General features: G+C 37.4%; 1 long non-coding RNA gene, 1 other non-coding gene and 1 pseudogene across 2 annotated transcripts; all 3 read left to right on the forward strand.

Annotated features, from left to right (window-relative positions):
- Window positions 1-8,057: 8,057 nt before the first annotated feature.
- Window positions 8,058-10,300, forward strand: LOC128296413 (uncharacterized). The gene is made up of 2 exons (XR_008287033.1): window positions 8,058-8,751; window positions 9,955-10,300. It is a non-coding gene; the product is annotated as an uncharacterized LOC128296413 (long non-coding RNA).
- A 6,231-nt stretch (window positions 10,301-16,531) lies between these two features.
- On the forward strand, window positions 16,532-16,638 carry LOC128279651 (small nucleolar RNA R71). Its single transcript, XR_008269850.1, has one exon. It is a non-coding gene; the product is annotated as a small nucleolar RNA R71 (small nucleolar RNA).
- Window positions 16,639-19,519: 2,881 nt separating this feature from the next.
- Window positions 19,520-21,144, forward strand: LOC128296610 (protein MODIFIED TRANSPORT TO THE VACUOLE 1-like; annotated as a pseudogene).
- The last annotated feature ends 50,945 nt before the right edge of the window (window positions 21,145-72,089 follow it).

A 72,089-nucleotide genomic window follows, 5' to 3' on the forward strand; every position in this document is an offset into this window, starting at 1 on the left:
AAAAATCGTTAAAAACGAGGCTAGAACGGACTTACAATCGAGCTTGGAAGCTTGAAAAACCCTAGCCATGGTTTCTCCTTGCTACATTCGGCCATGGGGTTGAAGATGAGCAAAATTGGCTTTTAATTTTGTATTTTAATTCATTTTACCCCTAAATGACCAAAATGCCCTTACTACTAAACTTTCCAAAAATTCCATCCATGTCCAATTTTTGTCCATAGACTTAGAAATTGGTAAAATTGCTATTTAAGACCTCCTAATTAATATTTCAAAATGATTTCTACTAGAAACTTCTAGAATGCAAGTTTTGCAAATTATTCAATTTAGTCCCTAATTTCAATTTAAACACTTTATGCATAAAATTTCTTCACGAAATTTTCACACAATCATGCAATCATATCATAGACCTCAAGATAATCATAAAATAATTATTTCTATCTCGGATTTTGTGGTCACGAAACCACTATTCCGACTAGACCCAAAATCAGGATATTACAATGAGAGTTTTTCAAGAGAACAAGATGATTATTTAGGGATTTTTCTGATAATGAATGAATGCCCCCCACTTAAGATGGACATTGCCCTCAATGTACAAAGATAGATATTAGAATATAAAAATAAGATAGGGAGAGAAGTGAAACTTCCTGTATGATGAATTCCTCGAACTAGAGTTTTGGAGTGTGATCGGTTTGAGAGTGGAGGAGGATACTCTGGCGGTCGTAGAGGTTCATTAGGCCATAAGTCCTACGCCAAAAGAATATTATATCTAGTGGTAGCTATGGTCGTGGTCAAGCAGGACATGGCAGTCATGGAGAACCTTTTCCGTGGAGTTTTAGTTCCTATGTGATGATGAGCTTAAAAGCTCTATATAACTGTGATAAAATCAGGAACTTTTTAGAGAAATTAGGAAGAATAATTACTCACAAAGAAAAACTGAAATTTATAATAAAATTCTAAATCTGCTAAAAAATAAAAATAAAAAGTAGTTTGAATAAAAATTAAAAACATAAAATAATAAAATAAATATTTCTAAACATCTTCATCGCTGGATGGTTCGCGAGGTGGGACTGGCGATGAGATGTGGAGGTGCTGACAAATCTGCTGTAGAGTAGCATCAATGTTGTCAAATCATTAAAAACACTGATGCTCGAATCGGGTGAGGCGCTCAGAGATGTCAGCACATGAAGCCGCCGCATAAACTGGACGAGAGGGTGGTGCTGGCTGAGTTGGTGGGTCCTCGTGCTGTGGGGGGACATCATCAGGAATGTCCTCGTAGGCCTCATCCTCAGTAGATTGTGTGAGACAATACTCAGGAGGGTAGGTTCCTCGGTGCCTCTCGATCATCCTCATGCTAAGCATACTCGAGATGCCTTGTAGAGACATCTGGCCGATGAGGGTGAGGAATGATTCTTAGGCCATGGTGTTAAGGAGCCCGAAGTGTCGCGCTAGCCGGGTCACGTAGGGGCCAATGGAGATGACCCCCTCCCGATGCCGCTCCGTCTGGTGCTGATTCGCAAGGGCAATGAAATAGGCAAGGTCGATGACGTGCCCTTGCGACATGCACCATAAGAAGTAGACGTCGTGGGTGTTGATGACGCCAGAGCTCTCTCGCCTCCCTGTAATCGTGTAAGCTAAAATAGCATGTAAATGCATTAGGGATGGTGGGAGAACTGATGCCTTGGAGCGGCTAGGATTGTAGGAGGCTGTGCTAGGGGCCAACATGTGCCAGCACTTCGAGGGAGAGAAATGTATGTGGCGACTGAGAGCATGTAGTTCATTCTCCTCCCTGAACTCCTCTGTGTATAAGCTTAGTGCAGCACCAAATTCTGGGACGCTTAGCTGGTGGATTAATCCACCTAGGCAAAATTGGACCATGCCGGGATCATCGTACATCGTCATTATGGTCTGAAGATGGAACGTTGAGCATAGTTCCATCGTGAGCTCGAGGTATGTCGGCTTGGTAATCCTGAAGAACAGCTCCCAAGGGTCGGTGGTTAGGAGAGCCAAAATCGTGTCAGCGATTTGAACTTGGGGCCCTCGTATTTGGAAGAGCTCTTCTTGGGGCCCTCGTGGAAACTGTAGGAGAGGGTGATGAATTTTCGCGGTTGGACCCGCAGAAGATGACGCTCCCTTCCTCTTCTTCGAGGCTGGTGCAGTGGTTTTCTTTCCTCTTGAAGATGACATTGAAAGCCTGTAATATAAAGCATAATAACATATTCGAAGGGGAAGTAAACTATTTCCGCCAAGACTACTAATATGAAGCAAACTCAACCACAATAATAATGAGAATAGAAATGTAATAGGTATAAGGTTTTCTTAGTCTCAATTTAACATAAATTGTATGGTAACTAACCTAGGAATGCAATTTAAATGATAGATATTAGCATGATAATAGCATGAAAATAAGCATAGTAATGTCATGGATATGAGGTGTGTCTAACAACTTGATTTAATTTGAAATGTATAATAAAGAACCTAAAAATGCAAACTAAATGATAAAGTAATGAGCAAAAATGAAAACTAGTTCAAAAGTAATGGAGGTTATTGTAATAATAAGCATTACTAATAAGTGAAAGGAGTAAACAAACGCTAAGGGAGAGAGATTGAGCTTTAAAAACTAAGTTGGAGGCGCGCTGCAGGCGTGGCGGGGCCGTGTGGAGTTGCAACGATGTAACGACGATTTTAGGCCTAGTCGAACAGTGGTTTGGGACCACTATTCGAGGCGGAGAAAATTATTTTAGTATTATTTTATGTGTTATAATATGATTTTATAAGTGCATGTTAATTTTGGTATATTAATTTTAGCGATTTCTAGTCCAATTTCGAAAAAGGACTAAATCGCGTAAAAAGTAAAAGTTGTGTTTTAATACCTAAAGGTGTTAAATTGCCTTGTATCTTAAATTAGGGGTCTTTAAAGTGAAATTAGGCCATTGAAAGTGTGATGGCCGGCCATGGGAGACAAAATAGTTGAAAAGTCAAAATTAGACAAAATAGTTTTATTATTAACAAATAAAAAAAAAAAGAAAAGAAAAAGCTATCATTTTTCTCTTCCCCTTCACCGAAATATGCAGCAAAGAAAGAGTTTTGAAGCTGGAAAATTTCAGCAACATATTTCCCTTGCTTATGATGAAAATTGAGACTTGGACCTAGAACGGAAAGAAATCGATTTATGGACGAGTATGTCCTTTTTACATTTGTGGTATCGAGGTAAGTTCGTATGTAAACAATACCATGCTATACATGTATTTAAATGTTATCATTACATGAATTGTACAGATATTAATGTGTATGTGATTAATAGAAATATGATAAGACAAAGCCTTAATAGACGAGGAAAAATCCCGTTTGAACCTTAGGAATAGAAGAGGATACGAGTGACATGTCACTAGGAATTATGAGCCTAGATGACTAGCTCGAGAGTGAGCATTGAAATGTCATGTGATATGAGGTAGCTTTAGCTACAATTGAGGCACTTATGTGCAAAGGCTTTTCCGAGTATCTAATTAGTATTCCAAGTGTTCAACGGGCAATCCAAGGAAAGAGTTAATGATGGTCCCAATGAGGTAACTCATTGGTGAGTATGCACTCGAGTTATGTTACGAGTTGTGCAAGTATGTATACTAATCCTATGAGAATGCCTTGATATGTGATGATCTATGATGCATAATATGTGTTCTTACCATGATGGATAAAATGGTGTTGTATTAATATTATGAACAATGATCATGAATGAGCAATTTAGCCTTGACAGATTTGAGTTACTGCAGTAGTGTAACTTTGAAAATACACTAAAAATAGTGAAAAATGAGTTAGAGGCAGAATAAAATATGGGATTAAAGCTTAATGAGTCTATTTTTACATGAAAGAAACAGAGGAAGAAAAAGAATTCCATATTGTTTGATATTTGAATTCTTGTGAAATAGGGTCTGAATGAATTCGAGATCCCCTATTCTAAATTTAGAAATTCACCAAAAATTGTACAAAAATTATTAAGAGTTATACCTTACATGAATGGATTCCTTATTGAGTCTATTGTTATGGGAAATAAACAACATGGTCGTTGGAATTTTGTACAGGGAGAAATTTGGTTTGTAGTGCACAGGGGTCAGAGTGGTCATACCCTGAAACAGGGGATACTTTAACTAATAATCTGTACTATTTGCATTAACCAAAAATTCTAGAAATTTTATGAAAGAAAGGAAAATAAATCTAGTTTCAGGGAAAATTAACAGAACTTAATTCGGAGTTTCGTAGCTCCAGATATAAATAATTTAGTGACCGTTGCTCAGAAAGACAGCTTGTAGTGAACTTGAAAATATGTTGTAAACATTGATAAAACAAGTTAATGAGTTGCTAATTGTTTTCATATGAACTTACTAAGCGGCTTACCCCTTCTTTCCCATGTTTTCTAGAGTTTCCAGGTTAGCTCGGGTTGGAGGCCGTCGAGATATTATCACCCTATCGAGTTAACGTTATCGAGTGAGTAAACTCAAGTGATTCGAGTCTATGGCATGTATAGGGTTTTAATGTGAGTATGTAATATTATGATTTAGCCAAAGGCATTGGCTTGTTATTAAGGTAGTATTAGTCATGTAAATTGGCCTATGTCGGCTAATGACATTATGGGCCCATATGATTATTCTTATGCATGTATGTTATTATCTCTTGTGATGTGGCTTACAACATGTATGCCTAGAGATTGAATTGAGATTCATTGATGAGCTAGTAACTAATGCAGGATTAAGTGATTGGTAAATAGTTAATAATGCTTCATGAATGGTTTGTGATGTAATGATAGTTATGTCTAGTATGTGGTAATGATATGGGCAAATTCTATAATATTTATTACATAAGAAAATAACTCGAGCATAACATGTTTGTAGATGTTTAAGAGCTCATTTATGCCACGTTGTATGTTATTGGATAAGTATGTATCTATGCATGTGGTGTGAGAGTGACAAAAGGCTTGATAATTAGACTATTTCTGGCCACACGGCCTGAGCACATGGGCGTGTGAAGCCTTAACGCAAGAGATTTTTCTAAGTTTTTCATGAGTTCTCGATTGGGTCCCGAACCGCCCCGAATGCATGTATTGGGCCTCGTAAGCTCGCATAAGGGACAAATTCATGTGAAAAGAAAAGTTTTTAATTATTTGAGATTTCATGGCCCTGTTTAGTATGGAAGTGTTAGTAAAAGTCAGGTAGCACTTCGAACCCCGTCCCGGCGTCGGATGCGGGTGAGGGGTGTTACATTTAGTGGTATCAGAGCATGGTTTATCGGTTCTCGGACTAACCTAGCGTAGGAGAGTCTAGTTATACATGCCATAGTATTACTCGTGATAGTGTGATATCTCTCGGCCCTAACAAAACTGTTGATTAAGACAGGAATGAGTTCCAACCGAGCAAATCTTGATAGAGATAAGAGTAAAGTTGAGATTATTGAATCATGCTTATGATATGCTGAAAATTTGGAAAGGTATGAAAAGAAATCCATGATTTTTTTATATGAACTAGTTTTCATTATGTGATACTCTTGAGATAAAGAATGTGAAATAGTGGAGTAAAACACAGTTAAGTTGTGAAAAGCGCTTTTATGCATGTTAGTATTCATTCGATGTTAAATGTCCAACTTGATTTGGCCAAGTGTTTAGGAAAAGAAAGAAATTTGCTTGAAATGACAGAATGTATGTATGAATGCTTTTATTGCATGATTAATAATCAGTATATACATGAGGTTGACATTTATGTCTAGATTGATGAAGTCAATATGCAATAATGTTATGCTTTATAATCTCAGTTACAGAATCATAAATGTCACAATAGCATGAATGTTGTAATGAAAGATCAGATTGGGTGGAACGCAGGGAATGAGTACGATCGTTCACTAATGAATTGACAGAAAAGACTATGGTTGGACCATGGCAATACATGAGATTTGTGTGCCAGTGTAAGACCATGTATGAGACATGGCATCGGCATTGAGGCGAGGGCTAGTGTAAGACATGTCCAGGACATGCATCGGCCTCGAGATGATAGCGATGTCGACATGTCCGGACATGCGTCGGCTATGAGATGTGCTAGTGTAAGACATGTACGGGACATGCGTCAAGACGGTTACATGTGTCATTGTAAGACACATGCAGGACACGGCATCGACACGATGGATGAGAGCTAGTACAAGACCATAGTTGAACTATGGCATCAAGTAGCGATGTACTCAAAACCATAAGACGTTCTCCAATTTGATAAATATTGGCAAGTGATTAAGACTAAATATGGGAATTTGATAAAACATTAAGGGTAATTTGAGAAAAGAAATGAAAGTTTGAGTTATGATAAATTCACTTATGTTTAGCTAATATTCGCATGGAATAAAGTTGCATGTATTCTTGAGATATGTGAAAATGTGTTCATAACAAGTTAGAAATTTGAAATGTTTGAATCAATATGCGTAAAGCTATATTGTTGTTGAATATGTATTTGCTTGAGAGTCAAAAGTTTAGAGGCTTTACAATCTTCGCCCCCTTACCAGAATAGAGTTATACGATGAGATTCTCGAGAGATATGTTGCATAAGCTTGCAAAAGTAAAACTAAAAAGTATAATAATGGAATAGTATGGGATTAGTGAAGACAGAATTAGTTAGAGGAATAATGTCGGACTTGCACTGATGTTTAAGTATGTCGGATTCAATCAAATAAAAGTGATGGCTATCTTTCTCTTCTGAGTATTCTATGTTTTCCTCAATTCTGGGAAAATACGTATGGTTATCCCTTTCGAATGGAAATTCTATCATCTGAGTATGCTAGTGACTTGTGATATTAGATGAAAAGCTCTATTGGTCCAATTAGTTATAATTGACATTTTCCCATCTCTTGATTTCTATTCGATATATTGGAATGAAGTTGATAGTAAAAAAAAATCTATGTGAGATTATTCGATGTTCTATTGATTATGGTTTATATATGCGAGAATTATATTATCTCTATTATGAGAAATTCTAAAGCGTCTGCACGTAGTTTCCTTCGGTTTTCTCGAGGATTTTTCGGATCATCTTTATGATTTTCTTCCGGATTATATTCTCGGATTTACGGTATAGTCTTTATATCTTGGAATTTCTTATATTGGCTTTTCTATCGTTCTTGTTTGAGAATTATCAAGCTTAGTTTATCTTTACGAGTAATCTTTAACTTGCGATATTAGAATCATTATGATTAAGCTTCGGCTCGACCATAGAAGTGTGGGGATTTCGGTGTCAAGATTTCTTTAAAATTTCTGGGGTAAAGAATGGTTATTCTGCAAAAGTAAATCTGAGTTATGTGCATTTAAGTTTATTCTCTGGTTCGAGAATACCGTTACGTGTTCTTTGGTAAGTAGTCGTACAGTCAGAAATGATGGGGTTTTATTCTTGAAAGTATGTTATGGAAACATATTAGTTGGATTTCTCTTGTTCGAGAGATGTTATAAGTATAGTTATCCTGATTAATAAAAAGACCACATCTATGAAGTTGGAATCATTTGATTCATGTTAGTAAAGTTTCTAAACAGTTGATGATCAGAGTATAGAAATGTGGCTATAAGTGGTAAATTAAACAAGTACAGCATGATTCGACTTTTAATTTGGAATTGCAGGGAGGATTTGATTTCTGGTTTCTATTACTATTAATTCAGAGTAAGATTTCATACTGAGAAACTCTGGGTATACAGAGAATTGAGTCTGAGTTCACAAGATATCTTGTTTATTCGTTCAAAGGATGTCGAATTGTCTATAGGGTAAAGCCGAATATCAAATGTATTTGAGATTATTATTGTCGATGATGACATGGGGAAGAAAATGGGAAAGGATTGTTATGAATTTCAGATCGGGATGTCTCTCATTTCCGGAAAAAGAGAGATGTAAGTTGAATTGTGAAAGATTGATGATGGAAGTGCATGATTATTTTAGTATGTACAGATATATTATTCAACAGATGTGACTGAGTTGTATGTTTCTGAGTTTATAGTTCCAAGAATGTCAGTCTCCAGTGTTTAAAATTGAGCTCCGAGGTTTATACCTCAACTATGGAAAAGCTATAGGAAATCTTGAGTATGAGCTTGTGCGGAGTTGTTTTGTAAGTTGTGAGAAAAAGATATAAGTGACTCGTGAAAGTAGAGAACAACTTTTTCTGGTAAGATTTTCGGGGACGAAAATCCCTAAAGGGGGGAAGAAATGTAACAGCCCGATTTTAGGCCTAGTCGGAACAGTGGTTTCGGGACCACTATTCTGAGGCCAGAGAAAATTATTTTAGTATTATTTTATGTGTTATAATATGATTTTATAAGTGCATGTTAATTTTGGTATATTAATTTTAGCGATTTCTAGTCCAATTTCGAAAAAGGACTAAATCGCGTAAAAAGTAAAAGTTGTGTTTTAATACCTAAAGGTGTTAAATTGCCTTGTATCTTAAATTAGGGGTCTTTAAAGTGAAATTAGGCCATTGAAAGTGTGATGGCCGGCCATGGGAGACAAAATAGTTGAAAAGTCAAAATTAGACAAAATAGTTTTATTATTAACAAATAAAAAGAAAAGAAAAGAAAAAGCTATCATTTTTCTCTTCCCCTTCACCGAAATATGCAGCAAAGAAAGAGTTTTGAAGCTGGAAAATTTCAGCAACATATTTCCCTTGCTTATGATGAAAATTGAGACTTGGACCTAGAACGGAAAGAAATCGATTTATGGACGAGTATGTCCTTTTCACATTTGTGGTATCGAGGTAAGTTCGTATGTAAACAATACCATGCTATACATGTATTTAAATGTTATCATTACATGAATTGTACAGATATTAATGTGTATGTGATTAATAGAAATATGATAAGACAAAGCCTTAATAGACGAGGAAAAATCCCGTTTGAACCTTAGGAATAGAATAGGATACGAGTGACATGTCACTAGGAATTATGAGCCTAGATGACTAGCTCGAGAGTGAGCATTGAAATGTCATGAGATATGAGGTAGCTTTAGCTACAATTGAGGCACTTATGTGCAAAGGCTTTTCCGAGTATCTAATTAGTATTCCAAGTGTTCAACGGGCAATCCAAGAAAAGAGTTAATGATGGTCCCAATGAGGTAAGTCATTGAGTATGCACTCGAGTTATGTTACGAGTTGTGCAAGTATGTATACTAATCCTATGAGAATGCCTTGATATGTGATGATCTATGATGCATAATATGTGTTCTTACCATGATGGATAAAATGGTGTTGTATTAATATTATGAACAATGATCATGAATGAGCAATTTAGCCTTGACAGATTTGAGTTATTGCAGTAGTGTAACTTTGAAAATACACTAAAAATAGTGAAAAATGAGTTAGAGGCAGAATAAAATATGGGATTAAAGCTTAATGAGTCTATTTTTACATGAAAGAAACAGAGCAAGAAAACGAATTCCATATTGTTTGATATTTGAATTCTTGTGAAACAGGGTCTGAATGAATTCGAGATCCCCTATTCTAACTTTAGAAATTCACCAAAAATTGTACAAAAATTATTAAGAGTTATACCTTACATGAATGGATTCCTTATTGAGTCTATTTTTATGGGAAATAAACAACATGGTTGTTGGAATTTTTTACAGGGAGAAATTTGGTTTGTAGTGCACAGGGGTCAGAGTGGTCATACCCTGAAACAGGGGATACTTTAACTAATAAACTGTACTATTTGCATTAACCAAAAATTCTAGAAATTTTATGAAAGAAAGGAAAATAAATCTAGTTTCAGGAAAATTAACAGAACTTAATTCGAGTTTCGTAGCTCAGATATAAATAATTTAGTGACCGTTGCTCGGAAAGACAGCTTGTAGTGAACTTGAAAATATGTTGTAAACATTGATAAAACAAGTTAATGAGTTGCTAATTGTTTTCATATGAACTTACTAAGCGAAAGCTTACCCCCTTCTTTCCCATGTTTTCTAGAGTTTCCAGGTTAGCTCGGGTTGGAGGCCGTCAGAGATATTATCACCCTATCGAGTTAACGTTATCGGAGTGAGTAAACTCAAGTGATTCGAGTCTATGGCATGTATAGGGTTTTAATGTGAGTATGTAATATTATGATTTAGCCAAAGGCATTGGCTTGTTATTAAGGTAGTATTAGTCATGTAAATTGGCCTATGTCGGCTAATGACATTATGGGCCCATATGATTATTCTTATGCATGTATGTTATTATCTCTTGTGATGTGGCTTACAACATGTATGCCTAGAGATTGAATTGAGATTCATTGATGAGCTAGTAACTAATGCAGGATTAAGTGATTGGTAAATAGTTAATAATGCTTCATGAATGGTTTGTCATGTAATGATAGTTATGTCTAGTATGTGGTAATGATATGGGCAAATTCTATAATATTTATTACATAAGAAAATAACTCGAGCATAACATGTTTGTAGATGTTTAAGAGCTCATTTATGCCACGTTGTATGTTATTGGATAAGTATGTATCTATGCATGTGGTGTGAGAGTGACAAAAGGCTTGATAATTAGACTATTTCTGGCCACACGGCCTGAGCACATGGGCGTGTGAAGCCTTAACGCAAGAGATTTTTCTAAGTTTTTCATGAGTTCTCGATTGGGTCCCGAACCGCCCCGAATGCATGTATTGGGCCTCGTAAGCTCGCATAAGGGAAAAATTGCATGTGAAAAGAAAAGTTTTTAATTATTTGAGATTTCATGGCCCTGTTTAGTATGGAAGTGTTAGTAAAAGTCAGGTAGCACTTTGAACCCCGTCCCGGCATCGGATCCGGGCGAGGGGTGTTACACAGCGGGTAGGGTTAGGGTTTTTGAATGGAGAAGAAAGTGAATAGTGCAGGGTATTTATAGATTTTTAGGGCACACGGCCATGGCACACGCCCGTGTTCCCCAATTTCAGCCCGTGTGATTTCCGAATTTCAAATTTGGGTGCGTCTGACATTTAGTACACGTCCGTGTTCCTCGGGCGTGTGGGTTCACACGGTCGTGTCGCACAACCGTGTCGAGCTTCGTTCACTTCTCCCACGCCCGTGTGTGCAAGCCCCACGCCTATGTTCATTTAACAAGTTCGACCACAGGTGTTAGATACGGGCATGTCGCACGCCCGTGGCGTTTTGGCAGGCTCAACCACGGCCATGTCGCACGGCCGTGGCATTTTATCGTAGCTCGTGTTGGGGAAATCTTTTACCCTATTTTCACATGGCCTTAAGCACGCCCGTGTTAGCGGCCGTGTCTCTGTGGAAACACCTGTATTCAAGATTTCTATTAGTAGGTTAGGAGTTAAATACCAAAATTTAAAGAAATTAATAATGTTAGTGCTCGGGTTGCCTCCCGAGAAGCGCTTATTTATAGTCTAAGCTCGACTTACCTCTTCAGTGAATGATCATGGTGGTTTGAGGAGTTTATACTCCTCATTCCTGCTATCAATCTCATCAAAATAAGGTTTTAATCGGGTCTTGTTTACCTTAAGGTGCCGAACTTGGGATGACTCACCTCCACCATTGTAACACCCCGTACCCGAGTCCGTTACCGGAGTCGAACACAAGGTGCACATAGACTTAACTTAATTATTTTCATAGTCCATTTAAAAAATTTCTAGACAAGCTGGTTACTGCATCACTGTCGCCTTAAAAATCATATCTTGAGTTTCAAAGCTAGAAAATCAGTTTCGTAATTTTTCCCTGAAACTAGACTCATATGTCCATCTACATATTTTTTTCTAGAATTTTTGGTTGGGCCAATTAGTACAGTTTATTAGTTAAAGTCTCCCCTGTTACAGGGATCGACTACACTGACCTTCGCGCATTACAACTTGGATATCTCCCTGTAAAGGGCTTAAATACTGATTCAGTTTGTTTCTATAGAAACTAAACTCAAATAGGAATCTATACATATATGGCATGACTCCTAATTATCTCTGGTTAATTTATAATGAATTTCCAAAGTCGGAACAGGGATTCCAGAAACCGTTCTGGCCCTGTTCCACGAAAACCTAAATATCTCTTAACATATAACTCATATGACCGTTTCGTTTCTTCCATATGAAAGTAGATTCATCAAGGTTCATTTACATAATTTATTCACTATTTAATTCCATCCCTAATATTTTTAGTGATTTTTCACATCCACATCACTACTGCTGTCAGCATCTGCCTTTGAGGTAGACTTTACCTATTTCATAATTTCCATGATTCAATTAGCCCTTTTTGCATACATGGCACAAAGTATGATCATGATTAACCATTCCAATGGCTAATCTTTTCCAAACATTTCCATACCTCTTAATGATCAACATACAAAACGATTATGGTACTATGCTAAAGCGTATATAAGCCATTTTAGCATGGCTATCCAAATTTACACAAAATCCATGGGTACATGACCAACAACAAAAGGGTAGTCCTATACATGCCATTTCAAAGTTCAACCAAAATTGTACCAAAAGGGGGGCTTTGATAGTGTGGGAGACTTCGACTTCCAAAATCCCGAGTCCGATGGTGACGAGCCAAAATCTATAAAACAGAGAACAAAGAAACGGAGTAAGCAATTTATGCTTAGTAAGTTTTGAGCAAGGATTCCAGCACAACAAAAGCATAGCATTCATATAGCTAAGCGGATAATTTCATATGCACACATTCTCAATATCATACTTACTTCACATTACCAACCCTTATGTTCATACACAAAGATCAACTTAGCCAAAGGCGGTAGCTCGTTTATCAACTGACGAATACTTATTTGTAAGGGCTCAACTAATTCAAAGCACATACGAACATACCTCATTGCTGGAATTTTTGCAAGCGTATTAACTGAAATTTTACAGCAAGATTGCTCATTCCGAATCACGTACCTTGAATTTAACGGATATAGCGACTCGCTCGATTGTCTTGGGACATAGCCGGTTATAGTAATTCGCACAATTGCCTTGGGAATTAGCCCGGATTTAGTCACTTAGCACAAAAGCCTTCGGGACTTAGCCCGGATACCATTCGAATAACCAAGCACATATATCAACAAATCATAACACATCCTTATTACATTCTCATTACCAAAGCTCAAACACAAGACACTTATCATATTTACAATTTGGGCTCATTAGCCACATACAAGGGCATGATTTTGATTTGTTTATTACATAATCTAATTAGATCATAATCTAAGTTCCATTACTCGAAAACTTACCTTGGATGTTGTCGAACGATTTTGATGGCTATTCGACCACTTTTTCCTTCCCTTTATCGGATTTAGATCCCCTTTGCTCTTGAGCTTAATTAAATAAATAAATCGATTTAATCATTTGAGCATCGAAAAGAGGAACACAAGGCACTTAGCCCACATTTATACATTAGACATTAAAGTCACATACATGTGAAATCATGCATCAACTCAAGATATTAACCCACACTCCCTTTTTAGCCGATTGTCCTAGCCAAGATAAAGGCATCAATATGCTTGCCTCTAACCGAATGCATGCACACCAATCCATCTCATGTGGCTGAATATGCATGTTGATGTTGAGGCCAATTACATATTTAATACCACACATAAATGGCATACATTTTTCTAACTAATGCATTACATATTGTAGCTCAATACGCATCTATCATTTACTTCATAACTGAAACATCATCATAAGTAAATATATACCTTGAGATAGTATATATGTCATACCAATACATCATGTGCAAACATATATACATATAGGTGCAAGGGCCGAATCTCAAGTTGATTATAACTAATCATGAACATAACTCCAAAACACAAATCTTACCTACCATGCAATAAGCATAAATCATACTTATGGGTATACCATGGCCGAATACATCACAACACCATACCATTTCAATTTTGGTCATGGTTAAACAAAGAACTTAATGTCTCACTCAAAAAAATGCTAAAAAGAAAATCCAAGAGTCCTCAATCCACCATCACATGTATCATTATCAAGCTTCATATTTAGCATGCAATGGCATTAACACAAAATCCACCTTGGCCGAATATCATCCCCATGACATAGCAAAGATTTGAACCATGGGCTAATTAGAACTCAAGCTAGCAACTAAAATCATGCATGAATCTCATGGCACAACCTCAAACATACCTTAATCTAGACACAAGTATGGCCAAACCTCCTCCTAATCCTCTTCCAAACCAAGCATGAAGCAAGAACTCCTTCCTTCTTCCTTAAAATTTTCGGCTCAAAGAAATGAAAAAGGATGAACAACAATTTTTTTTCTTTTTTTTCTTCAACTCACGGCAAAATGGGGGGTAACACTCACACATCCTTTCTTTTTTTTTTCTTTTCCATTTCTTTATTACCCATACTCATTAATTTATTTTTTTCCTCCCATGATGCACCAACATAACATGTCTATGATATGTTTTGCCCATAATCCTTTGTCATGGCCGGCCACTACCAATTAGGGGGGGAAATTTGACATGCAAGTCCCCCCTTTTGATTACATGCACTATTAGGTCCTTATAGATTAGCCTATCACATTTCAAAAGTGTCACACAAGTCCTACTAACTGAATTCACATGCAATCGACTAAATCGAAGCTTGAAATTTTCACGCATTCATAATTACATATTCTAGACAATAAATATTATGTTCAAACATTTCGGTGACTCGGTTTAGCGGTCTCGAAACCACTTCCCGACTAGGGTCAATTTTGGGCTGTCACAACCGTACCGAATGGAAAATACTGAGTACCATAAGAGGGATTTCCTCATTCGGTGTGGTAGTGACAATGTGGGGATCTATGACATCTAATAAGACCTTATCGCCAACCTTAAGTAAATTTGAGGAGGTATCGAACTCATTCTGGCGTAATTTTGGTTTATCGTGTGTTCTCGATTTATGTGCTCGCGATTCGTCTAGCTCATCTATCCGTAGCCTTCGTTCTTCATGAATGTGTCCTCTATCATTGCTGGAACATGGCCCGTGAACTTCTTTGATGCTCAACTTCTGCAAAGTCATATTGTCAGTTTTAGTAGACCGATGTGGACCATTACCTTTAATGTTTTATGTGATGCCAGAATTACGAGCTTGAAGGGTGATCGTTTCGTCTCCCACACAAAGTGTAAGCTCACCTGTGCCAACATCAATAATTGTTTTGGCAGTTGCTAAAAAGGGCCTCCCTAAAATCAAAGGGGTGTTATTATCCTCATCTATGTTTAGAACAACAAAATCAACGGGAAATATGAACTTATCTACTTTCACTAGTACATCTTCAATAATACCCCTAGGAAATCTTATAGTTTTATCTGCCAATTGAATGCTCATCCTAGTTTGTTTAGGTTTCCCAAGACCTAGTTGCTTAAACATTTTTTAAGGCATGACGTTAATACTAGCTCCTAAATCAGCTAATGCATGACTTATATTTAAACTACCAATTAAGCAAGGAATTGTAAAACTCCCTGGATCTTTCAATTTTTGGGGTAGCTTATTCTGTAGAAGAGCTGAGTAGACTACGTTTAGCTTCACATGCTTCGTCCAACCTCCGCTTATTTACTAAAAACTCTTTTAAAAATTTCATTGTATTCGGCATCTACAACAAAGCTTTAATAAACGGTAAGTTAATATGTAATTTTTTTAAAAGTTTAAGGAATTTACCGAATTGTTCGTCTGAGCGGTCTTTCCTTGTCGCGTTAGGGTATGGGACACGAGGTTTATATTCTTCATTCACCATTTTTTATGACTTACCTCACTTTTACCTTCGCTCACCACAGTTTCTTGCATCAATTTTGGCTCAGGCGCAATGAATCCTTCCTTATCTTGAGTACTAATTGCATTGAGCTGTTCCCTTGGGTTAGGTTCTGTATTACTTGGTAAGCTACCTTATGGTCATTCGGAGATTAGTTTGGATAGCTGGCCTATCTGAGTTTCGAGTCCTTGGATCGATGCTTGTTGATTTTCAAAGGCTGTCTCGGTATTTTGGAAACGGGTTTTTGACACCGAGATGAATTTAGAGAGCATCTCCTTAAGGTTCGATTTCTTCTCTTCTTGATAAGGTGGTTGTTGAAAACCTTGAAGATTTTGTGGCTTTTGATTCCCTTGACCACCTTAGGAGAAATTTGGGTGGTTCCTCCAACCTGCATTATAAGTATTACTGTATGGGTTATTTTGAGATCTAAAGTTATTGTTACCCATATAGTTGAATTGTTCTCTTTGGTGGTAGGATTGAAGGATTGATATTCTATATGCACACTTCCTCCACTTGAGTCACACCTCATTACTGGATGTACCTGCGTAGAACCAAGTAAACCATCAATCTTTTTATTGAGAAGTTCTACCTGATTTGACAACATAGTAACCGAGTCGACGTTATAAACGCTTGCTGTTTTTGTTAGCTTAGTCCTTATGACTTGCCACTGATAGTTATTCAGTGACATTTCTTCAATGAATTCATAAGCCTCTTCATATGTTTTGTTGTTGATGGTTCCTCCAGCAGTTGCGTCAATCATTTGTCTTGTCGAGGGATTCACACCATTGTAGAACGTTTGAACTTGTAGTCATAGTGATAACCTATGGTGAGGGCACCTTCGCAATAGATCCTTGTATCACTCCCATGCATCGTAAAGTGTTTCTAAGTCCATCTGCACAAAAGAAGAGATATCATTACATAACTTAGCTATTTTAGCCGGCGGAAAATATTTTAGTAAAAAGTTTTTGGTCATTTGTTCCCAAGTAGTGATAGACCCTTGTGGTAACGAGTTCAACCACTGTTTAGCTTTGTTTCTCAATGAAAAAAGGAATAACCAAAGGTGAATGGCATCATTAGAAACGCCATTAATTTTGAAAGTGTCGCAAAACTCCAGATAATTCGCCAAGTGAGTGTTCGGATCATCATCCTGCAAACCATCAAATTGAACAAACTGTTGTATCATCTGAATTGTGTTAGGTTTCAGTTCGAAATTATTCATAGCAATAGCAAGTGTAACTATACTTGACTCAATTCCTGTTAAAGAAGGTTTAGCATAGTCATACATAGTACGTGGAGCGGGATTTTGATTAGCCGCAATTGCAGGAGGTAGCTGTTTTTAGCCATCTCTTCGGTTGGGGGTTGAGTATCGTCTTCTTGCTCGTTCTCCGTGTATCTTAAGCTTCGCGTTATTTCTCTTTGGTTTCTATGAACTGTGCTATCGATTTCTTCGTCAAAAAGTAATGGTCCCGACGGGTTTCTTTTAGTCATAAACTATAAAAACCTGCCAAGAGAAAGAAAGAGTGGTTTAATAAATAATAATAAAAAAATTAAATTGCAAGAAAAATAAATGGCTAAAGTAATAAAAATTAAGCGTTCCTAATATCTTAGTTCCCCGGCAACAGCGCCAAAAACTTGATCGTGAGGTTTCGTGATAGGTTTTAAATATTTAAAATTACTCGTTCTTGAACTAACTATTATCGCGATGTAGGCAAGTGTACCTATCGAACAGCAGTATAGTTTTAGCAAGACCTAATTGTCGAACCCAAAGGAACTAAAAGTACTAGTAATTACTGTCTTTTTATTATCTAGCCTAAGAATAATAGGGTTTTGTTTTTAACTAACTAATTATCTAAACTAAGAACTCACAGAGAATAGAATTGGGGAATTGCTTTTGGAAAAAATCGATTGACTTGAGACAATACCTAAGGAAAAATCCACCTAGACCTTACTTGTTATTCTGGCTCTGAATCGAACGATTTATTCATTCAACTTGTTCCGTAGAGATCCCTAAGTTGTGTTATTATCCCTATTCAAGACTAATAACGTCTAATCCCTAGATTGAATAACCGAGACTTTTCTCTAATTAACACTCTAGGGTTGCATTAACTTGATCTATGGATCCCCTTATTAGGTTTCACCCTAATCCGACAAAGTCTTGTCACCCTATTTCTAAGCGCGCAATCAACTCCGCTTAATTATGACAAAATGTAATCTTAGACAAGGTCTATTTCTCCTTTGAATAAGAGCTTGTCTTGAATCAGTATCTTGGGATATTAAAACAAGAATTAAGAATACATAATTAAGAACAAGTTAAATATTTATAATACGATTTAGAAAATAATAACAAGATTCATCTTAGGTTTCATTCCCCTTAGGTATTTAGGGGTTTAATTCATAACTAAATAAGAAAACATCTTAGAAGAATAAAGAATACAAAACATAAAGAAAACCCAAAACTCCTGAAGGGAAATTGATGAGAAATCTTCAGTCTTGATGATGAATCCGGCTTCTAAGATGGATCAATTGGCTTCCTTGGAGTAATTCCTTACCTTTTATTCTCCGTCACACTTTTCTTCCTTCTCTAGGGTGTATTTATAGGCTTTGGAATGCCTAGAGGCCCTCAAAATTAGCCTTTTCCGAATTGGACTCAACTTGGGCTTGGCAGGGACACGCCCATGTGACACGCCCGTGTGCAATTACTTCAGGCCGTGTTCGAGCTTGCCAAATTGACACGACCGTGTGGTCTGCCCATGTGAGGAAGTCCAGGCCGTGTTAAGTTCGTACTTTGGCCCATTTTCTCTGTTTTTGGCCCGTTTCTCGTTCCTTTCGCTCTCCTATGCTCTCCTAAGCATAAAACATGAAATTAAAGCATTAGGAGCATCGAATTCACCAATTCTAATGAGGAAACATCCATAAAATGCATTAAACATGGGGTGAAAATATGTATAATTTATAGTTTATCAGTATATTTTGGGCCTCGTAGACCCATATAAGGACTATTTGCAAATGTATGAATGGATTTAATTGGAACAAAATTTTTATGGCCCAGTTTTGTATGTTGCTTGTGATTAAGTCCTGTAATGCCTCATATCCTGTCCCAGTGTCGAGCACAGGTAAGGGGTGTTACACGTGTGACCCCTATTTAGGGTAAAAAAATTTCTAAGGGTGTGTTTGCTTGATAGGAAAACATTTTCCGGAAAATGTTTTCCTGATTTTCTGATGTTTGTTTGACTGAAAACATTTTACATAAGGGAAAATATTTTCAAAATCACAGGTAAAATGCCTATTTTTTAAGGAAAATGTCTTACAGATTTTTTTTTCTGTAAGACATTTTTCAACTCTCACCAGTCTTTCCCCCTTGCGCCATTCTTCATATTCCTTCTTCTCCATCCAGGTACTTTCCTCTTACCTCTTTTGTTATTCATCTTTTAATTTCCATTTTTCCTTAGCTCCAAAAATAATTGAAATGTTTTAGAAATCTATAAAAGCCAAAACAACCAAATCATGTCTTTGGCTCTTCGCTCTCTTCCTTTTCCCTCTGTTTAAGTTTTGAAGTTTTCAGATTATGGTTTTTACCTATTTTTCCATTTCTTAAAGGCAAAGAAATCAAATAACAAATGGACGATACCTTAATTGGATCGCATTCAAATTCTGCTATTACTCGCAATCAAATCGAAAATTCACCAACATTTTTTCATCATTTTCAATCAAAACGATCAAAGTGAATAGATCAAATATTGAACTCTTCAAATTCAATCAAATTTTGAATTTTAATATTTTTTTTTGTTTTTTCGTCAATTTTCGGAATGGATTCCAGCAAGCGAACGGTGGAATCGTATTGGAGATCGCGGATGATCGATTCGACAACCTCTAATGAAGACAAAGTAACACCCGTTTATAAGTTAGATGAGATCGCCGAACTCTTGAGATCTTCGCATGTTAGTATCGTGAAAGTGGTCACCGAGTTTATCTTGAAACGACTCAATCACAAAAGTCCGATCATTAAACAAAAGGTGATTTCATTCAATTCGCTTCGAATTTGTTTCATTTTGCTTAAATGTAGTACATTATGAAAAAATTTTCCACTGGAGAGGAGTCTAATTATTCAAAAGGGATGAAGTTTTGCCATGTGAATGTTGTGAGTTACTGCATGGTTACATGCGGGGAATTGTATCCTAAGATTATAAATTATCAAAACATGTTGATACTTGGTTGTTAGTGATATTTTGCAGGCTTTGAGGTTGATAAAATATGTTGTGGGAAGGTGTGGTGTGGAGTTTAGGAGAGAGATGCAGAGGAACTCAAATCGCTATGCGTCAGTTACTTCATTACAAGGGGAGCTGATCCTTTGAAGGGGATGCACTCAATAAGGTCAGTAAGGACAATGCTCAAGAGACTATTTCGCTATATTTACAAAGGACAATAATAGCAGCAAGCCTTCGCTTCTTGATGATCCGAATAAACGAATACAAGGATTTGGAAATACAAACTTTGAAACTCCCGTAGATGATAAGAAATCAATTCTCGGTGAGTTTATTGGTATTGGATGTGCATCTATCAAGCGGAATTAGTAGTTTCACTCGGGTTCATTCGTTTAGAAAGAATGACAACGGAAATAACAAGGGTCCCACGCTTTGAAGGTCATTGACTACGAAATTGACAATTCGATAGGTATGAACCAGTTGTATTGCCCAAAGGACACTTAAGAAGTTTCCATGAATACGCTAGTGGACCTTGAGGCGGGACTTAGGAGAATATAAGACGAAACAAAAATAAGGAATCCACTCAAATCATTCGAGACTAAAACTTCGTGAAGAGAGGTTATTGGAGACCATAGTGACATCCGGTGGTGTTCGTCTCACGACCTACTCGAGATGCCATTCAATCTTTTCTAGTGGAGGTGCAAAGCTTGATGTATTAGCTTTAAGTCATGCACTTGAATCTAAGCTTCTATCGCCAATATGGCAGGTAACTCTTTTCTCCTATGTACCGAATCATGAGATGACAAGGCCACTGGCAGTGATGGTGAGGACGGGAGGTGCTTAGCTAAAACGTTGGCTTTCTACTCTAACGCATAACACCTATTCATGCAGGCACCCTGTTCTAATTAGATGATCATTTGTCATATTTCTGATAATTTTATATTGAATTTTCCTCCTCCACCCCCACCCCCCCAAAAAATAGTGGAAGTATTTATGTTTTATCTTTTAATTTTAACTAGAATTATTGATGATCAGGTTCGCATGAAAGCTGTGTGCGTGCTTGAGTCCATTTTGAGGAAAAAGATGAGTATTTTCTAATTGTGGCTTCTTATTTTACCGAGAATAAAGATGCTATTTTGAGATGGTCTGAGTCTCCCCAAACTTCTCTCAGAGAAAAGGCTAACAAGGTAAATGTACAACCCATTGCTTTACGTATAACCGAAAGATAATATATCTTCTTTCTTATGATTTAAGATCCAACATAGAGCACTATTTTTGGTGGCATGCTTTTTGAGGGGTTCCCCCCTGTTGTTTTACTAAACATCTATATTAATCTCTAATTCAGTAATCTGATGTCATTGGAATTTAGGAAAATTCATCCAACTCATTCTTGAGAACTTCCTTTTAGGGACAGGAAAATTTCTTTTGGCTTGATGATAAAGTGTAGGAAGACTAATTGAGCTTTCCCTCTTGTTGAGTTCATTAAAGTCTTGCATCGAATTGGTGGCATATTTATGCATATCCAAGTTGATTAGTGTACTAGTGTCACGGGCCAGAGTTCAGAGCCCGTGACCATCGAACCAAATGCATCCGATGGAGGTCTATTACTTAGATGGGGATATTTGGCCCACGTGAGCTGGCCCGATTCAAGGAACTGTTGGAGAAGCTTGTCAGATTAAAGTCTGGTTGGCCCAATCGGACTGGCCCGTTGCTTGAAGAGATTGAAGGTCCATCTACAAATATGGAAACATGATCTTAAAAGATATGATATTATAATCTTAGAGATCTTAGATATGATATGGAATCTTATAAGATATTATTTTATAAGATTACATATCTTATCTAAGATATGTAATCTTAGAAGATATGATATTATATTCTTAGAGATTTGATGGTAGGTAGCCTTTTGTGACACCCCTAATGTGACCCCAGTCGGAGAGTGGTTTCGGGACCACGAAACCGAGTCACAAGAATAATTAAGTGTTATATTCCGTGCTTATTGTATGTGGAATTGGTATGCGTAAATATTTCGTGTCTCGATTTTTATTAATTAGGTGCAAATTTATAAGAGAGGACCCATGTGCTAGGACTTGAAAATGTGATAGGTGTATTTTTAAGTGGCCTAATAATGCATGAAGTGAAATAAATGGAGTTGCATGTCAATTATCCCATTCCCTAAGGTGGATGGCCAGCCATGACAAATTATGGGCAAGGGGAAACATGTTCCCAACATGTTTTACTAATGGATGATGTTAGAAATGATAAAATAAGAGTATGGAAAAAAAAAAAGTGTTCATCCTTCTCCATAGGCTTGGCCGAATGTCCTAAAGAAAGAAAAGAAAAATTTGTTCATCCTTTCTCATCTTCTTGGCGAAAATACTAAGGGAAAAGAGGAGGATTTTTGCTTCATGCTTGGGTTGGAAGAGATCTAGAAGGAGATTTGGCTAAGTTTGCATCAAGATTAAGGTATGTATGAGGTTGTGTTGGGAGTTTCATGCATGGTTTGGCTGCTAACTTGATGTGCATGTTAGCCATGGCTCAAATCCTTGTTATGCCATGGAAATGGTATTTGGCCAAAGTTGTTATGGTGATAAAACCATTGCATGCTAAGTGTGAAGCTTGATGATGATGCATGCAATGATGGATTGTCTACTCTTGAGTAAGATTTTGAGTTTTCTTTTTGTGTTTAACCATGATTGAAGTTGAAAGGACCATGATTGTCATATTCGGCCATGATGCATTCATGAGCATGGTTCATACTTCTTGCATGTTAGTTAAAATTTGTATTTTTGGATGGCTATGGACACCTTGAAATTCGCCATGCTCATATTGTATATATATGTTTGCACATGATGTTTTGGCTATGAAGTAAGTGATGAATATATTGGTTTAAAGAAGAAGATGTTGAAGAATGCTTGTGAAATTGCAAGCACAATTCGCCTAGCACACATATAAGTGCTTGATGCTATATTATAAGTTTTAACAATGTGCAAAGCATTAACTAGTAAAATGCATGCTGTTTTGTGAGGTATTAAGTGCATAATTGGCCTCAACATGTACATGAATATTCGGCCTTGGGTAGCCTATTGAAGGCCTTAGCTTTTCCTTGATGCTCAAATAAATTGTATTGAATTGCTTGATGTAGTATAAAATGTGCATGACCATTGTGTATTCAAGCTAAAGAGTGGCCATATGACCATTTAAACTCTTTGTCATATTCGCCATAAGCAAGCACAATGAGGTTTTAATAAATTGAATTTGTTTGAATTAGCTCAAGAGCTAAGAGGGCCACAATTGGACAAGGGAAGGAAAAAGTGATCGAATAGCCGAAAAAGCCGTTCGACAACATCCGAGGTAAGTCCTCAAGAAGTGACCTTACTTGAATTATGTGAGATGAAGTATGGATGTGTATGATTATTGATTTATGCGTGTATGAGAAATTGAATGATACCCGGCTAAGTCCCAAGGCGAATATGCTTGTGAATATATGTGCGTTTGAGCCTTAGTAACGAAAATGAAATATGTATGTCCAATGATTATTGATGTATGTGTACATGAGAAATTGAATGATATCCGGCTAAGCCCGAAGACAATTATGCTGGAAATTATATCCGGGTTAAGACCGAAGGCAATTGTGCTAGTGGCTATATCCGGGCTAAGACCAAGGCATTCGTATGCGAAGTTATTCTATCCGGCTAAGACCAAGGCATTCGTGCGAGTTATTCTATCCGGGCTAAGACCAAGGCATTTGTGCACGTGATTATATCCGGTTATATTCAAGAATCTTGGGCTGGAGGTGAGTGTTGGTTGCTGTAATGAATTCAATTAGTACACTCGAAAAGCCCAAAGGATAAGGTACGTTATATGTGCATTGGAAAGTCGACATGTTTGAGCAACATTCGCTCAATCGACTAATGAATTTCAGTTATTGAATTGATTGATACTTTGTGAAAGTATATAATGATGAAGTGTGAAGTAAGAATGTGTATTAATGAAATGATGCATTTGGCTATGTGAATGTATTGCTGTAATTAGAGTTGATTATATTCCTTGAGACTTACTAAGCATAAAATGCTTACTCCGTTGCTTTGGCTCTCGCTTTTCTAGATTTCGCCGATAGCAATCGGATTCGGGATCGTTGAAGTCGAAGTCATCCACACTATCAAGCCCCCATTTTGGTATAAATTCTTGGTTGAACTTGAAATGGCATGTATAGGACTACCCCTTGTTGGTTAAATATGTGGTGATGTATATATGTACGGCCATGCGAAAATGGCTCGTAAAAGTGAAGTATCGACTTAGACTAATTGTGGTTTGTATGTATATATATTTGGTGTCATGATGTGGCTATGGCTTGGAAATGGGAATGTTGGTCACATGATCAGCCATTGGCATGGTTAAAATGATCATATATGAACCTATGTATGGCAAGACTAGTTGGTTCATGGAGACTACCAAATAGGTAAGACCTACCTTAAAAACAGATGCTGCCAGCTGCAGTGACGTGAATGTGAAAAATCACCAAAATTCGTAGGATTGGAATTAAATAGTGAATAAGCTATGTAAATAAACCTTGATGAGTCTATTTTCATATGGAAGAAACGAAATGGTCATAGGAGTTACATGTTAAGAGATATTAAAGCTATTGTGAGACAGGGCCAGAACGGTTTCTGGGTTCCCAGTTGAAACTTTAAAAATTTACTATAAATTATCCAGAAAGAATTAGGAGACATACCTTATATGTACAGATTTCATTTTGAGTCTAGTTTCATTAGAAACAAACGGAACCAGCATTAAAGCCCTGTACAGAGAGATATTCAAGTTATACCGCGCGAAGGTCAGAGCAGTCGATCCCTGTAACATGGGTGACTTTAACTAATAAACTGTACCAATTGGCCCAACCAAAATTCTAGAAATAAATCCATGGATGGATATATGAGTCTAAATTCAGGAAAATTTACGAAACCAGTTTCCGAGTTTTGAAACTCGAGATATGATTTTAAGGCGACAGTGACGCAGTTTTTCCAGCCTGACTGAAAATGTCAAATGGATGGGCAAAACAAGTGAACTTGGCTATTAACCCCTCGTGTCCGACACCGGCGATGGTCTCGGGTTCGGGTGTTACAATTTTATTGGTATCGAGCCACGGTTTAGTCGATTCTAGGACTACCGTGATGTGTTTGGGGTCTAGCTATACATGCCATTAAATGATGAATCGATAGTGTGGTGATTTACGACAATTTGACTTTGTGTTTGTTTATAGCAATGGATCCCGATCCCAACCGAAAGCGATAGCTGATGATGTGGAGAGTGTGGCGCTGCTCCCAAGAAGGGACAATGGCCGGACTCTCAACCTATGGCCAGCAATCCTAATGGCGAGGCTAGGCAAGCCTTTTATAGTGTGATGAACGAATGGTTTAATCAATACATTCGAACTAACACGGCTGTTCCACAACCTCCATTCCCGACAAATGCAACCCCGCACCTACAATACCTCCGGTGACTGACCAAATAAGGTCAAGTAAGCCCCAATCGATAGGATTCAAAACATGGGGCCATTGAATTTAAGGCTACGGATGATGATGATGCCGAAGCGAGCTGAATTTTGGTTAGATAACACTATCCGGTGCTTGATGAGCTATCCTGTACACCGATGAGTGCTTAAAGTGTACCATCTCCTTGCTACGTGAGTCCGCCTACTATTGGTGGAGTACTCGACTTGTGGTGCCTAGAGAGCAAGTGACTTGGGAATTCTTTCAAACCGAGTTCAAAAAAGTATATCAGTCAAAGATTCATCGACCAAAAGCGGAGGGAATTCCTTGATCTTAAGCAAGGTTCGATGTCAGTTACCGACTATGAACGAAAATTTGTGAGGCTTAGCTGGTACGCACGAGAATGCATTTCGTCCGAAGCTATTATGTGCAAACGCTTCGAGGATGGGCTGAATGATGATATAAGGATGTTTGTTGGCATCCTCGAGATACGAGAGTTCGTAGTACTTGTTGAGCGAGCTTGTAAAGCCGAAGAGCTTAGAAAGGAGAAACAAAAAGCTAATGTGGGAACTGGAGAATTCCGAAAGAGGTCCTCGGGAAAGTCTCTTCAACAAGCATCGAAGAGATTTCGAGATGATGTGAGCCGGTCTAGAGGCATTTTGGGCTTTTCTAGATGAGGACGCGATCGACCCCCTGTGACCACACGAGTCACCTCGATCGCCGGTGGTGGAAATGATCGCCGAGAGAGGGCGGAGTGTCCACATTGTGGCAAATGGCATTCGGGGAGCTATTGGTTTCGTGATCGCTCCTGCTATAAGTGTGGATCGGCCGACCACTTTATGAAGGATTGCCCGAGGATGCTATAAGTCAGAGTGCAAACCCGGGTGCTACCATCGCTCGAGGTAGGCCACCTAGAAATATGGGCAATGTCGGTGGCGGTCGAGAGAGATCTAGAGATGCTACCATCGGATCTCGAGGCTCGTGCTCTGCTAGGACTTATGCCATCTGCCATACCGAGGATGCTGCCTCTCCGATGTTATTACCGATACTTTCACTCTTTTCAATACAAATGTGATTGCTTTGATTGACCCTGGTTCTACTCATTCATATATATGAAACCTTAGCATCCATAAAGACTTTGCCCATTGAGTCTCTGAGTTTGTAATTCGGTGTCAAACCCTTGGGTCATTACGTGCTTGTCAACAAAGTGTGCAAGAAAAGTCCCCTAGTGTTCCGAGGTTCTTGTTTTCCGCGGACTTGATGCTTTTGCCGTTCGATGAGTTCGACGTTATTCTTGGTTTGGATTGGTTGACCATGCACGATGCGGTTGTAAATTGCAAGAGCAAGACTATCGATTTGAGGTGCGCGAATAATGAAATAATTAGGGTTGAGTCTACGGACTTAAAGGGGTTGCCAATTTGTAATATCGGCGATGTTGGCCCGTAAATATGTAAGAAAAGGGTGCGAAGCGTACCTTGCGTCGTGCTCGATGACAAGGAATCAAAAAGAAACCCGAATCTGTGCCGTGGTTTGTGAATACCGGATGTTTTCCCAAGAATTGCCGGGTTTACCACTGTTCGGAAATAGAATTTGGCATCAAATTGATACAGTACCACTCAATTTCGATAGCTCCGTATTGTATGGCACCAACGGAATTAAAGGAGTTGAAAGCTCGGTTGCAAGAATTGGTGGATAGAGGTTTTGCTCGCCGAGTTTTTCACCTTGGGGTGCCCAGATTGTTCGTGAAGAAGAAGGATGGAACCATGCGGTGTGCATCGACTATCGTCGACAATAAAGCAACGATAAAGAACAAATATCTGTTGCCGCGTATTGATGACTTGTTCGATCAATGAAGGGAGCCTCGGTGTTCTCGAAGATAGATTTGAGATCGGGCTATTATCAATTGCGAATCCGAGATTCGGACGTACCCAAGACGCCTTGAGCGAGATATGGTCACTATGAGTTCCTAGTGATGCCGTTTGGGCTCACTAATGCCCTACGGTATTTATGGATTTAATGAATCAGATCTTTAGACCATATTTGGATCGATTAGTAGTCGTGTTCATTGATGACATCTTGGTCTATTCAAGAAATGAGACCGAACATGCTGAACACCGCGGTTAGTCTTTGCAAATTTTACGGGATAAGCAATTATATGCTAAGTTCACAAAGTGTGAGTTACGGTTAAGAGAGGTTAGCTTCTTGGGTCATGTGGTATCTCAGATCGGTATTCGAGTCGACCGAATAAAATTTCAGCCATACTTAATTGGAAGCCTCAGAAATATTCTTGAGGTTCGAGCTTTTGGGGCTTGCTTTTATTCTTGACGATTTGTAAAGGCTTCTCAACGATAGCCACGCCGATGACGGCTACTCCAAAAGGATGTTAAGTTCGAATGGACGGAGAAATGCCAAAAAGTTTCGATCAATGAAAACTTATTTGACTGAAGCCCCAATTCTAGTGCAACCCGAGTCCGGCAAAGAGTTTGACATCTATAGCGACGCCTCTCTACTTGGGTTAGGTTGCGTATTAATGCAAGAAGGTCGAGTTGTGGCCTATACGTCGAGGCAATTAAAGCCACATGAGAAAAATTATCCGACTCATGATCTCGAATTGGCCGCCATCGTATTCACCTTAAAGATTTGGCGACATTACTTATTTGGTGAAAGGTGCCATGTATACTCGGATCACAAAAGTCTCAAATATTTGATGACCCAAAGAGACTTAAATCTGCGACAAAGACGTTGGCTCGAGCTGTTAAAGGATTATGAGCTGATCATTGACTATCACCCGAGAAAGGCGAATGTGGTTGCGGATGCCTTGAGTCGTAAATCGTTATTCACTTCTGACGATGAATGTGCACTTATCCGTCCGATCCGACGGTGTGTTAGTGGCTGAATTGAAAGCCAAACCATTATTGACACACCAAATTCGAGAAGCTCAGAAAGTCGATGACGAGTTGGTTGCAAAACGGGCTGCATGTGTTCCGAACAAGGACTCGGAGTTTCAAATCGACGATGACGATTGTTTGAGGTTCAAAAGTCGTCTGTGTGTCCCAAAGAATTCGGAACTCATTTCGATAATTCTGAATGAAGCCCATTGTATCCGAATGGCAATCCACCCGGGGAGTACAAAGATGTACAATGATTTGAAACGTCGGTTTTGGTGGCATGGTATGAAGCAAGACATCTCCGACTTTGTTTCGAGATGTTTAATATGTCAACAAGTGAAAGCGGAACATTAGGTGCCTTCAGGATTACTTCAGCCAATCACGACACCCGAGTGGAAATAGGATCGAGTCACAATGGACTTTGTATCCGGACTGCCATTGTCAGCAAGTAAGAAGGATGCGGTTTGGGTCGTGGTAGATCGATTGACTAAGTCGGCCCACTTTGTTCCCGTACGTACGGATTTTTCAATGGACAAATTAGCTGAATTGTACGTTTCTCAGATTGTGAGATTACACGGGGTGCCTATTTCCATCGTGTCGGATAGAGATCCGAGATTTACCTCGCGATTTTGGAAAAAGTTGCAAGAAGCTTTGGGTACCAAGTTGCATTTCAAGACCGCCTTTCACCCCCAAACAGATGGTCAATCCGGCGGATAATTCGGATACTTGAGGATATGTTAAGATGTTGCGTCCTCGAGTTTAGTGGTTCATGGGAGCGGTATTTGCCGTTGATTGAATTCGCTTACAACAACAGCTTTAATCAAGTATTAAGATGGCACCCTACGAGGCCTTATGCGATCGTAAATGCCGTACACCATTGTTTTGGACCGAACTTCGGTGAAAGCAAGATTTTCGGTGGATTTGATTAGGGATGCTGAGCAGAAAGTGAAAGTAATCCGTGAAAGTCCGAAGATAGCCTCCGATCGTCGGAAGTCGTCACGCGGATCTGTTTATTAAAAAAGAAAAAACAACCCAAAATTAACCAAATTTAAATTAAATCATTCCCAAACCCTCAAAAAACCCCCTTACTTTTAAAAAATTTTAAATCAATTTGGCAGAAGAAACAAATCCCAATTTAACTTTAAAATTCATTAAATCCCAAAATTTTAAATTTTTTCCATTTAAAATTTTTTCAACCATTTTCCCTTTCCCTTTAATAAATTTAGAAATTTCCCTTTTTTAGCCCTTTTTTAAAAAAAATAAAATTTGTTTAAAAATTTAAAAACCCCAAAAAACACAAAAGAAAATTACCCTTTTTATAAAAAACTAAACAAACAAATTTCATGGAAAAAGAACTAAGTTTAAAACAAAAAACCAAAAATCCTACCCCTAATAAACAAATCAATTTTTTCCTTAATAAACACAAATCCACCTGGAAAAATGTTACCAAAAAAAAAAAACCAAACCTAAAATCATCATTTTCTATAACTTAAAAAATCTAAACCCCTTTCAAAACCCCCATTTTAAACCAAATTAAAAAAAACCTTTTAAATTTTCCCCAAAAAAAAAACACAAATTCCCTTTTTTTTAAAAAAGGGGAACCCAATTTTTTTTTTAAATTTTCAAAATAAAAAACAAAATTTTTTTTTTTCCCCAAGCAAAAATAAATCAAATTTTTTTTTTTTTTCCCCCAATTTAAAAACACAACCTTTATTTTTGTATTTTTAAACAAAACTTAAAATTTACCAAAAAAAAAAAAAAAAGTTTTTCAAAATTCAATTTCAAAAAAAATTTTAAACAAATTTTTTCCTTTACCGAAAAATTAAACGGGCTTTTTGGCCTGCCCAAAACTTCAATTCAACCTAAATTTCAGGAAAAAAAATCCTTAATTTTTATGCCAAACCTTTAATTTTCCCAACCAAAATTTGGAGGGCCCTTTCCCTTTTTTCCCTTAAATTTTTGGCTGAATGGAAAAGGATCCAAAACCCTTTTTTCTCAACTTTAGAATTGGGTCCATCCAACCTTTTTTTTTTTTTTTTAAATTTTTCCCCCAAAATTAACCATCCATAATAATTTTTTTCCCAAAAGTCCCCAAAAAAATTTAATCCTATTTTTTGCCCAAAACCCAAAATAAAATAAATTAAAATTTACCCAAAATTTTTTCCCCCAAATTTTTAATCCCCTTTGGTCCCAAAAGTTGCTTAAACATTTTTAAGGGGTTTAAATTCCCTAAACCAAAATTTAAAAACAATTGAAAATTTCCCCATTTTCAATTTTTATTATTAAAAAATATTTCTTAAAAAATTTTTTCAAAAATTTTTAAAATTTTTAGTTCCACTTTCAAAAAGTTTTAAAAAAGGGTTTTGTTTTTAAAGTTTTGGGTTTCGGTTTAGGGCCCATTTTAACAAATTTTATATTTCTATTTTAAACCTTCCCCCCTTTAAATTTTAAAAACCTTTTCTAATTTTGGTTTAAAGTTGTTTCCTTTTTTATCAGTCATTTTGGGTTGTTTTGGGTTCCTTGAAGCACCTTTGGATTTTTGTTTGTTTCCAAACCGGTTTTGTTTTTAGGGGGGATTTTGGCTTTTTTTTTTTTTAAGGGGAAAATTTTGGAAGGGGCTTTTCCCCCAAAAATTTTTCCTTATAAGTTTTTTGGGATTGGTTTTTGGGGGCCCCCTTTTGGGGTTTTTAATTTTTTAAGAACAAAATTTAAAATTTTAATTTAAAAATTTTCCTAATTTTTTTTTTAGTTTAAAATAATACCCCCTTTTTTTTTTTGGGTTTTAGCCAATTTAAAATTTTTTAAAAACCCCTTTTGTTTTGGGGTTTAAGGCCTTTTGTTGTTAAACCCTTTTGGAGAAGTTAATTGGGTCTAAAATTTAACCTCCATATTTTTTAAATTTAAAGGGTTTTAATCCCTTTTCCGGGGTTAAATTTAAATTTAAAGCCATGAAAATTTAGAAATTTTGCAAAATTTTTTTATTTTTTTGTAAAAACCCAAAGTTTTTTAAAAAAAAATTTTAAAATTGGGAATTTAGAAAAAAATTTTTTTTGTCAAATGGAAAGGGTTTTTTCCCTTTTCCCTTTTTTAAAAAAAAAACCCTTTTTTCCCAAGGCCCATTAATTTTTCCAAAATTATTGTAAATTAAAAAATTTTCTTGGGGGAAAAATTGAATGGTTTTAGTTTCTTTTTTTAAATTTTCGGGATTATTTTACTTTCGAAGTTTGATTTTTTCGTGGGCGGGTTTTTTTCAAAATTTTTTTTGGGGGGGTTTTTTTTTTGGGAAAAGGGTTTTTTTTCCTTAAGTTTCACCTTTCAAAGGTTTTTTTTTTTAAAAAAACCAAAAAAAAGGGGGTTTTATTTTAAAAAATTAAAAAGAAAAAAAACTTTTTATAAATTATTTAAATTTGGGTTTTTTTAAAAACAAAATTATTTTTAAAAAATAATTTTTCTTTTGGAAAAATTTGGATTGAAAATCCTAAAAAAATTTTCCCCCTTTTTACCCAAAGGAACAAAAAATTTTAAATCTTTTTTTTTAAAGAAATTTTTTTAACAATAATAACCAAATTTTAAAAAAGGGTTTGGGGTTTTTTTTAAACCCAGCTTGGAAAATTTAAAAAACCCCTTTTAAAAATGTTTTCAAAAATTTTTTTTTTAAATTGTTTTCCTGAATCCCAAATTGTTTAAATTTTTAAAAAATTTTAAAAATAAACTTATTGTTTTTAAGTTTTTTCTCAAAAAAAAATTTAAATAACACATACCCCCTTTAAAATTTTTAAAAAATTTTTATTTTCCCGGGATAACCCTTTTTAGAAATTTTCCCTTTCAGGGTTTTTTTTTAATGGAAAAAAACTTTAATTCCAAAAAGTTAAAAGAAAGGGAAAAAAGAAATTGGGTTTTCCAAATTGAAACCAAATTGGGAAAAACCTTAAATTCAAATTTGGATTTTTGTTTTCTTTTGTTCCCAAAATTTAACTTAAAGAATTTCAATTCCCAAATTTTTCTTTAAATTTTAAGGGGAAAGGGAAAAAGTTTTCCAAATTTTCTTGGGGTTAAGCCTTTTGTTTTTTAAGCTTCCCCGTTTTTTCTTTGTTTAAATGTGTTAATTTCGTTTTCCCGGGGTTTGTCCCCGTTTTTTTAAATAAAAAAAAAACTGGGGCCCAAGAAAAAAAATTTTAAAATTAAAAAAATTTTTTTAAAAATTTTTGGGAAAAATTAAAAATTTGGTTTAATTTTAAAAATTTTTTTTCCCAAAAGTTTTTAATTTTAAATTTTTTCCTTCAATTTTTCCGTTCCCATTTTTTGGGGTTTTTTTTAAAAAATTTTCCAAACCCAAAAATTTTAAAATTTTGAAAAAAACCCCTTTTTTCCCTTTTTTTTTTTTGGGAAAATTTTACATTTTTTTTAAAAAAAAAAAATCCCCGGTTTTTAATTCTTTTTAAAATCCCAAATTTTTCCCTTAACCCAAAATAAAAAACCATTTCCTTCTTTAAAATTTAATTTAAATTTTTTTTTTTTCCCAAATCCGGGTTTGTTTTTTCCCCTATTTAAGTTTAATAAGGTTTTCCTTTTTTTAAAAAAGAAATTTTCTTTCCTTTGGGATTAATTGGTCATTTATCTTAAATTTCAAATCCGAAAACAAAAATTTTTTCATATTTTTTAAAACTAAATTTAAATTATGAAAAAATTTCTTTTAAAATTATTTTTTGTTTTCGTTTTTGGGCCCAAGTTTCTTGGGAATTAAAAACCTTAAGTTAAAAAAGCATTTTTTAAATTTTGGGGTTTAAAATAAAACCCAAAGGGAATTTTGGGGCCCATTTCCTTAAAATTTAAAAAAATTTAAAAAAAGAAAAACAATTGGTTTTTTTTTAAAAACATTTGAAAAAATCCCAAAAGGAAAAATTAAAAGAAATTTTCTTAAGGGATTAATGTTTAAAGGGTTTATTGTTAAAAATTTCCAAAACTTTTTTTTTAATTTTTTCTTAGGGGTAAAATTTTAAGGTTGGTTAAAAAAGGGCCTTTGAGGGGATTTAAAGGGTTTGGGGAAAAAAAAGGACCCTCAAATTTTTTCAGGCAAAAAGGAAAGGGGGTTATAGAATCCCGGTTTGGTTTCCTTTCCTTGGTTCTTCCCTTTTTTGTTTGTTTATTAAAGCAAAATATTTCACTTTTAAAAACCCAAAAAAAACCCAGGGGTTTAAAAAGTATAATTTAAAAGGGTTTTCAAAATTTTTCCAAATTAACCTAAAATTTAGAGGATGGGTTTTTGAACAAAATTTTTTAAATTTTTAAATTTTTTTTCCCCCCCAATTGGGGTTTTGTTTTAAAACCCTATTTGAAAATTTCAATTTTTCTTGGGAAGGAAAAATTTTTTTTTTCAAATTTTTAAAATGTTTTTTAATTTTTACCCAAAGAAAAAAAAAAATTTAAGAAAAATTTCTTTTTTAAAAATGAAATTTTTTTTTGGGCCCCTTTTTTAATTTAAACATTTTTTATTTTTTTCCCCTCCCCCCCAAAAAGGGAAATTTTTTACTTTTTTTTTTTCTTTTTTTCTTTTTTAAAAAAAATTGGGTTTTTTTAGAAAAATTTTTAAGGGCAAAACCAAATAAAGTTTGGCTTTTTTTCCCCCCCTGAAAAAAAAGCCCTTTTTTTACCAAATTTATTTTTGGGATTTAAAACAAAGGAATTTTAAAATTTTTGGGGCCCCTTTTCCCCTTCTAAAATTTAATTCCCAAAAATTTTAATTTAAATTTAAAAAATTTGAAATTTTGGGACAAATTTTTTTTTTAATTTTAAAAAATTTTTTTTTTTTTTTATTATTTTTTAAATTTTGGTGGAATTTTGTTTGTGGGGGGTTCGACCCCAAAACAAAAAAATTAAAGGTTATATTTGGGTTTGGGAGGTTAAAATTTTGGGGATTTTTTTAAAGGTCAATAAAAGGCCCTTTTAAAAGGGACTTAAAATTTTTTTTTTTTTTAAATTTAAAGTTACTTATAAAAATTTTTAAAGAAAACTTATCAAGGGAATTTTAAATTTTAAAGTTGAAAAAAATTTGAAAAATTTATTTTAATTTTTGAAAAAAAAAATGGAACGGGAAATTTTTGGGGAAAAGGGGATTTTAAAATGTTTTTGGGAAAGGTTGGGAATTTAAGGAAATGGGTTTAAATTTTTATTGGGGGATTTATAAAGGGGGCCTTGATTTGAAATTTTTTATCATAAGGTGGGAAAAATGTAGGGCCCTTTTGGTTAATTTAAAAGGCAAAATTTTGGGAAGAATTTTTCCCCGTTTTACCTTAAAGAAAAAAAATTTTTGGAAAAAAAAATTTAAACTTCTTTGAGTTAAAAAAAAATTTTCTTAAATTTTAAATTGGGAGGGTTTTGTTATTTGGGGAAAGTTTTAGGTTTTTGTAAAAGGTTTGAAAGATTTGGGGGTTTCAAATTTTGAATTTGATTTTAGTTTGGGCCAACTTTGGATAAAGGGGATTTTTGAAAAAATTAATGGAAAGTTTTTGATCATTGAGATAGTAGAATTCCTGTTGGAACTTTAGGAAGTAAATCGGATATTCTTGCCATGATAATTGGGTTACTGGTGTGAGCTAGTGTAAGATATGACTGCGACATGCATCGGCCATATTATGAGAGCCAGTGTAAGACCATGTCTAGGACATGGCATCGGCATTGAGACGAATGCTAGTGTAAGACATGTCTGGGACATGCATCAGTCTCGAGACGTAAGCCAGTGTAACACATGTCTGGGACATGCATCAGCTACGAGATGTGTCAGTGTAGACCATGTCTGGAACATTGCATCGGCACGAATATGCGAGAGCTAGTGTAAGACCATGTCTGGGACATGGCATCAGCCTCGATAATGATAGCCAGCGTAAGAACATGTCCGGGACATGGCATCGGCAACTTGCCCCATGTTTGAGGCTTATGGAATATCCGATAGTGTTCCAAATGGTTCAACGGCGAGAATCATGATTTTAGGTTAATGAAGAAAAGTATAGCCTTGTGGTGAGTGGTGCAGGTACCTATTTGGTACGTATGAGATATGAGCTCATTATATAATATGTGACTTGTATGGATGGTAACTAGTAAGTTGTGCTTATGCCCACCTTTGTGTTATGAGTATGTTGATTATTGATAAATTGTTGTTGTATAATTATTTATGTGCAACTTACTAAGCTTTTATGCTTACTCCCTTTTCTTTCCATTTTTCTTGCAGTGCCACCTAACTAGCCAAAGGATCTCTAGAATTCAAAAATATCGATCACACTATCGACCGAAGCTTTTAGTATAGTTGGATTTATATTTTTGAACATGGCATGTTAAGGCTTAGACTTTATTATTTTGTGACTTTGAGAATTGGCCAAATGTGTTGGCTTGGGTTGGAAACCGTTCATTTTGTATTAAGCATTAATTGGTGGCTAATATTTATTTTGAGTTTATAAAAGATGAATTTTCATAGTTGAATGAATGCCTATTGTGATTGATGTGGTCGTATGAATTGTGCTTGTTTTGGTATTGGTTGGTATTTGCATGGAACTCAGCATGTAAGGATGGCAATGAGGCTTGGTAAATAGCCTTATATTGTCCACACGGGTAGACACACGGGTGTGTGTCTAGGCTGTGTATGACAAACGGTCTGCCACACGGGAGTGTAGTCCAACCGTGTGTCCTCTGCATATAAAAATTTCATGTCAATATTCATGGTAATAAACACACGGGCAGAGTCACGACCTTGTGTCTCAGCCGTGTAGAGGAAACGGCCTAGTACACAGGCGTGTGCCATGGCCGTGTGTCATTTTCGGAGTGCTAACGTCAAAAATAGAATACCCAGGTTTTTGCACATGGGCTAACACATGGGCGTGTCCTAGCCGTGTGGGGGACACGGACGTGTGTCTGGCCATGTGAAAACCCCTATAGGTGTGACTTAGAAATTAATTTTACACGGGTAAAGGACACGGGTGTGTCCCTAGGTGTTTAGGCTGTGTGAGCCATACGGGCCATCAGCACGACCATGTCGAGATGGTCACACGGGTGTGTTGCCCTTCCACACGGACATGTGCCCTGTTTCAAAGACAAATTTTTCATAGTTGGTTTAAGGACCTGGAATGGTCCCAATTAGTTTCCAATGGTTGATTTGGGTCTCGTAGGCCCGTAATAAAAAGGTTAAAGTAGAAATTGAAAAATTGTTAGATTGGACCGAGTCTTGGTGACTCGAGATTGTTTGTGTGCATGAGATCACGTTAGGTAAAGTCTTGTACTCTACCCCGGCGTGGGTTACAGATATGGGGTGTTACATTTAGTGGTATCAGAGCCAGGTTTAGTCGGTTCTAGGACTAACCTAGCGAGAGTATGGTCTAACTATACATGTCATAACTGTATATTGGTATTGTGATGATTTCTGACAATTATGTATTATGTTTTTTTTATATAGTAAATGGAACTTGATAGAGCTACGGCAGATGATGTAGAGGGTAACGCGCCGGCTCCCGTCGAAGGGACCGCGCCAGCTGAGAGTGAGCCCGTGACTATAGGCCAAGGCAGAGGGGCTAGAGAAGCCTATCTCCGAATGACGGATGCTTGGTACACGAAGTTCATTCGTGCGAACCCGAACACTCCACCTCCCCCACCTCCTCCAATTCCTCAATATGCCCCGGTAGCTCCGCAAGGCACGACATGTCTAGAAAGGAGAAGCCTCCGGTAGACAAGATCCAGAAACAAGGGGCCAAAGAATTTCGGGATAACATCGATGACGACCCAGAGAAAACAGAGTTTTGGTTGGAGAATACCATTAGGGTATTCGATGAACTATCGTGTGCACCTGAAAAGTTCGTGAAGTGTGCAATGTCACTCCTACGGGATTGGGCTTATCAGTGGTGGAATACTCTCGTATCTGTCGTACCGAAAGAGAGGGTCACTTGGGAATTTGTCCATGGTCTTATCCATCAATTCATCATCGAACAATTGTACTCATTTCCTTTGTTCTACTCAATTTGATCTTCCAATTCAATTTCATATTATTATATTATTTATGATTCCATATCAAAACCATAAAACATAACATTATAATACCTTTAATTTAGCAATTGAAACATAAGAGTTAATCATATAAACACACTGATTATACATCATTCGATAAGTGTACATAAACAAACATTCCGTCATCTTGAGTAAATTAGCTTATCATATTCACTTAATCAAATAGATTGGGCACATAACATCATACGAATACCAACACACATAGATAAGCTTATCACCACATAAACTTTCATTTCATTCCACGTTTCCACATTTCTTAACTTATGATTATCACATTGCTTACGTTAGCACATAAATATCATGAACTTCTATTCATAACTTTCTTAATTTTGACACATCATAAGCATGTTTCAATCCTCTCAATATCATTTTTCCGCATTATTGAAAATAGTTTGATTGGAAGTCACCTCTGTCTTAACAAAACAATTTCGTTAGAGTCGGGAGATATCACACTATCACGAGTAGTAATATTGCATGTATAGCTAAACTCACATACGCTAGGTTAGCCAGAGAATCGACTAAACTATAGCTCTGATACCACTAAATGTAACACCCCTTATCCGTATCCAATGTCAGAACAGGGTTCAAGGCATTACCGGGCTTACATCAAAACATCAATACAAAACCAGGCCATAAAATTTCATCCAAATTAAAACTTTTCATACACATGCATAGCATCCCTTATACGGCTACGAGGCCCAAAACATACATCGGGGGTGGTTCGGGACTAAACCAAGAAATTTTGAAACTTTTAGAAAACTTAAAAAATTTCATCATGAAATAGGGGGTCACACGTCTGTGTGGCTCGGGACACACCTGTGTCCTCAGCCCATGTAACTATCTGTTTATGACGTTATCACAAAAATAAGGGCACATCGCCAAGGCATACGCCCGTGCCTCCAGGCCGTGTCCCTCACACAGTTGAGACACATGGCTATGTCACAGGCCGTGTGGCCAATTCAAAACTAAAGTACATGATGCAGGGGACACATGGCCCATGTGGACAATTTTTAGGCTATTTTCCAAGCCAATTGCCACCCTCAATAACAAACTCACATGCTTACTTTTAATTGACCATTAACATGGCACGTTTGAACATTCAATCATCCACAAACAATACAAGATCATTGTAACCTCATATCATATTTTACATACTTAAAACATCATGCTTAGTCAAGCTCAAATTTACTAATTCTCATGCATCAAAGTTTATAAGATTACTCCCATATCACACATTTAAGCCTTAGTTATCAACACATCATCTCATCTTAATTAAACCATCAAGCATTCACTACCAACAATATAACTCATTACATACACACAATCACAAGCCTCATCTCCATGACATAGGCACATGTATAATCATATAATCAACATAAGCCACCGTTCATGGCTATACACAAATTGAACTATAACCCTTATAGGCCAACACATTTGGCCACATTAGTAATGACATAATTACAAAAGATGAAGCCCCTATACATGCCATAGACTTAAGTATTTGAATACTTATACCCAAAATGGTAGCTTGATATATGATTGAATCTCTGGTGATCTCCAACCCAAGCTAACTAAATAAACCTATAAGAGATGAAACGGAAGGGGAGTAAGATATAAAGCTTAGTAAGTTCATATGAAAATAATAAGCAATTTATTAACTTGCTTCTCAAGGTAATACAACCATATTTGCATTTTTACTTATGTTCAGGTCAAGCTATTTTCTCGAGTCATAGTCACTAATTTATTTATATCTGGAGCTACGAAATTACAAATTAAGTTCCGCTAATTTTTCTCGAAGCTAGACTCAAATATATTCTTACCATAAAATTTTCATAATTTTTAGTTTAGCCAATAAATACAGTTTATTCTTTAAAATCATCCCTGTTCGCTACCTGACAGCTTCTACCTTTCTTCACTAAAAATTAATTATCTCATAGTACAGGACTCGGATGATGTTCCTATCTATTTTTATTGAAAATAGACTCATTAAGAATTATATTCATATAAATTATATCCCATAACTAGTTTTATACAATTTTTAATGATTTTCTCAAATCAGTGCAGGGGATTTCAAAATCGTTCTGACTCTGTCTCACACAACTTTAAATATCTTATAATATGAAACTTTTTTTGCTTTCACCGTTTCTTTTATAAGAAACTAGAGTCAATAAGCTTCAATTTCATATTTTATTCAATCTCTAACTCACACCTTCCTTTCTTTCAATTAAAAATCCATACATTTATAAACATATATCATTATTCACCAAATTAACACAACATCATTTCACAATGCTCATGGACTTACCATTCATGGATTTCATATTAAGTTGAGTTTCTGTACATACTTGTACCGATCCTTACCATTTCATACATATACATAATGTCGTTGCATCTTCGATATCTCGCACACTATGTACCATACTCGATACCTCGCATGCTAATCGCTATTGTGGATGTTTCGAACACTAAGTGCCATCTTCGATACTTTGCACACTAAGTGTCATTTATATATATATATATATATATATATATATATATATATGAAGCTATCTCAAATTGCACACCAACTGCCACTTTTAGCCGAAGCTTTTTCGAACCGCACACTAAGTGCCATTTTAGCCGATAAGTCGTTAACCATAAAAATAATCACGTATAGAAAATTACAATATCAAGAATTAAAAGCATAAATTTAACAATGCTTAATACATACGAACTTACCTGGATCGTCAAAACGTTGAAATGGATTGACTAATCAGAAACTCTGTTTTTCCCTCGATATAGACTCGTACGAGGCTTAACTTGATCTAATCAATCAAATTCAGCTATTTCAATTCATATTCTATTCATTTTAACTCAATTTCATATTTTGGTAAAATTACTATTTTACCCCTACACTTTTGACCTTTTTACAAATTAGTCCCTAAGCTCGTAAAATGCAAATTTAGTCAATTTCATCATAGCCCAAGCTATCCAAATTTCATACATGCTTATATCAGCCCATATTTTTTATTTATTCACACTTTTACCACACAATTTATTATATTTCACAATTTAGTCCAAAATTGACATTTTTTGCTAAAATTCACTTAACAAAACTCAATAATCTACCATCAAAGATTTATTTTCTATCATTAAACATCAAGATACTCAAATATTCAACAATGGCATCATCCAGATACTTTAACAATTTTGAAATCGGAGGTACCAGCTAGCTAGAACACAAAGCAACAATCTCAGAAACGTAAAAATTATTAAAAACCGAAACGAAATGGACTTACATGCATGAACAACCATGGCCGAACCTTCAAAGCTTTGAGAACATTATTTTCTTTGTCACATTCGGCTATTGATGAAGATGATAGCATGTAATTTGGCTTTTATTTTATTTTATTTTATTGTAATTACCAAATACCATATTTAACCTTAATATACATTAATAATTTCCATTATACCAAGCCATGGAATTCCACGATCAACAATTATGGAATAATTACCACTTAAGAACTCCTACTATTTAATTCCATAGCCATTTAATATCTTTAACTTATAGAACACAACTTTTACACTTTGCACGATTTAGTCATTTTTGCTTAATTAACTATCAAAACGATAAAATTTTTCAACGAAACTTTAATACCATGTTATTGCCACTCCGTAAATATTTATAAAAATATTTATGACTCGGTTTATAGAAACAAGGTCTCGATACCTCATTTTCTAAACCCACTTGACCTTAGGGTCATAACACTTGAACTTAATAAATCCCTTATAAAACAAAAATCACAATATCAAAAACCTTTTTTAAACTCACAATTAACTCGTAAATATTAAATATAATATTTACAAACCTACTCATCAGATTTGGTGGCCCTGAGACCACTGTTCCGATTAACCCTAAAAACGGGCTGTTACATTTATAGACCAGAAGAGGAAGGAATTCCTAGAGTTAAAGCAAGGTAGTAGGTCAGTGACGGAGTATGAATGAGAGCTTGTGAAACTCAACAAAAACGCGCGGGAGTGCGTGTCTACAGAAGCTACTATGTGTAAGAGATTTGAGGATGGACTTAATAAAGAAATCCAAGTGTTTGTTAGCATCTTAGAGCTATAGGAATTTGTAGCACTTGTTGAAAGAGCCTGTAAAGCGGAAGAGTTGATTAAGGAAAGACAGAAAGTGGCTTTTGAGTTGCGAGACTCAAAGAAAAGACAGATGGGGAAATCACATCAGTCCTCGTCTAAGAGATCGAAGGAATTCACCACTCAATCGAATGTTTTGGTGGGGTTTTTGAATAGAAACAAGAACCGGCAGAACACAACTTTGAGAGCCCCGACCACATCAGTTGCAAGCGTCAGTAGCTTGGCCAAATAGGCCAGAATGCTCACAATGTGGTAGGCGTCATTTTGGTGAATGCCGAGGAAATGAGAGGGGCTGCTTCAAGTGTGGGTCACTAGACCACTTTATCCGTGATTGTCCTGAGATGGAAGATAGAGAAAAGAAGCAAGAAGTGAAGACAAGTAGTGCTCTGTTGAGGGGTAGACCGCAAAAAAACCTCGGGAGTGGGGCTAGCGGAAGGGGTACGACAGAGTCTCCCGAAGAGGCAAAGTCTCCCGATGTGATCACGGGTACTTTTTCTGTCCATGATATATCTGTTATTGCATTAATTGACCCAGGATCTACCCACTCTTATATTTGTATGGATTGGTACCTCGTATGAGCATGCTAGTAGAGTCCACTGAGTTTGTGATCAAAGTGTCTAATCCTTTAGGTAGATATGTACTAGTGGACCAAGTTTGTAGGAATTATCCTTTGACAATCAAAGGTCATTGTTTTCCGGCTAACTTGATGTTATTGTTATTTAATGAGTTTGATGTAATTCTTGGGATGGATTGGTTGACTTCTCATAGTGTTGTAGTGGACTGCAGGAGGAAAGTAATTAAGGTGAAATGTGAATACGGGAATGTTATTCAGGTTGGGCCAAGTGAGTCTGACAATCTGCCTGTAATAGTATCATCGTTGACTGCTAAGAAGTATTTGAGAAAAGGGTATGCAACATCCTGATTTTGGGCCTAGTCAGAACAGTGGTTTCGGGACCACAAATTTGATGAGGAAAATCTCATTTCTATTATATTTTTATGGTCTATGATTTCATGGAATTATTTCATGAAAATTTGGTTCAAAAATTTCAACGTTTGGGCACTCAATTTGGTCAAAAGGACTAAACTGTAAAAAGTAAAAAAGTTGAGTTCTACATATTAGAATTGTCTAATTGTTATGTGTTTTTAAATTAAAGGTCCTTTAATGGTAATTAGACCATTTTGAAGTTTGTGGAAAAAAATGGACATGGTATGATAGGTTTTTAAAAGTTTTTCATTAAGGGCATTTTAGTAAATTGGTAATTAAATGAATTAAAAATGCCAAAATAAGCCAAATTTTCTCATCTTCTTCCTCATGGCTGAAAGTCTCATGTAAAACACCATGGCTTGGGTTTTCAATCTTTCCAAGCTCATTTGTAAGTGATCTCGAGCCCCTTTTTAATGTTCTTTACATTTTTGAAGTCCCGCTAGCATGTTCTAGCTATTTCTACCATTTATTTGAGCTAGGGTTTTTGTTTAAAAATTTACCCATGAATGATATGCATGTATTTTGACATTTAATGGTATAATATGAAGCTTGAAATTGTGTTAAACGACTTTTGCTAAGTGATTTTACGTGAAAACAAGTAAAATGACATAATCGATAAAAAAACCTAATGTTGATAAGTAAATGTTAGAGTGAGAATTTGATGTTTCCATAGAAGGGAAAAATGATCAGCATGTCATAAAACATAAGAAAATAGGATGAATTTTAATTTTCGAGCCTTGGGGAAAAAGTGCAAATATGTAAAAGTTTAGGGGTCAAAATACAAATTTGTAAAAATATGATTTTTGGACCTGTATGAATAATGTGACTAATTAGTAGGCTAAATGTGATATTATAGATCAAGGAAATCGAGATTCGGGCTTAAATCGAGAAAATACAAGGTTATGGGCTAAAATGGTAAATTGTCGTTTCTGGATTGAGGTAAGTTCGTGTGTTAATAATAATGCAATATCATGCATGAATTGTAATTCTCTATTGATATGGCATAAATTGCATGATTTAATATGTTTAAGAGACGTTGATGGATGGTGTGTATGATATGGAAAAATGTAATGCTTGCTGTGTCATGTGAAATTGAATGGCAAATTATTGTTACATGAATTGAGTGTTAAATTACTATTACATGGGTTGTATGAATTGCTACACGGTTGTACTTGACGAGATTTCGACAAGTAAGTTCAGATAACTTAAAGTAAACTCCTAACATGCCTAATTGTATGATTTATGAGTGCATGATAAGTGCATTTATTGATGGCATGAAATTACATGAAATGCATCTTTGAAAATGATTTGTCGAAAAATGTCTCGGTTGAGGTTAAAAAGGGAATTTGATGGATAAACCATGATTTACAAGCAAACTGAGATCCTGCATGTGTTCCAGAAAGGATTTAGCCCGGACGGGTAATCCGTTGATTCATTTGGATGATTGAGCCTCCCTAAGTGTAACACCCCAATCCTGTGGCCGTTACCGGAAATCGAATACGAGGTGTTACCGAGCTTACTTCATTTATTTCCCCCTATTTATTATTTAATTTTTTTATTTGTTCCAGGCAAGCTGGCTAACTGTATCATAGTCGCCTTAAAAATCATATCTTGAGTTCTGGAACTCGAAATCCAATTCCGTAAATTTTTTCCGAAACTAGACTCATATATCTATATAGGGGAATTTTTGTATAATTTTTGGTTGGGCCAATTAGTAAAGTTTATTCATTAAAGTCTCCCCTGTTTCAAGGTTCAACTACACTGACCTCTGTGCCTTACGATTTAAATATCTCCCTGTAAAGGGCTTCAATGCCTATGCCGTTTGTCTCTAATGAAACTAGACTCGATAATGAATCTGTAAATATAAGGCACGACTTCTAATTATCTCGATAAAATTTACGGTGAATTTTCTAAGTCGAAACAGGGAATCCAGAAATCGCTCTGGCCCTGTTTCACAAGAATTTAATTATCTCCTAACATACAGCTCATATGGTAGTTTTGTTTCTTCCATATGGAAATAGACTCATCAAGCTTCGATTACATAATTGATTCATTATTTAATTCCATTTCTACTATTTTTAGTGATTTTTCAATCTCACATCACTGCTGCTGTCAGCATCTGTTACTAAAGCAACTATGCCTATTTCATGATTTTTCCTTGATCTAACTAATAATTCATCATACATATTACAAATTATGATCATGACTAGCCATGCCAAGGGTTAATCATCACCGAGCATCTCCCTACTACACTATTACCAAATCATGAATTTAACACCGAAAATAATCGGCCATGACATATGGCATAATAATCGAGTAGGCCTCGACCAATACTCAACCAAAACCGAATTACCGAGACTTGTGTCCAAACATCATAGAACCAAATCCAACCGAACATTATGCCATTTTCGCATGGCTAAAGTTTACATACCCAATTTCAACAAAACATAATAGCCTAGACATGCCGAAATGTTCTCCTAGACCAACTAAAAGAAGATACCAAAAGTTGCTAGCCGGTGTGATGACTTCGACGACGGTCCCGAGCACACAAAATGGATCAAGAACCTAAATAAGCAACAAATAAGCACACCAAATGAGTACATAACTCAGTAAGTCATAAGCACTACTCTACCGCCCAACAATAACGATCATAAGTGGAAAACAAATAATACAAAATCAATTTTTCCAACCATAACAAACTATGCTACAATTTCTTAAATTTTTGGTTCGATCTCATGCCAAGTCCTTCGATCAAATCAAATGCCAAGTCAGCCCAATCGATTTAGATCCATTTCCTCAAGTTTGGAACAACGATGCACTAGATAAATTTATGCATATACCGCACAATCTCGATTTCGATATTTAGTTAGTAGCTTAATCACTTACCTCGTTCATGCACAATTTATATCAACAACCGAATGTTGCACACATAGTGCTTATTATGTTCGCACACATAGTGTCATAGTAAATCGCACACATAGTGCCATAGTAAATCGCACACATAGTGCATTTGAGATTCCCTCATGCTTCAACCTCCCAATCAGCACACATAGTGCCACATAATTTTTCACACATAGTGCCCTATGTTGCTTCATCATGGTAAAGCAATTTACTTAACTCAAATTGTACATATGGTCATATTATTAAGTAAGGGAATCATTCTGAAAAATATCTATCCAAGGAGTTCTAGCAAAAAGTGCTTAAGGACTTACCTTGTGTTGGGTATAACGGTTCCGACCCTGGCTACTCGATGTCCTTGGCTTTGCCCTTGCTTGATTCCCTTCTTTAACTTCTCGTGCTTAATAAATAAATTAACTAGTTTAGTCATCTTGCTAAACATTTATAACTCAACTACACATGCATATGTATGTTTGTATATTCGCAACCACTCTTACTAACTACCCATTTAGTCTATTATACACATAGTTAAAGGTAACATCACGAATGGGCATACTTATGTATATATATATATATACATAACCGAATGTGCACCAAAATTTGATTCAACATCACCTACATACTCACTTTGATGGCCGAATATATATACATGTACAATGTCATCTATAACATCATCTAAACACCCAAATTCTTCTCATGTACACTTGATCGATTTTTTTCCCAATCTAGCATAGCTTCACCTCTATTTGTAATATCATATAAATCCCCATGTGACTACATTTCTTAAGTTTAACATCTTAATGCCCATTATAGCCACTCCCATAATCTAAATCTAAAAATCGCAACATCCCCTTTCAACTATGTTAGCAGAATCCTCATCCTCTTCTTAGTCCTACATTCGCACCTCCAACACCATGACTTAACAACTTCAACTTTCATGCTAACATAACAAGCAACTTAACTCATCCATATAACTAACACGTTAATAGCATCAAGGTATCAACTAAAATTTTTAAGCTTCTTTGTCAAATCCCAACTCTCCAACAACCCCAAATCCAACCATGGGATAGATGGAATTCAAACTAACAACCAAAAATATACATGAATTTAAAGGAATAACTTCAACATACCTCAACCTAGATATAATTATGGCCGAATTTCTCCAAAGCTTTTCTCTCCTTCTTTTACTTGGTTTTTCGGCTAAAGGATAGCAAGGATGAACACACACTTCTTTTTCTTTTTTTTTGTTCATTTTCTTATTATTAATCTTTATTTCTTCTCTATTTTAATTACTCACCAATATTAAATAATAAACAACATAACCTTGGAAGAATGAAGCCATGCTTGGCCGGCCACTCAACATGATTTGGGGCATTTTGACATGCAAACCCAAATTTTCATATTTCAATACTATTTGGTCCTTACTTATTTACCTATCAAATTTTCTAAGTCTCTCAACTAAATCCTTTCAAGCAAGATTCACATTCCTAAGATAAAAATTAAAACATCAAATTTTCATACAAGTACTACCACACATATAAGGTATGCAAATAAAATTTTAACTAAATTTTATGACTCGGTTTTGTGGTCCCGAAACCACATTCCGACTAGGGTCAAATTAGGGCTGTTACACTAAGAATATATGTGCATTGGATTTATCTCGGACGGGTAATCCGATTAGGGTCTAAATTTAGCCAGGACTGGCAATTCAGATCCGAACTCAATAAGGGTGTTTGTCACAATAAGAGATTTAGCCTAGACTGGTAATCCCGTCGTAAGATGTGAAGTTCGCGGGAGTGCATATATAAAATGATCATTCTTATGAATTGATGGTAAATGGATAATCCATTGGAATTTCCTAGAAACTCAAAGGGATTAAGATGATGTATATCAATGAAATGATAAATGATGAGCTCTTCTAAGACAAATTTACATGGTGCATTGTCATGAGACTGATTTGATGATTGAGTGCAAGTGATAGGGAATTATCCTATACTTGGAATGTATGACTAAGTGTGCCCATGAGAAATAATAACTTTTATATTGAGATCCATTGTGAAAAAATGAGTAAGAGATCCATGAAATGGTAAGTTTATGATAGTTGGAAATGATCTTATGATAGTGATCATTATATTGTACCAAAATAGATTTGGACAGCAACATTGGTCCGAATTTGAAAATCCACTAAAAATAGTGGAAACTGAGTTAGAAGCTTAATAAGATATGAGATCAAATCTTAATGAGTCTAGTTTCACATCACAGAAATACTGGAACCAAAAGAATTCTGTATCATGAGATATTTGAATTCTTGTGAGATAGAGTTAGAGTGATTCTAGACTCCCCTATCTCAACTTTGGAAAATCACTAGAAATATTAAAAAAAAATAATTATGAGTTAAAATTCATATGACTGAAACCTTAATGAGTCTACTTTCAGGATAAAGAGATAGGAACATTATCCGAGTCTTGTACTAGGAGATAAATAAATTTTAGTGAAGAAAGGTCGAAGCTGTCAAATAGCAAAACAGGGGAGACTTTGAATAATAAACTGTACTTATTGGATAGATCAAAAATTCTAAAAATTTTATGATAAGAAGAGATATGAGTCTAGATTCTAGAAAAATTAATGGATCTTAATTTGGAGTTCCGTAGCTCAGGATATAAATAATTTAATGACTATGACTTGGGAAAACAGCTTAGCTGGAATTTGAATAAATAGAAAAAAATTAAAATAACATGTTATCGCATAGCTTATTATTGTCATGCGAGCTTACTAAGCGTAAAGCTTACTCCCTCCTTTCCATTTCTTTTAGTTTTGTCAGGTCAGCTCGGGGTTGGAGATCGTCGAAGGCAGCATCACACTATCGAGCTATTATCCGTGGAGTATTGATATGTGTATATTAAATGTTTTCAAATGAGTGGCATCTATAGGGACTTAGTTTTTCTATGATGACTATTGTTGTGATTAGCCAAAGGTATTGGTTTATATTGATTTGTTGTTTATAGCCATGAGATATGGCTTATAATGATTTTCGCTTGTAAGCCTATTTATCCATGATATGTGTTAATGTCTTGTGATGTGGTTATGTGATTGTGCTTGTGCTTGCTCACTATGTATGAGAAGTTTATGGAATATGTACATGATGAATGCCATTGAAATTGTGTATGTGTGTGTATGTAAAGATGACTAAAAGGCTTGGAAATTAGCCTAAGTCTTGACCACACAGGTAGAGACATGGCCGTCTGTCTCAGCCGTGTGGAGGACACGGCCTCTGGCCATGCGTGTGTGCCTTGGCAGTGTGCCCTTAAACGGTTGCTGACGTCATAAACAGAAAGTTACACGGGCTGAGGACACGAGCGTGTCCCAAGCCACACGGACATGTACGACCACACAGCCCAACCCACACGGGCATGACTCTCCAAAGCTAGAAAATTGTTAAGTAGCCCAAAGACTTTCGAATGTTCTCGGTTTAGTCTCGAACCACCCCGATGTATGTTATAGACTTCGAAAGCCTATATAAGGGACAATATGCATGTGTTTGAAAATTATTTTAATTTTGGGTGAAATTTGGTAACTCAGTTTTGTATGTTTGTTAATATTTAAGTACAGTAACGCCTCGAACCCTATCCCGGAGTTGGATACAGGTGAAGGGTGTTATAGGATATGAGTCCTACTTAGCTTTCGTGCTAAATACTCAAGTTCCTGAGTTAAAGATTGAATTGATACCAGTGGTTTGTGAGTTTACAGATGTATTTCCAGAGGAATTACCTAGATTACCTCCAGTGAGGGAAGTCGAGTTTGGAATTGAGTTGGTTCCTGGAACAACACCTATTTCAATTGCTCCTTATAGGATGGGTCCAACGGAATTGAAGGATTTGAAAGCACAGGTCCAAGAGTTAACGGATAAGGGCTTTGTAAGACCGAGTTTTTCACCGTGGGGTGCTGCAGTACTTTTGTGAAAAAGAAAGATGGATCGATGAGGTCATGTATGAGGGCATGTATCGACTATAGACAGCTCAATAAAGTAACAGTGAAGAACAAGTATTCTTTGCCAAGGATCAATGACCTGTTTGATCAGTTAAAGAGAGCCATTGTATTTTTGAAGATTGACCTGAGGTCCGGATACTACCAGTTAAGAATGAAGGAGCAAGATGCACTGAAGACTGCTTTTCGGACGAGATAGTGCATTATAAGTTCCTCGTCATGCCCTTTGGTTTGATTAATGCCCCGGTGGTGTTTATGGATTTGATGAATCGTATTTTTTGGCCGTATTTGGATAAGTTTGTAGTGGTCTTTATCGATGACATGCTAATTTACTCGCGAAATGAGTGTGAGCATGTAGAACATTTGAGAACGGTCTTAAAAGAATTGAGAGACAAGCAATTATATGCCTAGTTCAGTAAGAGTGAATTTTGCCTTAAAAAGGTTGGATTTCTAGGACACATTGTGTCGAGTGACAGAATTAGAGTTGACCCGAGCAAGATCTCAGTTATTGTGGAGTGGAAACAGCCGAGGAATGTGACATAGGTCTAAAGCTTCTTGGTCTTCGCTGGATACTATAGACGGTTTGTAAATGGATTTTCTATGATAGCCACCCCGATGACAAGACTGCTGCAAAAAGATGTCAAGTTTGAATGGACAGAAATGTGCCAACAAAGTTTCGAGAAGTTAAAGGCTTTGTTGACCGAAGCACTAGTGTTAGTGCAACCGGAGTTGGGCAAGGAGTTTGTGTTATATAATGATGCGTCCTTGAATGGTTTAGGGTGCGTGCTTATGCAAGAAGGTAAATTCATGGCTTACGCTTCAAGACAACTGAAGCCACATGGGAAAAACTACCCAACACATGATTTAGAGTTGGCAGCTATCATGTTCGCATTGAAAATTTGGAGGCACCATTTGTATGGTGAGAAATGCCTAGTATTCACAGATCATAAGAGTCTTAATTACTTGATGACTCAAAAGGAATTGAACCTACGGCAATGCTGATGGTTAGAGCTAGTAAAGGATTATGAGTTGATTATCGACTACCATTCGGGTAAGGCAAATGTGGTCGCTGACGCTCTGAGTAGAAAGTCATTGTTTGTCTTGAGAGTCATGAATACTCAGTTGACTATATCCAGCAATGGTCTGGTCCTAGCTGAGTTGAGAGTCAAACTGACATTTTTACGAGAGATCCGTGAAGCTTAGAAAGATGAGAAGGAGTTGCAAGTTAAGATAGCTCAATGTGAGGTGGGAAATGAATCTGAGTTTCGTATTGGAACCGAGGAATGTTTAATGTTCAAAGATAGAGTTTGTGTACCCAAGGGCAATGATCTTATTCAGAAGATTTGCGAGAAGCACATACTGGTTGTTTGTCCGTCCACCCTGGTAGTGTGAAAATGTACAATGACCTTAAGACAATGTATTAGTGGTCGGGAATGAAAAGAGACATTTCAAAGTTTGTGTTTAAGTGCCTAGTGTGTCAGCAAGTAAAGGCTGAACACCAAGTACCCTCGGGTCTACTTCAGCCTATCATGGTCCTAGAGTGGAAGTGGGATCGGATCACTATGGATTTTGTGATGGGTTTGCCGCTAACCTCGAAGAAAAAGAATGTTGTTTTGGTTGTTGTGGGTAGGCTAACAAAGTCGGCATATTTCATACCAGCGCATACCAACTACTCCCATGAGAGATTAGCCAATTGTATGTTTTCGAGATTGTGAAACTTCATGGAGTGCCATTATCTATTATTTCAGACCGAGACCCAAGATTTACCTCAAGGTTTTGGAAAAAGTTGCAAGAGGCTTTGGGAACAAAGTTGAGTTTTAGCACAGCTTTTCACTCGCAAACTGAAGGTCAATTAGAACGAGTGATTGAGATTTTAGAAGACATGCTACGGTGTTGTGTTCTCAAATTTCAAGATAGTTGAGAAAGGTACTTAATATTGGTTGAATTCACCTACAACAACAATATTAGACAAGTCTAAAAATGGTGCCTTATGAGGCTTTGTACAGGCGAATGTGTCAAACGCCCTTATACTAGACTAAGCTGATAGAGAACTAGATTCACAGGGTCGATTTAGTGAAAGAGACTGAAGAGAAAGTTAAAGTGATTCGTGACTGCTTGAAGATCACCTCGGATAAACAGAAATCCTACGCGGACTTGAAATGAAAGGAAAGTGAATTTCAAGCAGTTGATAAGGTATTTTTGAAAGTATCCTCATGGAGGAAAATCCTCAGATTCGGTAGAAGAGGCAAGTTGAGTCCTTATTTCATAGGACCTTATGAGGTTGTCGAGAGAGTGGGGGCTGTAGCCTATCGATTGGATTTGCCACCAAAGTTGAAAAAGATTCACGACGTGTTTTATGTGTCCATGTTACGTCGGTATAGATCAGACCCTTCACATGTGATTGCACCAAAAGAAATTGAGATTCATCCAGACATGACTTATGGTGAAGAGCCAGTCAATATTTTGGCTCGGGAAGTCAAATAGTTCAGGAATAAAAGTATAGCACTTGTGAAGGTTTTTTGGTATGGAATGGAGTCAAGGAAGCCACATAGGAAACCAAGGAGACTATGAGAGACCAATACTTGAACTTATTCACCGTTAAGATTTTCGGGGGCGAAAATCCCTAAAATTGGGAGAAATGTAACATCCCGGTTTAGTTTCTAGTCAGAATAGTGGTCTTGGGACCATAAATTGGAAGTCAAAAAATTTATTTTATTATTATTTTGGAGTTATAGCAGGTTTATATGAATGCATGATAAATTCGATGAGCTAATTTTGACGTTTGTGAGCCCAATTGCGAGAAAGGACTAAATCGCATAAAGTGCGAAAGTCCTAAATTGATAGCTAAAAGTGTTATTTTATTAGAAAATCAAAACTAAGGTATTTGAAAGGGCAAATATACCCTTAAATGAAAGCATAGCCGGCCATAGAGTCAAAGAGGGGACAAAATTATCAACTTTGGTGAGTTAGGTGACTTAATTTTGACTAAAATAGAAATAAATAAAGAAAGATGATATCATCCCTTTTTCCATCTTCTTTCTCAATCGGTTTTCAGCCATTTTTGGGGGTTTTGAACCTCAAATTTTGCAGCAACTTATCATCCTTATAAGTAAGTGATTTTCATATCTTTTGTTGATGATTCTTGCATTTTTGAGACCCTTGAAACATGAGCTTTCAAATGAGGGGTATACGTTGCAAAATAATTAAGCATGGATGGTTTTGTAATGGTTGCTAAGTTTTTATGAAAGAATATGAGTTTTAGTAGTGTAATAGACAACTTTTTTGAAGGGTGTTAGCATGAAAACACCTAAAGGGACTATTTTGCACAAGTTGTAAAATAGTTGATAAATGTGTGAAATATAATGAATTTGGAGTTGCTAAAAGATTAAAAAGAGTTCAGCTAGGATTAAGATGCAAAGAAATTCAATAAAAATTGATTTTCAAGCATAAGGGTAAAATAGTCATTTTGCCAAAGTCTAGGAGTAAAATGGTCATTTTACCGAATATGTGAATTTTTAATTGCTTAATTTTATTTAGTGACTAAATGGGTGTATTTTGCTAATATAGATCAAGAATTGTCAAATCCGAACCTAGACTGAGGGAAAGCCAAACAAATCAACAAAACCGACTAGTCGTATACGTTTTGTAATCCGAGGTAAGTTGTATGTAAATAATACAACTATATTGCTACTATCATTGAATAGATATGGCATGAATTGCTTGATTGTGGAATTGAGAATGTATAATGATCATTGAGATAGTAGAATTCCCGTTGGAACCTTAGGAAGTAAATCGGATATTCTTGTCATGACATTTGGGTCACTGATGTGAGCTAGTGTAGGACATGTCTGGGACATGCATCAGCCACATTATGAGAGCCAGTGTAAGACCATTTCTGGGACATGGCATTGGCATTGAGATGAATGCTAGTGTAAGACATGTCTGGGACATGCATCAGTTTCAAGACGTAAGCCAGTGTAAGACATGTTTGGGACACGCATCGACTACAAGATGTGTCAGTGTAAGACCATGTCTGGGACATGGCATCGACATGAATATAGAGAGCTAGTGTAAGACAATGTCTGGGACATGGCATCGGCCTCGATAATGATAGCCAGTGTAAGACCATGTTTGGGACATGGCATCGGCAACTTGCCCCATGTTTGAGGCTTATGGAATATCCGATAGTGTTAACAGTACCTATTTGGTACGTATTATATATGAGCTTATTATATAATATGTGACTTGTATGGATGGTAATGAATAAGTTGTGCTTATGCCCACCTTTATTTTATGAGTATGTTGATTATTGATAAATTGTTGTTGTATAATTCTTTATGTTCAACTTACTAAGCTTTTATTCTTACTCCCTTCTCTTTCCATTCATCTTATAGTGCCGCCTAACTAGCTAAAGGATCACCGGAAGTCAGAGATATCGATCACACTATCGACCAAAGCATTCGGTATAGTTGGATTTATATTTTTGAACATGGCATGTATAGGGCTTAGACTTTATTATTTTGTGACTTTGAGAATTGGCCAAATGTGTTGGCTTGGGTTGGAAACACTTCATTTTGTATTAAGCCTTAATTGATGCCTAATATTTATTTTGATTTTATAAAAGATGCATTTCCATAGTTGAATGAATGCCTATTGTTACTGACCTGGTTGTATGAATTGTGCTTGTTTTGGTATTGGTTGGTATTTGCATGGAACTAGGTATGTAAAGGTGGCAATGAGGCTTGGTAAATAGCCTTATATTGTCCACACGGGTAGACACACAGGCCTATGTCTAGGCCATGTGTGACACACAGTCTTCCCCACAGGAGTGTAGTCCGACCGTGTGTCCCCTGCATGTAAAAATTTCAAGTCAGTATGCATGATAATAAACACACGGGCAGAGACTCGGCTGTGTGTCTCATCCGTGTGGAGGACATAGCCTAGTACATGGACGTTTTCCATGGTCGTGTGTTATTTTGGGGATACTGACATCAGAAACAGAATACCCAGGTTTTTGCACACGGGCTAACACACGAGCGTGTCCTGGCCGTGTAAAGGACACGGGTCATCGACACGGGAGTGTGTCTAGCTGTGTGAAAACTACTGTAGGTGTGACTTACAATTAATTTCACACGGGTGAAGAACACGGGCGTGTCCCTAGGTGTTTAGGCCGTGTGAGCACACGGGCCATCAGCACGACCATGTCAAGATGGTCACACGGGCGTGTTGCCCTCCCACACGAGTGTGTGCCCTGTTTTAAAGACAAAATTTTCATAGTTGGTTTAAGGACCTGGAATGGTCCCGATTAGTTTCTAATGGTCGATTTGGGTCTCGTAGGCCCGTAATAAAAAGGTTAAAGTAGAAATTGAAAAGGTTTTAGATTGGACCGAGTCTTAGGGACTCAAGATTGTTTGTGTGCATGAGATCACGTTAGGTAATGTCTTGTACTCTAGCCCGGCGTGGGTTACAGGTATGGGGTGTTACATTTAGTGGTATCAAAGCTAGGTTTAGTCGGTTCTAGGATTAACCTAGCGAGTGTATGAGTCTAGCTATACATGCCATAACTGTATATTGATAGTGTGACGATTTCTGACAATTATAAATTATGTTTTTTTTATATAGTAAATGGAACTTGATAGAGCTATGGTGGATAACGTAGAGAGTAATGCACTGGCTCCTGCCGAAGGGACTGCGCCAGCTGAGAATGACCCCATGACTATAGGCCAAGGCAGAGGGGCTAGAGAAGCCTATCTTCGAATGATTGATGCTTGGTACACAGAGTTCGTTCGTACGAACCCAAACACTCCACCTCTTTCACCTCCTCCAATTCTTCAGTATGCCCCGGTAGCTCTACAAGGCGCGGACATGTTTAGAAGAGAGAAGCCTCTGGTAGACAAGATTAGGAAACAAGGGCCAAAGAATTTTGGGATAACATAGATGATGACCCAGAGAAAGCAGAGTTTTGGTTGGAGAATACCATTAGAGTATTCGATGAACTATCATGCACATCCGAAGAGTGTGTGAAATGTGCAGTGTCACTCCTATGGGATTGGGCTTATCAGTGGTGGAATACTCTCGTGTCTGTCATACCGAAAGAGAGGGTCGCTTGGGAATTCTTCCAAGAAGAGTTCTGAAAGAGGTATATTAGTCAGAGGTTTATAGACCAGAAGAGGAAGGAATTCCTAGAGTTAAAGCAAGGGGGTAGGTCGGTGACGGAGTATGAACGAGATTTTGTAAAACTCAGCAAATACGAATGGGAGTGCGTGTCTACAGAGACCACTATGTGTAAGAGATTTGAGGATGGACTTAATAAAGACATCCGAGTGTTTGTTGGCATATTAGACTATAGGAATTTGTAGCACTTGTTGAAAGAGCCTGTAAAGTGGAAGAGTTGATAAATGAAAGACGAAAAGCGGCTTTTGAGTTGCGAGACTTAAAGAAGAGACAGATAGGGAAATCACATTAGTCCTCATCTAAGAGATCGAAGGAATTCACTACTTGATTGAATGCTTTGGTGGGGTTTTCGAATAGAAACAAGAACCGGCAAAACACAACTTCGAGAGCCCAGACCACTTCGGTTGCAAGCGTTGGTAGCTCGGAGAAATAGGCCAGAATGCTCGCAATGTTGTAGGTGTCATTTTGTCGAGTGCCGAGGAAATGAGAAGGCCTGCTTCAAGTGTGGGTCACTAGACCACTTTATCCGTGATTGTCTAGAGGTGGAAGATAGAGAAAAGAAGCAAAAAGTAAAGACAAGTATCCGTTGAGGGGTAGACTACAAAAAAAACCCCGGGAGTGGGGCTAGCAGTAGGGGTGCGGCAAAAGATGCAGCGGGTGAGGTCCAAGGGCAGAGCACCTGCAAGGACCTATGCTATTCGTGCCCACGAAGAGGCAGAGTCTCCTGATGTGATCACGGTACTTTTTCTGTCCATGATATATCTGTTGTTGCATTAATTGACCCGGGATCTACCCACTCTTATATTTGTATGGAATTGGTACCTCGTATAAGCATGCTAGTAGAGTCCACTAAGTTTGTGATCAAAGTGTCTAACCCTTTAGGCAGATATGTACTAGTGAACCAAATGTGTAAGAATTGTCCTTTAACAATCAAAGGTCATTGTTTTCTAGCTAACTTGATGTTATTGTCGTTTAATAAGTTTGATGTAATTCTTGGGCTGGATTTGTTGACTTCTCATAGTGTTGTAGTGGACTGCGTGAGGAAAGTGATTATGTTGAAATGGAAAGACGGGAATGTTATTCGGGTTAGGCCAAGTGAGTCTGATAATTTGCCTATAATAGTATCATCGTTGACTGCTGAGAAGTATTTGAGAAAAGGATATGAGTTCTACTTAGCTTTCGTGCTGAATACTCAAATGTTTGAGTTAAAGATTGAATCGGTACGAGTGGTTTGTGAGTTTACAGATGTATTTCCAGAGGAATTATCTGGATTACCTCTAGTGAGGGAAGTCGAGTTTGGAATTGAGTTGGTCCTTGGAATGGCACCTATCTCAATTACTTCGTATAGGATGGGTCCAACGGAATTTAAGGAGTTGAAAATACAGTTGCAAGAGTTAACAGATAAAGGCTTTGCAAGACTGAGTTTTTCACCGTGGGGTGCTCCAATACTTTTTGTGAAAAAGAAAGTTGGGTCGATGAGGTTATGTATCGACTATAGATAGCTCAATAATGTAACAATAAAGAACAAGTATCCTTTGCCAAGGATCGATGACCTGTTTGATCAGTTAAAGGGAGCCACTGTATTTTCGAAGATTGACCTAAGGTCCGGATACTACCAGTTAAGAGTGAAGGAGCAAGATGTACCAAAGACTACTTTTTGGACGAGATACGGGCATTATGAGTTCCTCGTCACGCCCTTTGGTTTGACTAATGCCCCAACGATGTTTATGGATTTGATGAACAACATTTTTCAGTCGTATTTGGATAAGTTTGTAGTGGTCTTTATCGATGACATGCTGATTTACTCTCGAAATGAGTGTGAGCATGCAGAACATTTGAGAATGGTCTACAAACATTGAGAGACTGTAAAACCCCAAACCCGGCCTAGACGTTATGATCGAATCTGACGTGTCACATCGAAGTGCCATCCAAAAATTATACTTGTTCGGTGAAAAAGCTGTTTTAAAGTTAAAACCCATTTAGTTTTTAATTGCTTTGGAAAACTTGGTAAATTCTTTTACTACACTGAAATAACCTATCAAAACATTTGTTATCATTGATTTATAATCCGTTTAAAACCGCAGAAGCTTCTCTGGTTGAAAACCTTAATATTTGAAATGCATGTTTTTCTTTGAAACCGTTATTGTTTAGAAAACTCGATGTTCCTACTCAAGCAGTTTAAAATACGAAATAAAAAGCCTAATAAAAGTTAAAAATCCTCCAAATGGCCTTATTACATAACTAAAACCCAAATATAAAGTTTTAGAATAGATTTAACTCATAATTAAAACATCTGCGATCGTGTGGCCACCTCTGAGTCCCTCGCGGCTCCAAATCGTCTAAGGCTGGGGATTACCTGCACGGTTAAAAGAAAGGGTGAGTTTACAAAAACTCAGTGTGTAATCCCCTATCAGCCAAATAGTACACAGTGCATACAGTAACGGTCTGGGCCAAGGCCCTATTCAGTAACAATACATTGTGGGCCTTAACCCTATAAAGTGACAGTTTTGGCCAAAGCCTAATTCAGTATCAGTACAGTACAAGTATGCAACCCATCCCAATCCAACCAACACACCACCCGTACCAGCCAACACATCGTGTGGGGATTAAATCGACCCACCCAGCCAACACACCAATATCGCAGCGAAGCTGCTAATAACAGTACACGTGGCGTAGCCACTAATATCAGAATACGTGGTAAAGCCACCAGATCAGTAAAAACGTGGTAGAGCCACAGCATAGTACTTCCTCCATATTAGAATCCCAACCCCAATGCAAAATGTCATGTCATAAATAATGTGTGAATGCAAAGTCTCATACTCAGATGCAGTCATATATTTATCATACACTCATCATTCAACCAACCTCTAGGGTAAAATGGTCATTTCCATCTATTAGGAGTAAAATAGTAATTTTACCCTGTAGGGGTATTTCGATGATTTACCCTATTTTGGGGTCTCAATACAGTTAACGACCCTTCAAAAGGTCTACAGTCGTCTTGAACGACTCAGTTAGCCCATCTGGCCAAAACAGTGTAAATGGGCCCATGGCCCATTACTCGGCCCAAGTGGGCCCACGCGCTCGTGTGTCCTATTTAGCCGAAATCCAACAGTGGCTATGTGATTACCATAGCCTACTCCATTATCTGCCACTTACCGAAAGTTCCATCTGTGTGGAGCCCACGAGCCCACATGGCCCATATTGACCCAACGGGGCCCACAATGGCCTAAAACCCATGAGAACGCTCGTGATGGCCTCTACTGTCTGTCACCCATGACTTGTGGGCTCGGTTCATCTCACGAGTGATCGTTCGCTCACGAGGCCGCAAATATTAAAACTTCGGCATTTCGGCAATTTAGCTTTTTTCGATTCACATTAACGTAATAGTGTGAATACACACCTTTTGGCTTTTGGACAGTAATGGAATGGTGTACGGGTACACACTTGGATTTGCAAAAATGAGAGAATCTTCTACGAATCCAAAGCCTACAATCGATCCAACATACAGTTAGTCTCCACTTAAATCGAAATCAACTAATCTATAACCCAACTCTTCTGCTTACCTTGACTAAAAAGAAGGTGGCCAACTGCGCCTGGATTAGTTAGGGTCGAGCACCTGTATTTAGGCCCCTAACTGCACTCATGATAGATTAATAGGTAGAACTAATTAAAAAGTAGCCTAAAATCATAAAGATAACCCTTTGAGAGACTAAGAGCAATCGACCTTGCTCAAGTATTGGAAGACAGGGTTTCGATGGTTCGAGAACGTCCTCCTCCTTTCATTTCTCAGTGATACCTGGAACTCACGAATGTACATCATGGGAAAAAGAGGTCACCAATCGAAAAATACATAGATTTAAGTGAAGGGATATTCGGTTTTAAAAAGATAGTAGAAGAAACAGGGTTGTCAATCCTTACACGATATACTTACCAACAGTAGAGGAGCCCAGAATTCAGCCAACCACATAAATCGAGCAACACAAGGAGTAAAATGATGAACAAAAGAAATAGGGAATTGTTTGAATAAAAGGGAAGAAGTTTCGGCAAAGAGGGTGTTAAATTCGCCAGCAAGGTTCGGCCAAAGAGAAATGTGAAGAGAAGAAAATAAAGAGGGGTATCAGAGATAGGCTATATTCGGCCAAAGATTTAGAAGGGAAAAAAGAAAAGAGAAATATGATTCAGCGCATAAAAGAATAAAAGAAGGAAGTTGCGACAAGGGATTTCAGCTTTAATCCCAAAAAGCATGAAAGACTACTAGTGAAATCGGCACAAGGGAGAATGGTACCAAAATTGTCAAAAAAGTACAAAACCCGAAATAGAAGAGAAGGAATTCAGCACCTCCTCCCAAACCAATTTTCGAAAATGCACTCTCAAAACCCTTTGGCCGAATTTGCACCCACAACACCCCATTCAGCTACAACTCAACCCAATTTCAAACTCCTTGAAAATATCGAAGATTTTCTCCCCTTATCCCTCCTTGATATCCTCCATAACAACTTCTATGACCCATTAAAACTCTCTATCACCAGAGTTCAAATCCAACACCAACTCTTGCTGTCCCCTAGTAGCAAAATAAATGCTCCTTACTTACCATGGAATTCGAACCCATGCCCTCTCAGATGCTCCACACGCCTTGCCACTAAGCCACAAGGCTTTTTGTGACATAAAATCCCACACACTTAAACATAAGTCCTAATTGCTAGCAGCCGGTCTCACTTAAGATCAAAACTAAAAATTTTTCCAAGGCCCAGACTCGAACCCAGGCTTCCTAAACATTCCCAAACATACCCAAAAAACATAGCCAATAAAGCAAACAAGAAATTTGTGTCAAAGCATGCAAAATTATAGACCCTACATTTTTGGGGTGTTACAGAGACAAGCATTTCTATGCTAAGTTCAGTAAGAGTGAATTTTGGCTTAAAGAGGTCAGATTTCTAGGACACATTGTGTTGGGTGACGGAATTAGAGTTGACTCGAGAAAGATCTTTGCTATTGTGGAGTGGAAACCGCTAAGGAATGTGATAGAGGTCCAAAACTTCTTGGGCTTGGTCGGATACTATAGACAATTTGTAAACGGATTCTCTATGATAGCCACCCCGATGACAGGATTGCTGCAAAAAAATCTCAAGTTCGAATGGACAAAAAAGTGCCAAAAAAGTTTCGAGAAGTTAAAGGCTTTTTTGTCCGAAGCACCAGTGTTAGTGCGACCAAAGTCGGGCAAGGAGTTTGTGTTATATAGTGATGCCTCCTTGAATGGTTTAGGGTGCATGCTTATGCAAGAAGGTAAAGTCATAGCTTACGCTTCAAGACCACTGAAGCCACATGAGAAAAACAACCCGATGTAGGATTTAGAGTTGGCCGCCATCGTGTTCGTGCTGAAAATTTGGAGGCACCATTTGTATGGTGAAAAATGTCGAGTATTCACCGATCACAAGAGTCTTAAGTACTTGATGACTAAAAATGAATTGAACCTATGGCAACACCGATGGTTAGAGCTAGTAAAGGATTATGAGTTGATTATCGACTACCATCTGAGTAAGGCGAATGTGGTCGCTGACACTCTGAGTAGAAAGTCATTGTTTGTCTTGAGAGTCATGAATACTCGGTTGACTATGTGCAGTGATGGTCTGGTCCTAGCTGAGTTGAGAGTTAGACCGACATTTTTACAAGAGATTCGTGAAGCTCAGAAAGATGATAAGGAGTTGCAAGTTAAGATAGCTCAGTGTGAGGCGGGAAATGAATCTGAATTTCATATTGGTATCGAAGGATGTTTAATGTTCAAAGATAGAGTTTGTGTACCCAAGGGTAATGATCTTATTCAGAAGATTCTGTGAGAAGCACATAGTGGTTGTTTGTCCGTCCATTCGGGTAGTGTGAAAATGTACAACGACCTTAAGAAAATGTATTGGTGGTTGGGAATGAAAAGAGATATTTCAGAGTTTGTGTGTAAGTGCCTAGTGTGTCAGCAAGTAAAGGCTGAACACCAAGTACCTTCGGGTCTACTTCAGCCTATCATGATACAGGAGTGGAAGTGGGATCGGATCACTATGGATTTTGTGATAGGTTTGCCATTAACCCCGACGAAAAAGGGTGTTGTTTGGGTTGTTGGGGATAGGCTAACAAAGTCGGCACATTTCATACCAGTGTGTACCGACTACTCCCTTGAGAGATTAGCTGACTTGTACGTTTCCAAGATTGTGAAACTTCATGGAGTGTCATTATCGATTATTTTAGACTGAGACTTGTAATTTACCTTGAGGTTTTGGAAAAAGTTACAAGAGGCTTTGGGAACAAAGTTGAGTTTTAGCACAGCTTTTCACCCGCAAACTGAAGGTCAATTAGAACGAGTGATTGAGATTTTAGAAGACATGTTGCGGTGTTGTGTTCTCAAATTTCAAGATAGTTGGGAAAGTACTTAATATTGGTTGAATTCACCTACAACAACAATATCAGACAAGTCTAAAAATGGTGCCTTATGAGGCTTTGTACGGGCGAATGTGTCGAACGCCCTTATACTAGACTAAGCTGAGAGAGAACTAGATTCACAGGGTCGATTTAGTGAAAGAGACTGAAGAGAAAGTTAAAGTGATTCGTGACTGCTTGAAGATCGCCTCAGATAGACAGAAATCCTACGCAGACTTGAAACGAAAGGAAAGTGAATTTCAAGCAGTTGATAAGGTATTTTTGAAAGTATCCTCATGGAGGAAAATCCTCAGATTCGGTAGAAGAGGCAAGTTGAGTCCTTGTTTCATAGGACCTTATGAGGTTGTCGAGAGAGTGGGGCCTGTAGCCTATCGATTGGATTTGCCACCAGAGTTGAAAAAGATTCATGACGTATTTCATGTGTTTATGTTACGTTGGTATAGATCAGACCCTTCGCATATGATTGCACCAATAGAAATTGAGATTCATCCAGACATGACTTATGGTGAAGAAACAGTCAAGATTTTGGCTTGGGAAGTCAAATAGTTAAGGAATAAAAGTATAGCACTTGTGATGATTTTGTGGCATAGACATGGAGTCGAGGAAGTCACATGGGAAACCGAAGGGACTATGGGAGACCAGTAGCCGAACTTATTCACCGGTAACATTTTCGGGGCTGAAAATCCCTAAAGGAGGGAGAAATGTAACAACCCAATTTAGGGGATAGTCAAAATAGTGGTCTCAGGACCACAAATTTGAAGTTGGAAAGTTTATTTTATCATTATTTTGGAGTTATAACATGTTTATATGAATGCATGAAAAATTTGATGAGTTAATTTTGACGTTTGTGAGCTCAATTGCGAGAAAGGAATAAATCGCATAAAGTGCAAAAGTCCTAAATAGATAGCTAAAGGTGTTATTTTATTAGAGAATCAAAATTGGGGGTTTTGAAAGGCAAATAGACCCTTAAATGAAAGCATAGCCGGCCATAGAGTCAAAGAGGGGACAAAATTTTCAAATTTGGTGAGTTAGGTGACTTATTTTTGACTAAAATAGAAATAAAGCAAGAAAGATGATATCATCCCTTTTTCCATCTTCTTTCTCAACCAATTTTTAGCCAGTTTTGGGGGTTTTTAACCTCAAAATTTGTAGTAACTTATCATCCCTAGAAGTAAGTGATTTCCATATCTTTTTTTGATGATTCTTGCATTTTTGAGACCCTTAAAGCATGAGCTTTCAAATGAGGGGTATATGTTGCAAAATGATTAAGAGTTTAGGGTTTTGCCACGAACGGTTTTGTAATGGTTGCTGAGTTTTTATGAAAGAATATGAACCTTAGTAGTGTAATAGACAACTTTATGAAGGGTGTTAGCATGAAAACACCTAAAGGGACTATTTTGCACAAGTTGTAAAATAGTTGATAAATGTGTGAAATATAATGAATTTGGAGATGCTAAAATAGTAAAAAGAGTTCAGTTAGGATTAAGATGCAAAGAAATTCGATAAAAATTGATTTTCAAGCATAAGGGTAAAATAGTCATTTTGCCAAAGTCTAGGAGCAAAATGGTCATTTTACCGAATATGTGAATTTTTAATTGCTTAATTTTATTTAGTGACTAAATGGGTGTATTTTGCTAATATAGATCAAGAATTGTCAAATCCGAACCTAGTCCGGGGGAAAGCCAAGCAAATCGACTAAATCGACTAGTCGTATACGTTTTGTAATCCGAGGTAAGTTGTACGTAAATAATACAATTACATTGCTACTATATGTGTTTGAATTGTCATTGAATAGATGCGCCATGAATTGCTTGATTGTTGAATTGAGAATGTGTAATGATCATTGAGATAGTAGAATTCCCGTTAGAACCTTAGGAAGCAAATAGAATATTCTTGCCATGACATTTAGGTCACTGCTGTAAGCTAGTGTAAGACATGTCTGGGACATGCATCGACCACATTATGGGAGCCTGTGTAAGACCATGTCTGGGACATGGCATCGGAATTGAGACGAATGGTAGTGTAAGACTTGTCTGGGACATGCATTAGTCTTGAGACGTAAGCCAGTGTAAGACATGTCTGGGACATGCATCGGCTACGAGATGTGTCAGTGTAAGACCATGTCTGGGACATGGCATCGCCTCGATAATGATAGCCAGTGTAAGACCATGTTCGGGACATGGCATCGGCAACTTGCCCCATGTTTGAGGCTTATAGAATATCTAATACTGTTCTGAATGGTTCAACGGTGAGAATCATGATTTTAGGTTAATGAAGAAAAGTATAACCTTCTGGTGAGTGGTACAGGAACCTATTTGGTACGTATGAGATATGAGCTCATTATATAATATGTGACTTGTATGGATGGTAACGAGTAAGTTGTGCTTATGCCTACCTTTGTGTTATGAGTATGTTGCTTATTGATAAATTGTTGTTGTATAATTGTTTATGTGGAACTTACTAAGCTTTTATGCTTACTCCCTTTTCTTTCCATTTTTCTTATAGTGCCACCTAACTAGCCAAAGGATCACCGGAAGTCAGAGATATCGATCACACTATCGACTGAAGCATTCGGTATAGTTGGATTTATATTTTTGAACATGGCATGTAAAAGGCTTAGACTTCATTATTTTGTGACTTTGAGAATTGGCCAAATGTGTTGGCTTGGGTTGGAAATCCTTCATTTTGTATTAAGGCTTAATTGATGGCTAATATTCATTTTGAGTTTATAAAAGATGCATTTTCATAGTTGAATGAATGCCTATTGTGACTGATCTGGTTGTATGGATTGTGCTTGTTGTGGTATTGGTTGGTATTTGCATGGAACTATGTATGTAAAGGTGGCAATGAGGCCTGGTAAATAGCCTTATATTGTCCATACGGGTAGACACAGAGGCGTGTGTCTAGGCCGTATGTGGCACACGGTCTGCCCCACGGGAGTGTAGTCCGGCCGTGTGTGCTCTGCACGTAAAAATTTCAAGTCAGTATGCATAGTAATAAACACATGAGCAGAGACACGGCCATGTCTCTCAACCGTGTGGAGGACACAGCCTAGTACATGGTCATGTGCCATGGTCGTGTGTCATTTTGGGAATGCTGATGTCAGAAACAGAGTACCCAGGTTTTTGCACGTGGGCGTGTCCTAGCCGTGTGAGGGACATTGGCCATCGACACGGGCATGTGTCTGGCCGTTTGAAAACCCCTGTAGGTGTGACTTAGAAATTAATTTCACACGAGTAGAGGACATAGGCATGTCCCTAGGTGTTTAGGTCGTGTGAGCCACACGGCCCATCAACTAGACCATGTCTAGATGGTCACACGGACGTGTTGCCCTTCCACACGGGCGTGTTGCCCTTCCACACGGGCATGTTGCCCTTCCAAACGGGCGTGTTCTGTAACACCCCAAACCCGAGATCGTCACCGGATTTGAACACGTGGTGTTACCGGGCTCACTTCCCTTATTTCTCTCTTTGTAATATTGATTGCTGTTCGTGCAAAGCTAGCTAACTGCATCATCGTCGCCTTAAAAATCATATCTCGAGTTTCAAAACTCAGAAACTGATTCCGTAAATTTTCCCTGAATTTAGACTCATATTTCTATCCATGGATTTATTTCTAGAATTTTTGGTCGGGCCAATTGGTACAGTTTATTAGTTACAGTCGCCCATGTTACAGGGGTCGACTACACTGACCTTCGCGCATTACGACCTGAATATCTTCTCGTACAGAGCTTCAATGCTCATGCCATTTCTTTCTAATGAAACTAGACTCAAAGGGGAATCTTCAAATATAAGGCACGACTTCTAATTCCTTCTGGATAATTTATGGTAAATTTTCAAAGTCGAGACAGGGGACCCAGAAACTGTTCTGGCCCTGTCTCACGAGAACTTTAATATCTCTCAGTATACTGCTCATATGGTCGTTTCGTTTCGTCCATATAAAAATAGATTCATCAAGGTTCAATTTCATAATTTATTAACTATTTAATTCTACTTCTACTATTTTTAGTGATTTTTCAATCTCATCTCACTGCTGCTGCCCGCAACAGTTACTGCAGTAGACTATGCCAATTTCGTGAATCTTTCCTTGGCCTTACTAATCATCCATCATACATGACACGAATTATGGCCACCTTATCAAAATTAAAATTTCTAAGACTCGTGGCTATAGGTTCTAGCATCCCACTCGACGACCACATAGGCCATTTTCACATGGCTGAAAGTTTACAACCCACAATTCAACAAAACATAATAGCCTATACATGCCAAATGTTCTCCCAGTTCAACTAGGAAGACAATACCAAAAGGTTTCCAGCCGGTGTGATGACTTCAACGACGGTTCCGAGCACGCAACAATACGAGTCCAAGAGACCTAAAATGGGTGACAAGAAAACACCGAGTGAGTTTATAACTCAGAAGTCATAAGCATTCATCAACCATCCATTAATAAAATTTTCGCAACATCAAACAATAAACGAGGCTAGGTACTTCATCCATATCGAAACTATACCATAATTCCTGACCTTTCGGTTCAATCTCATACCAAGTCATACATCCACATTTCATATTTTATACAATAAGATATTTGAGGCATTTTACACACCAACTCATTCACACCACAATCATACAATTGCAATCATCACATAGATTTAAAGCTTACTAAGCTCAACCCCGAGCATGAACGTATTGCCTAATCGCATGAGCTCAAGGTACTTACCCGATCCGCTGTCCGGATTAACTCGATAATGTCGCACACTCGATTGCCAATTGTAACGCAAGAGCATATAGTGAATCCGCACACTTAGTGCTATATATTTTCAGCTCGCACACTTAGTGCTATATAATTTTCAGCTCGCACACTTAGTGCTATATGTTTTCGCCGCACACTTAGTGCTGTATAATTTTAAACCCGCACACTTAGTGCCAATCTTGTCACCGTGTCCATTTATACCCGCACACTTAGTGCCGAGACCAATACCCTATGCATGTTGCTGCCTTTATACATTCAACCATGGCATCATTCCATACACATACATTTTCATTTACACATCAACTCATTTAAACACAATTGCGTATATATTATGGTCATTTACCTCAACACCAAATATATGCTTAATGACTTACCTCGGATGTTGTCGAACGCCTTCAACGGCTATTCAATTACTTTTTCTTTCCCCTTATCCAACTTCGATCCTTTAAGCTCTTGAGCTTGTTTAAGAACAATTGAATTCATTTAATTCCAATTCAAATAGACGATTTAATATAACACATGTATATTATAAGGTTGAGGTACATATGACTTATTGGTTAACTATCAAACACCATACGCATATATACATATATTCTCTAGTCATGCACAACCCAACATCTTACTTGGGCATTAACAACTTTATAGATATATGCATATCTATGTTAAGGACGAATATATATATTTAACACAATCTACAATTATGGTTATTTATAATGACTAACACCGTTTTATCTCAAGTCATACTCATAAACACATCCATCCAAATACATTCGTACTTAAACATTATTCGGACTTAACACTCATATCACATTTATAAAACTACAAGTCGAATATACCTATACTTACATTACTTAAACATCAACCCTCAATTTCTTTGACAAAGCACATTCCCTAAATGATCGACAATATAATGCCTTTAATCCAACTTATAATTCATTTACATCACATTCCAAGCATTCACTCTATTCTATCACTTAAAATACAAACATTACTCAATAACTTCCTAGTTCAAATTCGCAATTACACATACACACACAAGCCGATTTCTTTTCCTACCACCCAAACCACCTATATGAACATTTAACTAACTCATACTTCACCCATCCACAATTACTTATTCAAACATGAAGAAGGTAATCAAATTTCTTCACTATCAACCATGGCCGAATGCTTCATTCACCACCCAAAACCAAAATTTTAGCATGGGCTAATTGAAGAACTTAGTAAATAACTTAAGTTAAGCTAAAATCCCAAAATCTAACAAGAATTACTAACCTTGTTTTTGAGCTTAAGATGACCGAATGCCATATCCCCTTCCTTCTTTAACTTTCGCCCCTAAGGTAGAAGATGAACACCAATATTTTTTTTTTTCAATTTCCTTTCTTCTATTCGGCCAAGGCACCCAATGATGAGCAACAAATTTTCTTCCCCTTTTTTTTCTTTGTTTCTCACGACAAAAGAGCATCCACACCCATTTTTTTTTTCATCATTTTCTTTTTTTTTTTCCATTTCTTTATTCTCCTTACATCATGCACTAGGCCAACATGTCTAGGACATGTTTTCCTTGCCCATCACCTAGTCATGGCTGACCACTCACCTTAGGAAAAGGGTTATTTGACATGCAAGGACAACCCTTTTCCCACATGTATTAATAGGCCACCTTACATTTGCCTAGCACATTTCTAAATTTTCTCACATAAGTCCTAATCACTAAAATTCCCTATAATTAAGCAAAAATTCAATAAAGAAATTATCACACATGCATATTCACATATTTAGACAAGAACTATCATACTCAAATAATTTAGTGACTCGGTTTAGCGGTCCCGAAACCGGTTTCCGACTAGGGTCACTTTAGGGTCACACAACTCTCCCCACTTAAGAAATTTTCGTCCCTAAAATCTTACCAAGAATAGTCTCTGTATCGCTCTTTCATAGAGTCCTCAAGTTCCCAAGTGGCTTCTTCCATTCCGTGTTTATGCCACAACACCTTCACTAATGGGATTTTCTTATTGCGCAACTTTTACTTCACGCATCGAATGCGAACCGCTCTTCTTCATAACTCAAATTAGGTCAACCTCGACCTCGGATGGAGTGATTACGCGACGGGTGGGACCTATACCGTCAAGCATCGAGACATGGAAAACGCCAGGATCTTTTCAAGCTCGGGGTAAAATTAATCGATGACGCCATCGGTCCAACTCGCTCAGATACTTCATACGGACCGATGAACCTCGGACTCAATTTGCCCTTACGGCCAAATCGAGTATCTTTTTCCAAGGCGCAACTTTAAGAAACACTTTATCTCCCACCGATACTCGATGTCTTTACGTTTCAGATCCGCGTCACGACTTCTCGACGATCGGAGGTCGCCTTCAGACTCTCACGGATTACTTTCACTTTCTGCTCAAAGATCTTTAATCAAATCCACCTAAAATTTTGCTTTCACCGAGCTCACCAAAACAATGGTGTACGGCATTTACTTAATCGCATAAAGCCTCGTAAGTCGCCATCTTAATACTTGATTGAAAACTATTGTTGTAAGTGAATTCAATCAAAGGCAAATACCGCTCCCATGAACCATCGAACTCGAGGATGCAACATCTCAACATATCCTCAAGTATCCGAATTATCCGCCGGATTGACCATCGGTTTGGGGGTGAAAGCGGTCTTAAATGCAACTTGGTACCCAAAGCTTCTTGCAACTTCTTCCAAAATCGCGAGGTAAATCTCGGATCTCTATCCGACACGATGGAAATAGGCACCCGTGTAATCTCACAACCGAGAAACGCATAATTCGCTAGTTTGTCCATTGAAAAATCCGTGACGTCGGGATAAAGTGAGTGACTTAGTCAATCTATCTACAACGACCCAAATCGCATCCTTCTTACTCACGACATTGGCGGTCCGGATACAAAGTCCATTGTGACTCGATTCCATTTCCACTCGGTTATCGTGATCGGTCAAGTAATCTCAAGGCACTTGATGTTCGCTTTCACTTGTTGACATATTGAACATCTCAAACAAAGTCTGAGATGTCTCGCTTCATACCATGCCACCAAAACCGACGTTTCAAATCGTTGTACATCTTCGACTCCCGGTGAATTGCCATTCGACTACTATGAGCCTCGCTCAATCATCGAAACAAGTTCAATTCCTTGAATACATAATCGCCCCTTGAATGTCAAGCAATCATTGTCGCCAATCAAATTCGATTCTTCATTCGAACACATTCGCTCGCTTAGCGACCAATTCAGCGTCGACCTTTTGAGACTCAAGTATTTGATGAATCAACAACGGTTTGGCCTCTAATTCGACTACTAGCACCACCTCGGGTGAAATTGATAGGTGAGCATCCATCGCTCTCAAAGCAAACAGTGCTTTACGACTTAAAGCATCGGCCACCACGCTGGCCTTTCCGGATGATAATCAATGATGAGTTCATAGTCTTTCAATAACTCAAGCCAACGCCTTTATCGCAGGTTTAAATCTCTTTGAGTCATCAAATATTTAAGACTCTTGTGGTCCGAATAAATATGACACCTTTCTCCAAACAAGTAATGCCGCCATATTTTCAAGGCGAACACTATGGTCGCTAGTTCAAGGTCATGGGTCGGATAGTTTCTCTCATGCGGCTTTAGTTGTCTCGACGCAGAAACCACAACTCGACCTTCTTGCATCAACACACAACCTAACCCAAGCAAGGATGCATCACCAGAATGACAAACTCTTTACCGGACTCGGTTGTACTAGCACCGGGCCTCGGTTAAATAGATTTTAGTCGATCGAAACTTTTTGACAGCGTTCACCACTCGAACTTAACATCTTTTGAAGTAGTTTTGTCAACGGTGCAGCTATCATCGAAAACCCTTTACAAACCGTCGATAGTATCCCAGTAGCCCCAAAAGCTCCTAACTTCGGTAATATTCCTTGGAGGTTTCCAATCGACTATGGCTGAAATTTTGTTCGGGTCCACTCGGACACCCGATGCGGACACCACGTGCCCTAAAACGCTAACCCCTCTCAACCAAAATTTCACATTTACTGAACTTTGTGTAATACTGCCTATCTCGTAAAATTTGCAACACTAGCCTCGTGTGTTCAAAGATGTTCGGGCGTCTCGAATAGACCAAAATGTCATCGATAAATACAACTACAAACCGATCCAAGTATGGCCTTAAAATTCTATTCATTAAATCCATAAATACCGCAGGGGCATTAGTGAGCCCAAACGGCATCACCAAGAATTCGTAGTGACCGTACCTCGTTCTAAAAGTAGTTTTGGGTATGTCCGATTCTTGGACCCTCAACTGATAATACCCCGACCTCAAATTTATCTTTGAAAACACTGAGGCTCCCTTTAATTGATCAAACAAATCGTCAATTCTTGCAATTGAACCTTCAATTCCTTTAATTTCGTTAATGCCATACGATACGGAGCTATCGAAATTGGAGTGGTACCAGTAATCGGTTCGATGTCAACTCTACCTCTTGAATGTGGTAAACCCGGAATTCTTCTGAAAAACATCCGGTATTCACAAACCACCCAAGCATGATTCGGGTTCTTTTCTAACTCTTTGTCATCATACATATGCAAGGTATGCTTTGCACCCTTTCTTACATATTTCGAGCCATCATTGATGACATTACAATTGCAACCCTTTAGGTCCGTAGACTCAACTCGGACTATCTCGTTATTTGCATTCCTCGATCAATGGTTTTCTTTTGCAGTTCACCACCGCCTCATGTACGGTGAGCCAATCCATTCCAAGAATAACATCAAATTCGTCAAACCGCAAAAGCATTAGATCGGTTGGAAAACAAGATTCTCGAATTATTCGGGGCATCTCTTGCACACTTTCTCAACAAGTACGATTGACCCAAAGGGTTTGACACCGATTACGAACTCAGAGACTCAACAGTAGAGTCTTCTCGGATGCTAAGGTTTCACATACATATGAATGAGTAGAGTCAGTCAATCAATGCAATCACACTAGTATCAAAGAGAGTAAAAGTATCGTTGATAACGTCAGGAGGATGCCTCCTCTCGCGCGGATGGCATATGCTCTAGCAGAGTACGGGTCTCAGATCGAACACCGTGATCGTAGGCTCCTCTCGATTACCACCCCAACCTCCGTAAATTCTCGGGCCCTACCTCCAAATTGTCGCTCCACTAGGTCTTGCACTTTATGCCTTATTCCTCTCACTAGCTCAGTGCAATCTCTAATGAAGTGGTCCTTCAACCACATCCGTAATGAGCCCTATTAATGACTTACCCCAACATTCACCTAGGTGTCGCCTTCCACATTGGGGGCATTCTGTTTCTCTTGATGATTATTGCCCACACTAGCTACCAAGTAGCTCGGAGTCCGCCAATGGTCGGGCCCCGATGGAAATTCCCG

Source organism: Gossypium arboreum, chromosome 8 (assembly GCF_025698485.1).
Source record: "Gossypium arboreum isolate Shixiya-1 chromosome 8, ASM2569848v2, whole genome shotgun sequence".
Classification (NCBI taxonomy): domain Eukaryota; kingdom Viridiplantae; phylum Streptophyta; class Magnoliopsida; order Malvales; family Malvaceae; genus Gossypium; species Gossypium arboreum.